This window comes from Dermochelys coriacea, chromosome 26 (genome assembly GCF_009764565.3).
Source record: "Dermochelys coriacea isolate rDerCor1 chromosome 26, rDerCor1.pri.v4, whole genome shotgun sequence".
Classification (NCBI taxonomy): domain Eukaryota; kingdom Metazoa; phylum Chordata; order Testudines; family Dermochelyidae; genus Dermochelys; species Dermochelys coriacea.
The window spans coordinates 2,291,214-2,361,107 of NC_050093.1; the positions used below are offsets into that span (position 1 = coordinate 2,291,214).

Here is a 69,894-nt window from a genome sequence, read left to right on the forward strand (position 1 = left end):
TGCAGTTTCTGAAAATCAAAATTTAGACGTTTTCCCCCCAAATTTTTTCAGCGTTGTGTCAAGAGAATCAAAATGACTCACAGGAGATGTAATCCAGCCAGTGAGCCCAGCACATGGAAGGAAATGAGGGCATGAAGCACCCAAAATACAACTCCCATTAGGCACTGTCGCTCAGGTAGATGCAGTTTAATGTTGAACTGAGCCAAAAAGAAACACTTAAATGTTTCCAATTCCAAATATTGCAGAACTTTAGGTTTGGTGAAAATTTTCAATATTTTGATTCCCCCTCCTTGCCCCCCCCCCCCACTGCATCCTGAATCAGGATGAAAATACATGTCAAGTCAGATTTTTCCCAGCTGAGGATCTGGCTGAAGATTACTACTGGAAATTCTAGTTAGATCATTTCATCTTTATGTTAGTGATTCCTGTTGACAACTGGGTTTGGACCAGCTCATTGGCTCCTGGCAGTACACCTCTTCCATTCGGAGCTAACAGAGACCCATGGAAGGAACTAATAGGCAGACCAAAGGATTCTACTGGAACTTCTAGGAGGACCAATGGTCTGTTTTGGTGGCAAATCTACGTCCCTATGACTGATGCAGCCAAGAGAATTAACAAAGAAATTTTCATTATTTACAAATAGGAGTTTCTTTCTCAAAGGTGGCTGCTAGCCTTATGACGAGAGGCTGCACTGAAATCCCTCTGCTTCTGTATCGATATTTACATATTCCCTGTATTTTGTTTCCTTGTTTTTTATTGCTAACTAAATTGCTTAAAAATGGGGGTGGGGGGCTTATTCCTTCCCATCATTTACACCTCAGCAGAGTGGGTGTAAAACACCCCCAAATCAAAATGAAGTGTTAGACTCGCTTTGCAAGGTCTAAGGCAGTGGAGAATCAAACCTAAGAGTCTGCAAAGAAGCCTCAAAAGCAAAGTGTTCACCATTCTGGTAACTGGGCTGCTGAGGGGATCTGGGGAATGTTTTCACCCAGCTATTACCTGAGCTGGCTTTTTCCTCCCCAAGGACCCATGTGTTTATTTTATTAGCTCTGTTTTGGTTTAAGGCACAGGTTGGGCTGAAATAGCTGAGGCCACGATTCAGGAAAACACTTAAGCACGTGCTTATCTTTCAGCATGTACTTAAGTCCCATTGACGTCCATGCGACGTGAGCAGGTGCTAAGTGCTTTCCTGGCTCAGAGCCTGTGCCATGACTTAGATGGAATACCTGGAAGGGAGGAAGGAAGACGTGGGTGGAAAGAGAAAAGAAGTGAATTGGGGAGTGAGAGATACAGAGCGTGCACGTGTCCATAAAAATATTTTATCCCACTGGAAAGTCCTCTATAGATGTGTGAATCTGCCCACTGAACAAGCTCAGTGTTTGTCCAGCAGCTTCATGATTGCATCATTCTCAAAAGCTAGCTTGTAAATGTGTCAAAAAGACTCGGTGAATGAACTGTTGGAACAAGATACAAATTCCCTGCTGGCTCCCTGGAGGAACCCTCCAGACAGACACATCAGCACACAGACAAAGCTCTTCCTTTATCCACATCTGACCCAAACTAACTTCTCTCACTTGCTGTCAAGACTGCACAGTACGTTCATTGGCTGGGTATGGGCCTGACACTGCAAACCCTTACTCAGTCCCAGGGCTGCAGAGAGGTTCTTGGACTGAGGAAGGACCGGCTATATTGTGCCCTATGGTTGTACCCTTCATCAGTAATCACAAAGGGACACATCCTCATGCCCCTCAGATCAAGGTAGTTTTTGCCAGTGACTCTACTGGCACCAGGATTGATCCATTTCTCTTTGTTCCCCTATGGGGGATGCAGAATTTTGCAGCTGTATCTGGATGTATGGTTGAAGTCGAGTGCCAATCAGATCATTTTAACCAAAATGAAATTTAATCAAAATATGCTCTTTCATCAAAGCCAAAATGTCTGGTGGAGATGTATCTGTTTGGATGAAGTTTTCATCAAAGTTTTTGGTCCAGGGCTCTCTGATCACTTCTGACCAGAGAGAGAAAATCCCAACTGAAAAGCTCAGGCTGTCAATCTGAAAACAGAGAGACAAGGTGGGGGAGGTAATATCTTGGATTGGACCAGCTTCAGCTGGTGAAAGAGACAAACCTTCAAGGGAACATAGAAATGGGAAAGCTTGTCTGTTTCTCCAATAGAGGTTGGTCCAATAAAAAATATTACCTCCCCCACCTTGTGTCTCTCTCTCTCATATTCTGGGACCAACATGGCTCCAGCAATACTGCAAACAAGATCTGAAAATGGACATTTTCAATACAATTCCATTATGCAAAAACATTCAAAGGCTTTGGTGATGGTCCAGTGCAAAACAACTTCAGATTTTGAAACCTCAAAAGTTGCTGTGAAACAGAATGATCATCCTCTGGCCAGCTCTGACGAAGTCAACACTTCCAGCATGGACAAGTGCGTATGTCGATGCTAATGGTTTGGAGGTTTCATGGTGCTGTTTAATACATCAACATAGAAATATAGGACTGGAAGGGACTTTGAGATCCAGTCCCTCCAGCCCCCTGCTCAGAGGCAGGGCCAAGTAAAGCTGGCCCATTCCAGAAAGGTGTTTGTCCAATCTGTTCTTAAACACCTTCAACGATGGCGATTCCACAATCTCCCTTGGAAGCCTAATACAGCTCTAGCTATTTTTAGAGTTTTTCCTACTATGTAACCTCAATCTCCCTGGCTGCAGATTAAGCCCATTACTTCTTGTCCTACCTTCAGGGGAGATGCTGAAGTCTTTTTTTCTGTAGTCTTTTAAATTTTGCTGTCACCCATATTTTGAATGAATTTGTATCAGCAGGCACAAAAGCCTAGAAAGCAAAATAACGTACCAAGTTCACCTCTGGGTTGAGAGGGTGTCACTACAGGGAAGTACACAGAGATGCAACCCTTATGGCAGTGATGGGTCTGGGCCATGGCTCATTGAGGTCAGTGATAGAGTACACAGCGTACACAGGCAAACCTTGTCAGATAGCAACCATCTCCCACCTGGGTATCGAACGAAGTACAGAAGGTAATGGCTTAAAGGAGGCAGTGCTCTCTTTTTAGGTCTAAAGAGAGAGGGCATGGAGGAATAGTAGCAGTTGCAATCGTAAAGGAGCCTTAGAAAGTTCAGTTCCCCTACGGGTGAGTTTGGTATTGATAACTTGGGGCTCATCCTGTATCTAATCTATATATCACAACAAATAATCTGTCAAATAATCTGTATTGATCTTAGTCATGGAGTTTAGAGCATTCTTTGCAAGGTTCCATGTATTAAGGAATGAGCCAATCTGGTTTTATAGTGGTAATTTTAAAGCCTGCACATATCTGTGACTGATTTGGGATGCTAACTTGTGTATACTGCATATAGTCCTTTGGCATGCTCTTTCTCTTCACCACACCACTGTCAGACTCTGGCACCACTGTGTGGAGCAGCACGAAATAAGTGTATTTAATCATTACCGACGGGCTCTGAAAGAACATGTACAATGCTGTCAACTACTTCAACTTCCTGTAACGTGCCGGGCTAGGCAGTCCAGCCAAATGGAACGTGAGTGTCTTGTACAGCATGTTATACACTGGGCTACATATAGGCGGTACTGCCTGTGTGGGGCCTGGTCGGTGGGTAACAGAGGACTCTCCAGCAGCTTTCACCAGCACGAGTGTTCACTTCTGAACAATGTAGGTGAAATTCTGGCCTCATTTTTTGCTTCAACGGGGCCAGGATTTCACCTTGTGTTTTCAAGGTTTCCATAGGTCCTTTGCAGACCAAAGGCTCTGTCCCTGCCTCCCTCTGATTCAGAGATGCTGTTGTCCAAGGAATCTCAGGCACACAGAACACACGAATAACTGAATGACGCTCCTAGCAACACTTGGTAACACTGTAAATGTTCTAACGTAAAGAGCCCATATGAGAATAGCCTTATGACATATTCTACTACAGAGACATGGCTCCAAGGATTTGAATTTTTATCTGTTTTGCATTTAGCAAGGGGGGAAAGGCCATCTGGGTCTCAATCCCACTATGAAACACTTGGGCTTTCTCAACTGGCAAATAGATTTGGTATTTTTCCCTTCTGTTTTTGCAGAGAAAACAGGACATACTTTGCTTTTCTATCCAATGCAACCTTATTAGATGTGATGTCAGAAATCTCACCAGCCAGTTCCTCTCTAGCATTTAGACAATAATCTTTCTGTTGTGTTTTCTATAATGGAAAACATATGTGTGGTGAGGCTACTTTCCCTGGATTTGCAGACATTTGTCTCACTGAGTCACCACCAGTGCCAATTAGACTAGCTTTCTGCTTATCATAATGTATTGACACGTTTCCTTGTTCGTGTAGAAAGAACATACCTTGCTTCTACAAACTTCTCCCATTGCGGAGCTCTGACAATGGTCAGATCTCCCTAGAGAGCTTTCTCCCATCATAACTCAATCCCACTTCGCTGCTCTAGAGGTCTTTCACAAGCAGAGATGGTCTGTTTAGAATTCAGTCGCAGAATCTAGACAGTATTTGTCTATAGGAAGGTCAGCTATTCAAGTGCTCAGAACCCACAGCTAGAACCAAATTTTCAACTGCTCAGCTCCTATTTAGGCACCTTATTTTGGGTCTGCCTTATTTTGGCGCCTAAATGATTGCTGGGGTCTTTTGAAAATGTGACTCAAATCTTGTGTAGTGCTGTCTGCTACTCTGGGTATTTACGCCACACTCATCACTTGTTTGTAACTAGCTGCTTCTCCCCTGGTATCTGTTTACATTATCCAATTACAAACCTACCACCTCAGGACAGACGCTGCAGTCTGTGTACTGCAATGTGGGATGCACATGGCCGCTGGCTCCTGGAAAGTAACCTCAGCACCTGCCCTGAGCTACGGACCTATTCTTGACTCTCACTGATATCCTAGGTAGGGATAAAGGCTACGATTCTTTGTTTGCATTAAACAAACATCTGTAGTGGGGTATAATACTTGTGCCAAAGGCTGCAAACAAAACATTTGCATCAGCGTCCCATTCAGTACATCCTGCTGTCCCTAGTTGCCTGGTAATGCTGATGAAAAACATTGTTTTTTAAAAATCAGATTGGCTGGTCCCCGGGGACGCTGCATACTTTATCACTCAACTCAGTGATAGTGCTAGCCCTGGGTTGCTTCCAGTTACTTCGACCTATGACCGTATCTCAGCCTCAGAGAAGAAGGGTCCATTGTCCCAAGTTCAGTGACATTGTCCCAAGTTCAACTCCTGCTGCTCCTACAAAGCTGCTCCCTGTCTCATCTCCCTCAGTCCTGTCCACACAGAGTCGGAAACTGACAGATGGGGTTCGGCCGGAGATACTTATCTCATCTACCTGTCCGGTGAGGCCGAGATAGGAGTGGAGTCTGGGAGTGCAGAGCTCTATTGGAGACATGAGGGTTGTCCTGGGACAAGTCGTAGGAATTGCTCTGCAGGATACTGGAACGGCACACAGGAGCCATTCTGCGTAGGCTCACCCAAACTGAGATTTGCCCAGGAACCTGTACCCCCTTGATGCTTGGGGGAAAAAGCCATTTATTTCCCAAAGACCAGAAGCTGCCTGTGCCCCCACTTTGATGTTTCACCCCCAAAAGACAGCACTACACTTACTCAAGGAGGAAGCCTCAGCTGCCGAAAACAGCACCGGTTGAGGTTCGCCCCTTTGGCTTCCATCCAACCATAGACCAGGCCCAACTCTGCTTAGTTTTTCAGAGCCTGCGATGAGGAATTAAGGTGCCATGATCTCATGCAGAACAAGCACGAAGAAGGAAAAACTCGATCAGGTTGGCGGACAGTTGTATGGTGCGTGCCGAACAGGAAAGAGTGCTATGGAGATCCAAGATTCCACAGCACTTGACAAGAGACACCGGCGTTTGCAGCAAACCAGCATCTGGTTACACTTACACTATCATTGCTTTCCAATGAGGAGCAAGAAACTAGTTTTCCTGGTTAATAATTTTCTCCACCAGAAGTAGGGAGCAGCAGAATCTGTATAGGAAGTGGAATGTGTTGTCTCTTACAGGGTGTGCTGCTAGCAGGCAGAGTGACTAGGTACCATGGAAACGAATGTGAAACCATTGTAAAATATATAGGAAAAATAGTTATTGTATGTGAACTAGAGCTCCTGGCACTGCTAGGCTCTGGGACTGGCAATGGGAAAGTCCTACGTCTGCATATCATGCTGAGTGTGTCTCAGGTCTACTTACTCCAGCCCTGTGCCCACTTCCTTACCTAGGGAGACAGCTGATTGTGAGCGATGTGGTGATGCTGCATGCTACAGGCTTGTGGGGATAGCTCAGCAGGATGCTTTTAAAATAAGGGACTGGACAATACTGGCTTTCCTATGGTGCTGCAGGTTTTATGAAAGGGAGTTTCTGAAGAGAAGGGACGATCGTCGTGAAGATATCCCAACAACAGGACTTTCAGTGACAGAACTAGTCCCCTGGCTCACTGGGGCTGGCTGAAAACTTCTCATCTAAAGTTTTGTTTTTTTATGGAAATCTTTTTTTGACAAAGTGGAGTTGTTTTTAGCTTTTGGGAAAATGCCCATTTTAATCAAAAATGATCTTTTTTTAACAAAAAACCAAAACACATTGTCAATTTTATGGGCTGTGAGAAGATATCTTTTCCCATCTAACGCTACAGACATCCCTAACTGCTCATATCATGGGACTGGTCTTCTGGCATGGGACCTAGCATACCGCCTGCCTGTGTAACATTTCTCTCTCTTGTTTACTCCCCTTACTAGAACTGCAAACACCATTAGCCAATGAAGACTGAAAGGCAGGAGCCCTACTAGCCAATCCCAGAGAAAGGCTTGGTGGGGAATGATTGACAATAGGTCAAGTGAATGTGTTCAGAAAACTCTGGGGAAACGTCTTTATGTCACAGATCATAGCATCTTCTCTGGCTGTGTGTGATGGGTTTGTGGCTTTGTGCTGACGAAGTGGTTCTCGAAGGGTGAATGGCACGGCTACAAAAAGTCAAAGGTCAGCTGAAGGAATGACCTGCTCTGGTGTGCACAGCAAAATGCGCAGAGAGGAAAATACCAGTAGAGGTGGGCTAGTCTTGTGAATGACACTGTGCTGGGACTCAGGAGATCTGGGTTCAATTCTCCATTCCCCCACAGCTGCTTGGCTGCCTGTGAGCAAGTCACTTATTCTGTCTGCACCTTGCTTCCTGGCGATAACCATCCTTTGTCTCTATCACTTACTTAGCTTGTCGGCTCTTCAAGCACTGTCTCCTACAATGTGTTTGTACAGCACCATGCACAACGGGGTCCTGATCTCAGTTGGGTCCTCTGGGCGCTACTGTCATACAGACAGATGATGATGACTGGCCAGAACTGGCCGTGTGGATTTGAGGCGAGACCAGAGAACGTACAGTGAGGAAAAGACAGTCCCGTCCTGCTGTGACGTGCCGGAGAAAACAAACTTTGGAAAGGCCGCTGCCAGGGCATTCTTGGGAGACTCAGACACAAGGGCTTGATCCGCTTTTGACCAATGCCTGGAAAAGAAAAAACTCCCCAGACAAGAGATGTTTTGGGAGACATGGGAGAACTGCAGCCTGAACTCTGAGGCTCTGTAATGGGGATGCTGGCAGCCCCTCAGCCAGCTGGCCCCACACCGTGGAATCTTTGGCTCCCATTTCAGCAAAATAGGAAACAAGTTTGGCTGAAATGCCTGTGGAGACGGTCGGTGTGATAAATGGGGCTATGAAGCGGAAGCACGTGGGAAGCTGCTCTCCGGGTACTTTTCAGCACAGTCCCAGTGTAAAGCTCCCGGCTGAGGAACAGGACTTCCCCATCCAACTATACAGGGGGCTGCAGCTTTCTATACAGGTTTTGCTTTCAAATTGTTTGTGAATTTTATGGAGCAGGGTGGATGCCCTGCAGATAGAAGATCCTTGTATGCATAAAACAATGTCAGCCAGGCAAGCTTGCCCCACTATGCCCTGCTAATGTGCCTCAGTCCTCACATAGGGCATGTCTCCAAACACGGCAGTCACAGGGTGTGACTCAGCACGCGCAGACGTAGCTAGCTTTGATCCACAGCGTGGGTGCTGACAGCCGGGGAGCCAGGGTAGCTTAGGCTACCTGCCTGAGTACTTACCCAGGGTCCTAGGTGGCTTGGACAGACTTCACTTGCAGCCCATGTGGCCTCAGCTTCTCAGCTGTTGGTGTACATGCTCCCTAGATCCAACAAGCTCAGGTACATCTACCCAGGCTGCAATCACCTGTCTGATGGCAGTGTAGACAGACCCTTAGAGATGCCACCTCTGGAGTGAGAAGGGACTTTAGACTTCATGGCCTGTTCAGTTCTCGGTCTCTTTGCTGTGACTGAAGAAAGGGCCCACTGTGGTGGAGTTGGACCCAGATCGCAAACACGTTTCACGTAAGCCACTGAGTAGCATCAGACAGCAGCACGGCTTGGGCACTGCCAACTGACCTAAACTGGTCACTGAGCTCCACGTCTCATGCTTGGTCCCCACGGCCATGCAGCATCCTCTGCAGCTCATATGCATTACTACTACTAGCAGGGCAGTGCCTTCTGTTCATTTCAGCTTGTGGATTTTAGCGTCAATCATTAGCTGCAGCCTTAAAAGCATAAAATCACTAGACACTAAATGGAACTTTCAGACCTCTCATTATTCATTATAAGCCGTATTTTTTCAGCAATTCAGGCACATGCTTCTCACTAGCTCCAAGGCAGGTCTGTGCTAGCTAGTAACATACTTTATTGTGAAATTTCCAAGTATGCAGCTAGATGACTTCATCAAAGTGCTTTTATTAAATACAGAAAAGAAATTCCAAGTGATTATCTAGTCTAATCAACCAAAACAACAATTCTCTGTCAGTCCACTTCCATCTCTAAAGTAATTTATGAAATGTGAGTACAAGGTAGAGCTTTAGTTGTAACACTGGTTGCTATTTTTCAGGTACTTCTAGCCAAGAGGAATTTTGCAACGCATTTGGATGCCATCTTAGCCCATGAGCATGCAATGTGAGCTACTTAACTATGTAGCGACTGGATAATGATATCTAACAGTATTATCTCTTACAGAGCCTGAGAGTGGGGAGTGGAGCTCAGACCACTAGTTAAGGGGAACCAGCTTCTACACTTTGGACATTATTTACTCCTCTAGGCTCACATTAGTTTATTTCCAAAGATGGCAGGAGAGGCTGGGTTTCATGTGTATCTTCAGTATTTGCCTGAGCCTCTCAGACCAAGCATCTGCCTCTGCTTTTATCTCATGATTTACACTAAGATGAGTGTCAAGCTCAGGATTGTTTTCCTGAGTCCCATTTCATTGCTGGGTGGACACTCTCTGCCCAGAAGCACTCATTAAACTGTAAAATGAGCTGTGAATCCATTGCAGCCTCTCTTCCCTCTGATCTCTGTGATTCCTCTGTTAGCCCTGCAGAGGCAGTGTGTGGGGAAAGGCCCTTCAGTCTCTAGTAACTGCACGGGACAGAGAATCCAAACCCAGGGCAGTGGTTTGTTTGGAAAAACATTTCCAAAAGCATGGCACAAGATGTACCCCCTCCACCATCCACACCCGCTTCCACAGGCAGAGGGGAGCAAAGATTGGAGGGAGTGGGCAGCCAGGGCTCAGACACATACTCTCTCATCCCTAGATGCATGGCATGTGAGGGCAGGAGGGAAAATAGCAGGGCCCTGTAAACCAGGGCAGATTTCTGGGTGGAAATACATGTGAGAGTTAATGGTGCTTCCCACTGCTGTGAGGCCCTCTCTGCACCTTCTGAGAGTCTGGAAGGTCCAGAGGCAGCAGGGCTCAGAAAGGCAGCAACAGGAAAGGGCTGGGATCACAACACAGCCAGGGTTCAGCTCTACCAGCGGATGGAAACCCCTCCGTAGAGGGGAGAATGAGAAGGGAGCTCTGCGGGTGACCCTGTGGTACTGCTTCATTAGGTGCTGGGGATCAAGCAACTTTTTTGCTTTCATAACTGACATGCCAAGCCCAGAGGCGCCAGAGCTCAGCCCTGGCAATCCCTGGCACAAATTAAGCATTGCCCTGTGGACCTTTTCCCTCTTGGGGGTGGGTTTCCCAAGGATTGGGGTGACCAGACCCTGGGCTCTGTATTGCCAGGGGCTACTTTGATTATTTTCTTTTCCCCTCCGCCTCTCAAACCAAAAAAATAAAGAGCCTTTTACACTGTTTTTCACTCCAGACAGGCCTACAAGGGTATTAAATGTTTATAAATCTGCCTGGATGGCAGCCAGTCCTGCACTGTGCCAAAGTCGCACATATGGGAGCATTCCTGACAATTGCAACAGAATTGAAATGTTGCATTGGTAAGTTACCAGGCTAAGCTATGAAACCAAGCATCCTCATTACAGGGTATAGGACGTGCCTGCCAGCCATCCGGCTACAGTCAGATATGGCACATCTGTTCTGATCAGCTTCATTTCTGATACATCCTCTCCTGGGGGCTGAGATAGAGTGGAGTTCCAGGGGTGGAGCAGGGGACAGGGAATCTGGGTTCTGCTTCTTGCTCTCCCATGCATTCTGTATGTGACCTTGGGCAAGTCATTCCCCTGTAGTGCATCAGGTTCTCCAGCTACAAGTCTGAGATAAAGATACCGACCCACCTGGGTAAAGTGGGTGAGACCCATTAGTGACAGGTGCTCTAGAAGCAGCAGTAGGATTCTGATCTCTCATGCAAATTATTTTATCTCTATGAAGGATAAGGACAAATACACATTTTAAGTGGTAAAGATGAGCCACAGACTGTGCAGTTTGCATCTTTCTCTGCAGCTTGGAAAAAATTATTTAACTGCTTCTCCCACACAGTATTTATACAGCCTGCCTGAGAAAAACAATTCCATTTCATGACAACTTTTGAGATTCCAAAACTTATTTTTGTTTTGCACTGGAATGAGATGAGATCTTTAAAATGCTTTGCAAAATGGAATTGTGTTGACAAGGCCAGGTACTGGATTCGGATCTATTTCTCTCTCTCTCTGGCAGTGACTTGAGACTTCAGAAATCTTCTTGATGAAGAACTTTATGGAAACTGATACATCCTTCTGAAACATTTCAGCTTCGACAAAACAATATTTTTTTCTATGAAGAAATGTTTAGCCAGAAATGGTCCAACCAGCTCTAGCATGTGCGTGCATGTGTGTTTAAAAGGCTAATTGCTGTTATATTACAATGCTGAGATTATTACGATTAGTTTATTTGTATTACTGTGGTACGCAGGAGCCCCAGTCATGGATCAGGACCCCACTGCACTGGGTGCTGTACCAATACAGAACAAAAAAAGGTCCCTGCCCCAAAGAGCTTCCAGTCTAAACATAAGACAAGGAACAACAACTGGATACAGACAGACAGGGGAGCGCAAGGAAACCATGAGACGATATCGATAGTTCCCCTGTGTTGCATAGCAGATGTAGAAAGATTACACTGCAAGACATTAGTATCCAAAGCTTTTGTTCAGACTGAAACATCTGGTATTGAATACATACATACAAGAATACAGCCCAGACACAGTCCATTTATCATGCTCTAATATTGCTAAAGAGGATCCACAATGAAGTCAGCATTCAGGCAGTTCCTGGGTTGATTTGTAGCTGGCTTTGGTCTCAAGTACCCCCAAGAGCTTTCGTGAGGATGCGTGTGCAACCCTCAAGGCAGCAATGTGCAAATGATGAGCTTATCTGGGTTCAGTGGGACTGGGGTTAGACCAGCCACAGATATTTGCTGACACCACAAGAAACAGTTTCCTTAATCCCGTTCAAGCGGGGTGATCTCAAAGGGGACTGAAGAGCTCTGTGCAAAAAGACGTGGCTCAGCTGCTAAAAGGAGCACAGGAGAAGGTGACAGTTTTAATGATATCAGGGGATGTTAACTCAAAGTGTGTGGGACCTGAGTCTGAAATCAGGACTAAGGATATCTTTTATTATAGAGCACTCGAAATGTACCAGCATCTATATTTTGCTGCTGTTGGACTAAACAGGGGAGGGTAAAATCACTGGCAGTAGGAAGTCGCAGGAGAAAGCAAGCAGCCAGCATTAGCGCTGTGAGAATATGTCTGGGAACGTTTGTACAGATACAAAACAAGGGTTCCATTTTGCAATTCTTTTTTATTATTTAAATTACAGCACTAGTGCCTAGTGGCCACCACATGAGAACAGGACCTGATTGTGCTAGGTGCTGCACAAATACATAGTGACAAACAGTCCCTGCCCTGACGAACTCACCACACTCCAAATAGACAAGATAGACACAGAATGAGAGGTGAAACAGAGGCACGGAGCCATAAAGTGAGTTGCCCCCAGTCACCCAGGTCAAATCCAGGAGTCAAATCCAAATCATAGAAGATTAGGGTTGGAAGAGACCTCAGGAGGTCATCTAGTCCAACCCCCTGCTCAAAGCCGGACCAACCTCAACTAAATCTCCTGACTCCTATTCCAGTGTCTCATCCACTAAACCAGATGCCTTCAGGTTTATTTCCTAAGGGCATTCCTACAAGTGCTTTTGGTTTGCAGAGAGTGAAAGTCTTCTGAACCTGCTCACCAGAATTGTTTGCACGTCTTCTTTGAAAATGCTTTGATTTCTCTCCTCCTATGTACATTTCATTTATCCAATCAGAAAGCAGAAGCAACTTGCTATGACTTAACTGGCCAAGCACACCATGAATAATAAATCCAAGATTCAACTGAAGCAAATAATTTGAGAAAAAAACCCAAGGACTGAAATGTCTGACTCAAATGTTCCTATGACTATTCTGAAAAACAAAAACAGTTGTAAAAATCAAAGTCTGTTTATGGATAATTCATGAATTGAGGAAAAAACTGTTAAATGAATAATTTATTATAAATAGTGAGAAGTTTTTGCTTGTCTGTTGTCACATTATTCCTACTGGCTGAATCTTCAGATTGCCATAGGGGGAGGGCTTGTGTCTTCTAAATTTTGGTTTCTGCATGAACAGCAGTGCAAAACCTACCCACTCAGGAAGCTAACCAGGAGTCAGAGTAGCAGCCGTGTTAGTCTGTATTCGCAAAAAGAAAAGGAGTACTTGTGGCACCTTAGAGACTAACAAATTTATTTGAGCATAAGCTTTCGTGAGCTACATCCGATGAACCAGGAGTGTTTCATAGGAGGAACAGAACCTTAGGCCTGGATCTGGCAAAGTTCTTAAACACGTACCTAGCTCTAAACATGAGTGACCCTTTTATTTCAATGGAACTACTCACATGCTTCGAGACTAGTTCTACATTTTTTCTGCACCCGGTGTAGTAATTTACACCAGTGAAAAGGGAGTGTCTCAAATGCTGCGAAATCAGAATCTGACCCAGTTGGAATTTTTCAAAATGTCAATGAAACTGAAAAATGTGAAATGAAAAAACATGTTGGGTAAAACATTTGCAATTTTTACTCTTGATTTTCACCAGCGACAGAGTGGGTAATTATTAAATAATTATTATTTTTTGAATTTCAAAATTGTGACCATTTGAAATGCTGAATGTTTTAATTCAAAAGAAAGGAAAAATGTGACAATTTTTTTTTTTTTTTGCAAAATGTCCCCCTTTTTGGACTTTCTGATCCGCATGTTCATGTTTCATGGCCACCCTGCCCTAGGAGCAAGGGCAGGGGGATTCGCCAAACACATGTGCTGACATGCTTTGCTGGATAAAGGCCGGAACGTCTGCACTGCAAAGAAAAAACCCCGGCACCAAGTCTCAGAGCCTGGCTGTCAAGAGACTCTGGCTTGAGGGACTTGGGCTATAGGGCTAAAAATAGCAGTGGAGATGGTTTGGCTCTGCCTGGAGCCTGGGCTCTGAGACCCTCCCCATGCGCCAGATTTCACAGCCCAGGCTCCAACCCAAGCCTGGATGTCTACACTGCTATTTTTAGCCCCATGCCAACGCAAGTCAGGTGATGCCAGCTCTGAGATTCCATGTCGCGGCCTCTGATTGCCAAGTAGACATACAGTAGAACTTCAGAGTTAGGAACACCAGAGTTACGAACTGACCAGTCAACCACACACCTCATTTGGAGCTGCAAGTATGCAATCCAGCAGCAGCAGAGACCAAAAAAAAAAAAAAAGCAAATACAATACAGTACAGTACGGTGTTAAACATAAACTACTAAAAAAACAAGGGGAAAGTAGCATTTTTCTTCTGCATAGTGAAGTTTCAAAGCTGTATGAAGTCAACGTTCAGTTGTAAACTTTTGAAAGAACAACCATAACATTTTGTGAACATTTCAGAGTTATGAACAACCTCCATTCCCAAGGGGTTTGTAACTCTGAGGTTCTACTGTACTTGTCCCAGCTGCCAAAGCATGAGCCCAGCAAGGAGCTTGCTTTGAGCAGCTCAGGCAGGCAGGCAGAGCAATGTTCCTAGCAAATTAATACCCAAGTAAGTCATCTGCACCTGATAATGGTGCTGAGATGCAGCACCCTTCAGCACAGGTCTTGTCAGAGAAGTCTGACATTTGGTGAGAGAAAACTGTCCAGATCCCCTGCTGGTGTAAGTCTCCAAGCCAGGGGTGCTCCATCAAAGTACAATGGCCATGGATATAGCCCAGAGTGCCCGCACAGGGACTACACCCTGGAGTGTCTGGTATCAGAAACAACTAAACTGAGAGAAATTCTGAGGCCAGGGACCAGATCCTCAGCTAATATAAATTATAGAACTACACCAATTTACCCCAGCTGGGGATCTGACAACATTTAATTCTCCAAACTACACCCCAAAACCAGCCTCCGAAGGCTGGGTAGAATGCACCTTGCTGGGAGAAGAACCCAGGGGCTAGTGGTCCTCAGATGTTTCTTGCTTCTTATTTTTGGGTCTTTCCTGTTTTTGTGCTTCTGTTTCATTGAGTAGCTGGAGGTGCCAAGTAGCCAGTTCTTGCCCTGGTTGCAATGGAGGTTTGGGGGTACAGCCTATGATATCCATATCCTGTCCCATCATAGTTACTGTGCACAGACTATGTGGGTAGCGGGATGATTCCCAGCACCACAAGGTGAGCTCTCTCATACATCTGGGCCAGTATGGCCCTGTGCTGAGATGGGAGATCCTGGGTTAGCAGGCCAGGGTAGGGTGGAGCCTGGAAAGGGACTGTGGAGAAGGGGGAGGGAAGCCCCAAAGCACCCACATAACTTTGGTACTGTCTCCAGCAGCAGGTGCTGTCCTTGGGTACACTATGGAGGGGAGGGATGCAGGATGCTCCTGATCCAAAGCACATTGGACTCAATGGAAAGCCCCTCCCACATTGACTTGGTTGGGTTTTACATGAGAGCCAGAGTGCACTGTGGGGAAGACAAGGGTCCAGTCCTGCCGTCCTTGACTCAGGACCCGTCCTGGCCTGCATCCCTGACTGCCAGAGGCACAGAGGTCCTGACCCTGCATGGGAGCAGGCCTGCCGCGGGAACACATGGACACATTCCCGGGGGCGGTGGCCTCCTCACCCAGGGCCAGTCCCTGTGCAGGGAAGAGCCCGGGACAGGACATTTCCCGGGGCTGAGCAGCGTAAGAGCCGCTGTTGCCCGTCATGGGAATGAAGGAGCGTTGTGTGTCCTGTAAGGATAAAATATAAATGCAGACGCGTCTCTACCAGCCAGGGTCCCCCCTTTATAATGTGGCCTGTGGGCTGGGAATACATCTCAGCGCAACTTGTGGAATAGTTTAATTTCTGCCGAGTGAAAAGCCCCCCGCCCCCAGCAGAGAAGCAAACGGCCCCCGCTCCCAGCCGGCCTCTGCCCCCTTCTCTTTACACACCCCGGAGGAACAACTCGCTCGCCCGCAGCGCCTCGGACGTGAGTAACAGGTGTAGTTTTGTCCTGAACTCTGCTATCATTCCCTGTCTCAGACCTTCCCCGCGAAGTTTTAGCGCTCGGCCAAGTCGGCAGAGAAAAGAGACTAATGGGTCCGTGTGCCCGTCAGTGGAGCTGGCAGTGAGTACAGGAGACCGTGTCCGTGTCCAAACGCCTTGTAAAGTGGGACGAGAGATGGGGCGCGATGCCATCTCTGTGCCCACAAGGCTATGTGTGAGAGTAGCTCCCTGCCTGCAGGGGAGACGGGAGAAAGAAAGACAAGCTCTCTTCCTATGCAATGAGAGAAGTGTCGCTCCCCGGGGAGCATTCTGGTATCCCTGACTCCCACCTTTTCGCCTTGGCACACAACCGGTTTGTGTTCGATGGAGCGCGGAAGGAAATTGATACTTTCCGCGGATTAGAGGGGAATAAAGGCCTCGAGCCAAATGCAGAAAAGTGTCGTTCTTGCTCGAGGCAAACGTGTCACCACCGTCCCAGTGTCTGTGCCTGGCATCCTTGGGTTGTTCCCTCTTCTCTACATGTGCTAATTGGGCGGACAAGGGGGAGCGTTAGTGGGGGGGGGGGGGCGTGTGTGCATCTGTGTGTTTGCCCGGCAGACGGCTATAGTTTATGTGATGGGCTTTAGCTTCAGGGGTAACCCCCCAGGAAGAGGGAGTTTGCTGTTTTGCAGCTGTCGCGCGGGTGAGCAGATCCGCCAGGCGCAAAGTGCCCGAGAGGGGAGCCTGCTCTTGCGCTGGGACGTGGGTTCTTCTCCTGCCTGAAAGTGCCCTCGCTGCAATGGGCAAACAGCACGGGGCTGTGGAGAGATGAAGGGACGCAGGAGAGTTAAATTCTCAGCCCCAGGAGAAGGTGCAGGGGAGGGGTAGGGGAAAATGTTGGATTCCAAGTATTTAAAATCGCCGCGGGGGCGGCCGAGAAAGGAGGGAAGGGAGCAGACCCGGAAAGAGAGATGCAAATGGGCGTGTTCCTGGCTGCTTTTCTTTCTTTCAGCGATCCTAGGAGTGGGGCAGCCCAGCTGCGTCCTGTGCCTTTAAGGACTCCTCCTCTGAGCAGTGCCACCGGGGTGTGTGTAGGGGGGAGCCCATCCCCTGCGGCAGCCTTTCCAGTGCTCCCGGGGAGATGGCACAGGCTCAAGGAGCCGCTCACACGCCCTGTATGGAGCCGAAACTCCGAGCGCTGTGGGGAGTTTGCCCATAAAGGCTGGCGCCCCGCGGAGCGCGCAAGGCGCGGAGACAGGGGCGCACGGAGAGGGGCGCACGGAGCTCCCGCGCCGAGATGGCTCCTTGGCCCCAGGGCAACGCCACCTCCTCGGGGGACGCCGCCACCAACTGCACGGGGGCCGCCAGCCTGAGCCCGCAGTGGGCCGTCGGGGCGGCCCTGAGCCTCACGGTGCTGGTGATCGCGGCCGGCAACCTGCTGGTGATCCTGGCCATCGCCAAGACGCCGCGCCTGCAGACCATGACCAACGTGTTCGTCACCTCGCTGGCCTGCGCCGATCTGATCATGGGCCTGCTGGTGGTGCCGCCGGGGGCCACCATTGTGCTGAGCGGCCACTGGCCCTACGGCACCACGGTGTGCGAGCTGTGGACCTCGCTGGACGTGCTGTGCGTCACGGCCAGCATCGAGACCCTGTGCGCCATCGCCGTGGACCGGTACCTGGCCATCACCTCGCCGCTGCAGTACGAGGCGCTGGTGACCAAGGGCCGGGCGCGGGCCGTGGTGTGCCTGGTCTGGGCCATCTCCGCCTTCGTCTCCTTCCTGCCCATCATGAACCACTGGTGGCGGGACGGGGCGGACGAGGACGCGCTGCGCTGCTACCAGAACCCGCGCTGCTGCGACTTCGTCACCAACATGCCCTACGCCATCCTCTCCTCCATCATCTCCTTCTACGTGCCGCTGCTCGTCATGCTCTTCGTCTACGCGCGGGTCTTCGCCGTGGCCAGCCGGCAGATCCGCCTCATCCAGCGGGACAAGGACCGCTTCCTCCCGGGGGCCCCCAGCCCCGGCGCCAAGGGCCCCCGCCGGAGGAGACCCTCCCGCCTCCTGGCCATGAGGGAGCACAAGGCGCTCAAGACCCTGGGCATCATCATGGGCACCTTCACCCTCTGCTGGCTGCCCTTCTTCGTGGCCAACATCGTCAAGGTCTTCTACAGGTCCCTCATCCCCGGCCAGGTCTTCCTCTTCCTCAACTGGCTGGGCTACGTCAACTCCGCCTTCAACCCCATCATCTACTGCCGCAGCCCCGACTTCAGGAGCGCCTTCAAGAGGCTGCTCTGCTGCCCCCGGAGCGCGGACCGCCGGCTGCACGCCGTCTCCAGGGACCTCCGCCGGTGCCCCTGCGCCTTCGCGACCCAGGGGGCCGCCCCGGCGGACAGCAAGCCGGTGGCGCAGGGGCAGCAGCCCGGGCAGCCGGAGGAGGAGGATGGGGGGACCAGCAGCAGCAGCAGCAGCAGCAGCCGCTCCAGTAGCAGGACTGAGGAGACCAACCTCTCGTACCGCCAAAGCAATGGGCATGGCCGTGCCCAGCGCCCCCTTAGGGAGGCCCAGCTGCAGGGCACCCAGACCACGCTCTGTCCGCAGCTGGAAGAGTAGGTATCAGAGCCTGCAAGGTGGGGAGGGGTTAGAGCTGGGCCAGGGCGAGCCCCTGGGTTCGCAGGAGGTCAGTGCAAAGTACTGGGAGCTGACACTTGGAGAAGGGCAGAAGGGTGGCGTTCATCCAGAACTGGCTCCACTCCTGGAAGAGTTTAAGCCAGGAGTAGTCAGTGATTTTTTGTTACCGTCCAAATTTCTTGGTCCAGGTATAGTCAAGGTCCAGACTCCAGAGAAAATAAAAATAAATCCCAATGTTGATAGGTAAATAAAAAGTTTTCGGCCTGTTCAACAGCATCTGGTGGGTCCAGATTTGGCCTGTCGTCCACCTGTTGCCTGCCCCTGGTGTAAGCAGTCACTCCAGCTGCAAAGCTGTGGTTACAGAGGCTCCCCCACCCTTCCAGACCAGTGCAGTGTTACTGGCTGATTTAAGGTTTCACAGTAGCAGCCCTGCTAGTCTGTATTCTCAAAAAGAAAAGGAGTATTTGTGGCACCTTAGAGACTAACAAATTTATCTGAGAATAAGCTTTCGTGAGCTACAGCTCACTTCATCGGATGCATTCAGTGGAAAATACAGTGGGGAGATTTATATACACAGAGAACATGAAACAATGGGTGTTACCATACACACCTGTAACAAGAGAGTGATCACTTAAGGTGAGCTATTGGGGGGAGAGGGGGGACCTTTTGTAATCAAGGTGGGCCATTTCCAGCAGTTGACAAGAACGTCTGAGGAACAGTGGAGGGTGGAGGGGGGGAATAAACATGGGGAAACATGGGGGAAACTTTGTGTAATGACCCATCCACTCCCAGTCTCTATTCAAGCCTAAATTAATTGTATTCAGTTTGCAAATTAATTCCAATTCAGCAGTCTCTCATTGGAGTCTGTTTTTGAAGTTTTTTTGTTGAAGAATTGCAACTTTTAGGTTTGTAATCGAGTGATCAAAGAGATTGAAGTGTTCTCCAACTGGTTTTTGAATGTTATAATTCTTGACGTCTGATTTGTGTCCATTTATTCTTTTGTGTAGAGACTGTCCAGTTTGACCAATGTACATGGCAGAGGGGCATTGCTGGCACATGATGGCATTTAAAGCAGGCTAAGATTTCCATTTCACAGTGGGGATGCCTTTCCCTAGCTAATCCAAGTGTCTGCTCAGAAAATGCAAACTGCAGGCTGTCCAGGAGATTATTTATCCATCGGTGGGAAAAGGGTGTTTTCTGCCAGCAACAGATGAGCTGGCAGAGATGCCTGGGCCAGCAATTGGTGCAGTTATAGTGACCTGGCTCTTTGGAAAGAGACACCTGGGGAAAACCACAGCTAAGTCCAGTTAGTCACTTCCAAATTTAATTTGGTATGGGAAATCCCTGACATTGGCTAGTATCTGAAAGGGAATAAAGGCCAGATTCGTAAAGGTTTTAAAGGCAAATGATACCTAGTGGGCTTTTCAAAAGTACCTCTCTTTAAAAACCCAGCATTTTATCTATATTTCCCTGCTTCCAGTTTGATTTGCTTAGTCATTCTTTTTCAATCTAATATAATCTAATGTAGCCTAATTGTTTTGAGATTTCAAATGCCCCCATCCTATCTTAAAATTAGAGCTTTTGGGAGATTTATCAGGTAAATAAAATGTCAGTGATAAGCAGAAAAATGTGATTTTTGGTGTGTTTTCCAGCAAGCTTTACTCAAAGTGAAGTTAGTTGTGTAAACACATAAAAATCAGAATTTTCCTTCATAAAGAACAGAAGAAATTGGAGTTTGGTTACTTTTATACATAAATAACATCCAGTCACATCTTGCAGAGAACAGGAACTTCGATTGTATCTTTGCTCAGTTCTGGAGCTGTTGCTGGAATAAGCTTTTAGTTTCACTCTGGTGTGATGGTTGTTTCTCACATGTTTTCCAAAGCACCATGTTTTCTGGGGGTGCACTGCCAACCTAAGCCTGAATCCTGAAGACCTCAGTCAGTCCATAAACATAGAGAGCTCCCATTACAGCCGACTGGAGTCAGTAAGGACTATATAGAGAAATCAAAATCTACCTATCTATTTCTATCTACTAACATAACCCCATCACCACAGTATTTAAACTCTATTCACAGGTTGGCTATCCATTACTGATCAGGTTTCTAAAAAACCACAGGCACTTTGAAAACATAAGCGCATAGAGATTGTTGACAATTAATAATTACTTTTATTATTTTTTATTATTAACACTACTATTTATTTCCAGGACAAACCACGAAGTCCTGACTGAGACCTAGAACTGGTTAAAAATGCTTCCATGGGATTTTCTGGGAAACTTTTACTGGGTTTGCAACATTTTGAAATTTCATCAAAAAGTTTCAATTGTCAAATGTTTTCAAGCAGCTCTATAGACAGTCAACCTGCTCCGCACACAACACTTGTCAATGAATTTTTTAATTGAAAAAAAAAATGGGGGGGGGAAGAGGGTTGTTGATCAGCAACAGAACTTTCAATGACGTGTTTTGCCTGACTTAAAATTCAGGAAATGTTGATTACGCTATTTAGTCCTTAGTGAAGGAGAACTGCAGTCGGAGATCTCCCTGTGTAGGGACTGATTGAGGGCTTCAGGATTCTGTCTTGTGTTGGCACTGCACCACCAGAGAACAGTGCTTTGGGAAACACCTGAGAAATACAAGGCACCTGCTGAAAGACTTTGCAGTGTGAATCAGACAACTGAAGTACAAGGGGCAGCATTTCAAAGGCACGAAGGCATAGAGACACTGTGAGTGAAAAAAAGAAAAGGAGTACTTGTGGCACTTTAGAGACTAACAAATTTATTTGAGCATAAGCTTTCGTGAGCTACAGCTCACTTCATGTAGCTCACGAAAGCTTATGCTCAAATAAATTTGTTAGTCTCTAAGGTGCTAAAAGTATTCCTTTTCTTTTTTGCGAATACAGACTAACACGACTGCTACTCTGAAAACTGTGAGTGAAGAGATGAGTGAAGCCATAACGTAGAGTCCTCCCAGAAGAAGTGGGTTTTAAGGAGGGATTAATCCATTACATACTCCCTGATTAATTTCTCATAGAAGCAGTCAGTTTCATGCGTGGTACATGTGAGTAGAGCAGAGAGACTGTAGCTGTGATAGATTTAATAGGTGAGAGGAATCTGAATGCTTGTTAGTTTGAAGATATGGTGTGTCTGTTTTGGAGCACAAATCGGCCCAAATGAAGCAGAGTTACTCTGAAGAACACATCATACCAGACACAATTTCTCAGGGTCTTCAAGACGGGGTGAAATCTTGGTCCCATTAAAATCAGTGGCTAAACTCCCACTAACTTCAGGATTCCACTCAGGTTCTTTTGCATCTTTAAGTAAGTGACACCATGCATCATACTTGTTTGTCTGACTATTCCCTTAATGTGGCCATTATAAACATGTGCAAGTAAATAATAGAAATTAGCTGTAAAAGATCCCAATTATTAATTCATTGTCTTTTTTTTTTTGTAAAGATTTACCTGCAATGAAGTAAAAGCAGGTCCTTGAGTGTGCTTGAAAGGGAAGGAAAAAGAGAAGAATGTAAGTATAGATTTTTAATCACCTGGAAAATTTTGTGATATTCCAGCTACTAACAGTGTCAAATTTTCCAAAGAGCTCAGAGCCAGATTTCCAGGTGCTCAGCACCCGCACTCAGCATCAGGTTTTCAGTAGAGCTCAGAATCTGACATACACCCAATGTGCTGAGCTCCTCTGAAAATCCAGTCACCAATTTAAGCTTTGTGAATGGAATTTTGCATCTTTAAACATGATTTAGACAAGGAAGCCACAGCCCTGAATTTCCTTTTGAAGTTGTTTATCCTAGTGAGGCATCATTCTAATCCACGGTCACTGCTTTACACTTTCATGTGGAATTATCACACCATTCTCTAATAATGCTTATACATAAAGATAAGGAGCGAGGGATAGCTTAGTGGTTTGAGCATTGGCCTGCTAAACCCAGGGTTCTGAGTTCAATCCTTGAGGGGGCCATTTGGGGCAAAAATTGGGGATTGGTCCTGCTTTGAGCAGGGGGTTAGACTAGATGATCTCCTGAGGTCCCTTCCAACCCTGATATTCTATGATAAGAGAGGAAAATAAGAAAGGAGGGGCAAAGGCCTAGATCCTCAAAGGTATTTGTCTTCTTAACTTCACTGAAATCTGTGGAAGTTAGGAGCCTTAATACCTTTGAGGTTCTGGGCCAAAATGCTTTGGCACCCATTGGGATGGGAGGCACTGTAGAAGTGTTTGTTTCTGTAAATCAGTTTGGATAAAACGAGCACCGGGGATGGGGGAATGTCTGGAGTTCACAGTTTGGGTTTGGATAATGTCAAAAAATTACGATGCTTCTTTCTCCAAACTGCTTGAGTGTGTAAAATGGGGCTTCAGAACAGAATTCCCCAGGAGAGTGCTGGGACCTCTGCTTGTATTCCTGGCTGGAAACTAGGAAAAAGCATCAGATCCAAACATTTCAGAACCTTTAAGATCATTCAGTCCAAAAGTTACACTAATAGTTAAAGGTACAGAGGGGTACTTATTTGATCATTATTGATTCCCTTAGCTCTCAGGAAAACCACCCCAAACCTTTGCCCCAAAAGTGACCAGGAGGAGAAACTTTTCTGAGACTTGAAGATATTTTCTTCCCTTTTTTGGTAGATTGGTTTGTGCTGCCCACTGTGTCTCCTGGCGTGTGTCTGGCCTGAGAGCAGAGATAGTGAAATGTCACCAGAATATGGAAAGGTATCTTGGCCCATCTGAGGTTGGGAAGTACCAGGAAGCTTTTGGGAAAAACCTGCTCCCATGACATTCCCAGAATAGAAGTGCAGAAACCAAGGTGCCAAGCCATTTGTGGTTTGCCCATCCCATCTTAGCAGCAGCTACAAGCCACCTGGGCTCACTGGAAGTGCAGGTTCCCATTGTGTCAGTACAGCTCTGCATGCTCCTGTCTATGGTATGGATCCTGATCCAACGAAGCACTTAAGCGCATGCTTAACTTTAAGCTTGTGAGCAGTCCCAGTGATTGCTATGTTACTCTACCTATTACGAACACGCTTGCGTTATTATATTGCACATGCTTTTGCTTCCCCATGATGCATTTATTTGAACTTCAATGGGACTTAAGCATGGGCTTAAAGTTAAGCATGTGTTTAAGAGCTTTGTTATGTCAGGGCCTAGGATGCTGACATCTTGAGAGCGGTTTTGATTATAGATCATTTTTGTTCAGAATTCATTCACTATTTTCCTTTCTTCCAGGAATGTGTCAAAGCCCTCAACTGGGTTGTTGCTCTTGGTTTGTGTGCCAGCTACTATCCACCTGTAAAAAAGGAATCAGACATGTAGAGCCATAGTCTTTGAACTTTTGATGTTGACTCAGGTATTTTGAACGCACATACCTTCATTTCCTGCCTGTTTCTCCAGACTTGGACATAGCATAGAGGAAACCGTACCTTAAAGAAAAGTGTTACATAGGGGAGGCAGCTCTTAAAACAATTTTTCCTGTATACAAGGCAAATGTGTAGGAATGAGGTGTCCTTTTTCTGTCATTAGTTTTTTTCAGTAAGAGCCCTTGACAAGTGCTGGAATTATATCAGGGTCCCAGAGGGCTAAGCCTAGATAGCTTACTATGATTTCAATATCTCTTGTGAGGGCTGGCTAGAGTCAGGTCTAGAAACAGCCCCAGTGCCTCTTGTGATGTGAAGTTGGACTCAGTATAAGAGACCTCCCTCTCCAGGGCTAGGCAGCTGAATTCCAGTACTGCTCAGGACACTGGTTAGATGAAGAACTGACCAACCTAAATGTGAACAGTGTGTGTAATCTCCAAAGATGCTACAAGGGAAGAAGGCATGAAGATGTTTCCTGTATAGACTGCAACAGAAACTACTACCTCAGAAGCAGTACTTCAGAATGCAGCTGGAGTTTGACTTTGGTAGCCAGACATGGATTCACATCGAACGTGGCACTGAAAGTGCTGGGGTTTTGATACACTGGGCCTGATTCTCCCCTGTGCTTTGTGCTGTCATTTACAACTATGTACAGTGGATGTAAAATGCTACCAAAGAAGAATACACAGGTGTAAATGACTACACAAGGTGTAAGGCAGGGCAGAATCAGGCCCAGGATGCTGAGGTAATGGACTGTGTGAACATTTATTTGCCTAGACCCATTAACTTTGTGCATCAAATGTGATTGAACCATGTGATTGATGAAACTTTTATTTTTCTTTTCTAATGCAAATGTTGCTGAAGATGCGTGCACAGAACATAGCTGAATCTACTGCAGGGCCCAAGCGGAAGGGAAGAAAGGCCTGTCACAAACAAGAGACCTTTCCATAATCTTCTCTCCAATTTCAATCTCCGAATCGCTGCCAATTTGGGCAGAATCAGAGCTGGGGCTGGGGAAACACATAGGGTCTGTCTACACTGCAATTACAAACCCACCGCTGACCCAGGCCAGCTGACCCGGCTCACGGGACTTGGGCTAAGGGCTGTTTAATTGCTGTGTAGAAGTTCAGGCTCAGACCAGAGCCCAGGTTCTAGGACCCTGCAAGGTGGGAGGTTCCTGAGCTAAGGCTGCAACCTGAGCCCGAATGTCTACACCACAATTAAAGAAAAGGAGTACTTGTGGCACCTTAGAGACTAACAAATTTATTTGAGCGTAAGCTTTCGTATGCATCCGATGAAGTGAGCTGTAGCTCACGAAAGCTTATGCTCAAATAAATTTGTTAGTCTCTAAGGTGCCACAAGTACTCCTTTTCTTTTTGTGAATACAGACTAACATGGCTGCTACTCTGAAACCACAATTAAACAGCCCCTTAACCCAAGTCAGCTGGCACAGGCCAGCCGGGAGTTTTTAATTGCAGTGTAGACAGACCTTTAAAGGCCTGAATGCTACAGAGTGAGCCTGCAGTAATACGTTTAGCAAATAGTAATGCAAACAAGAGAAACTAGAGGAGGGTATGCAGGAAGTCATTGAATATTTAACCCCAGCACCTCAAAGATATTTAGGAGCCTAACTCCCATTAATTTCAATGGGAGTTGGGCACCTAAATATAGCATCTATCCCTTAGCGTCAGGAGAAAATGAGTTCTGAATGCGTGGGGATGCTGTGAGCACAGGAAGGATGCGGACACAAATGTGAATTCAAATATTTTAAACAATATTCTTATGTCACAAAGGAAAGCAATTAGTAAATTGGATTGGCTGTAGATGATTAAAAAACACCAACACTTTGCTACAGCCAGTGCTGGAGGGGAAAGCAGCCTGGTGTTAGCGTCAGGTTCGAAATGCCCAAACTTCCCAGAATGTGTGAATCTTGCAAGGGAGGTCAAGCCCTTCGCCTGCCAAAGGGGATACATAGAATTCCATGGAGGTCTTTTTAGATGAACCCTTACAAGACAAGATTCTCTTTGCTCTGCCTGGGCATAAAACTTCCCTTGGCACTTTTTGTGAGAGTCAGAGGTTGGCCAGACTCCCCCACCTCCTCCACCTGTGCAGTGTGATATGTACCTGTTGGCTATAGCCCTCCACCCCAGAGGCAGCTGCACTTTAGCTGTGTTGTGTGTATATGGTTAGCAAAACATTTTAGGATTCTCCAGAATGAAAGGTATTATTCTTGCTAGTACACACTCAGCAATGGAGATAAACTTGGACAGGGAACAACAGTCCAGCTAATCTCTGGGCCTCTGAAACAACCCCACAATAAAGTGGTAACTACATTATGTTCTGTGCACCTGGGGCTGGACCCAGCAAGGCATGGAGCACCCAGGAGAGAGCACCTTGTAGGATTGGGCCAATAGGGCTCCTCATATTACTCTTGGTTTCTGAGATGGGTCCTGCAATCTCTAAGGCTCAGATCCCCAAAGGGATTTAGTCACCTAACTTCTACTGAAACCAATGGGAGTTAGGAGCCTAAATACCTTTGTGGAGCTGGGCCTAAGGGCCTTTCTTTAGAGGCTTTGAGCGCCCACAACTCCCAGCCAGTTGAGTGGGAACTGCAGATACTCAGCACCTTTGAAAATCAGGGCACCGGGGCCTATTCCAGCTCCCATGGAGGCCAATAGGTGCAGGCACTGAGGCAGAAAAGCTGCACCCTAGCTCTATCTTCAGGCCCAAGCCCCAAACTGTGATGGCAGGTCTCCGTGAATAGCTGTACAGATACCAGCTGTGCACCTGGATGTAAATCCAGTAGAATCTCAGAGTTAGGAACTGACTGGCCAACCACACACACCGTTTGGAATGGATAGGACACAAATCAGGGAGCAGCAGAGACAAAAAAAGCAAATACAGTACAGTACAGTGCTGTGTTAAACGTAAACTACTAAAGAAATAAAGGGAAAGCAGCATTTTTCTTCTGCATAGTAAAGTTTCAAAGCTGTATGAAATCAATGTTCAGTTATAAACTTTTGAAAGAACAACCATAACCTCCATTCCCGAGGTGTTCGTAACTCTGAGGTTCTACTGTACATGCCAAAATCACGGCGCTGAAAGGTCTGTAGTTCCTTGAAGCAGTAGCAGGGTATGCATTTGGGGTCTGAGTCTCACTCTGGCCATGCTACAACACTGTAATCATGGAAAGGAGCCTGAGAGTGGCTAATTTCTTCTCACTTGAAGGCTCCTTTACACTGCTGGAGTGGTGAAAAGTGGTCTTAGTGTAAATGAGAATCAAACCCTTGGAGTCCAGGCTGCATGAGAGCTACATAAACACTGTACACATTATCCAATGTAAATAGCATTATGTACAAATGTGCCCTTGTATTTATGGGGGTGTGCATATACCCTGCTAGCTTGTTATATCTTTCTCCGGGATGTTTTTTGTTGTAAATGTGATGGTGATTGTCATTTTTCCCCCATGTGAAATAAGCCTTCAAAAGTTCCCAACAGTCACTTGTAAATAAATATATATACATCTAAAACCCTGTGAGTATTGAGGTGTTTCTTTTGTACAGAAAGAACCGTCTGCGGTTCTTCTCAGAGCTGGCTTTGGAGCAGTCTACGCTTTGGGAACAATGTGGCTCCAATGGTTAGATTCCACTGAAGTAGCCCTATTTCTGTCTCCTAGGGTGGCTTCACCGTTACCAGATATGGGATTCAACAGGTAAGCAGAGAGATGGTGAGCACAGCGGTCCAGTGCAAGAGGACACAAGTGCCAGCCCTGGAAAAGGGAGATTTTTCAAGGCACAAAGGGCAGTTCAACACCCAATTCTCAGGGCTGGTTTCCAGTAGGTAGTGTCTACACTGATGCGTGACAGTGGTGCTGCTGTAGCATTTCTAGTGTAGACAAGCCCTCATTGGCTTTCAGTGGGAACTGGGCACCTAACTCATTTATACCTTTGAAACCAGCTCCCCATTTTGCAGTGAAGGAGGGGCTTTCTCCAGGAACTCAGTGTTATTCAATGGAATTCACCCTTCAGGGCAGGCAGCCCCTTTTGTCCCAGAGAAATTTCCATGAGCAGTGGTTGCAACCCCAGGAGGCTCCGTAGTAAAGCAGTCTAGAGAGTTCCATGCTTTGCACTAGAGTGCAGCATTCTTGGGGTCATGTGAAATCAACAGAGCTATGTGCATGGATGTACTTCCAGGCCAGAGACCACCGTTTCCCATCAGGCTTTAAGATTTTGACAAGTGCTTAAACTTGTGCTTGAGATCCCAGATTAATACCTACTTTGCCTTCGTTAGCCAGGGTTGGTAGCACAGACCCACAGAGCATGTGTGATCAGCACAACTTTAACAAACTGCCTGGCCAGGCCTGACATTCTGGGTTTGACATCAGAGTTTTCCTTCTCCTGGGACCTCAGATCAGCCCAGGAACAATAAACACTTCTGATAGCTAGGAGAGAACAGGCAGTTATAACGATTTCCACAGCAACTGGAAGCAATGCCACAAACAAAAGATTATTTGAGACGTTAGATGGGGGCGGGGGGAAGCCTGCAGAGCAGATGTTGAATAGGCAAAAGAAACTTTGACCAATGTGCATGGAAGTGGGGTGATAAGCTCTCTCCTACTGCTGGGGCCAAGATGAAAGGAGACTCTTAAAAACGAACCTTGCCAAAAATCCTACAGTCTCCAATAATCAAAGCATGGAGAATTTGGAGTTACTGTGGGATTTGCTGTGGGGTGAGCCTGCCCTGAAAAGCAATGAGCTTGTTAGCAATAAAAATCCTCTTGCCATACAAATGTTCATAGCAATGAATAAAAAAGGGGAGAGAAATCCAAAGCAGAGTTGAGTACGGGCCAGTTCAGCAGGGAGGTTTTTTAGCATGCTGCTTCTAGCAAGTGTTCTAAAGGTATTAGCTGGACAATGCTTGTCATTCATGACATTGTTGGTAGCTTCCATGGGGCTGTATTTCATCGGGTCTCCATGTTCACCAAGGGTAGGTCAAGTAGCAATTGGCATAATCTGCAGCAAAGGAGATTCAGGTTAGAGTTTAGGAAAAACTTGCTAACTCCAAAGATAATGAAGTGCTGGAATCAGTTACTGAGGGAGGTTGTGGAATCCCCATCATTGGAGGTTTTTAAGAACAGGTGAGGCAGACACCTGTCACAGATGGGCTAGGTATACTTGGTCCTGCCTCCATGCAGGAGGATGGACTAAGTAATCTCTTGAGGTCCCAGCCCTTCATTTTTATGATTCTGTAGTTAGTGCAGGCAGCTCAAAAAGCAATGTCTCCCCTTTTCAGAAAGCAATGCAGAGATTCCCAGCACCACCTACTGGCACAAGGGAAGAACACCATCACACCAAACATGGGAGATTTAATAGAGAACCAGCTGGACCGAGCTGTGAATTTTAATGTGGATAATGAGGGGTGTTTGTTTGTTTTTGTCTTTGTTTCTTTCTTGGCATATTTTATTTTTAATATTTTGCAAGTGTGAAATTGGCAAACAACAAATACAAAGAATTGGAACAACAGGTTCAATTTTATTTTTAGTTTTAAGTTCAAACATTCAAATTCACCTGCTTTTCCCCCTTAGTCAATTCAGTGGATCTGCAGAGTTCCTGGGATGTTATTCAGAATGACCTTTATTGACTCATTTAGAAACAGCTGCTAATAATTTATCCCAAAAACCTGATCATGAACTTCAGAATGTAAGAAACCTCACCACCTCTCTAAGGGCCTAATCCTCAACTGGTGTCACTCCACTGAAACCAGTGGAGTGATGCTGATTGACACCAGCTGGGGATCTGAACCTACCACAACTGCAATAATAAAACTTCTTAGCAAGCCCCTAAGGATCAAACCAATGCCTGTGAGTTTCTGACATCAGTATGGGGAGACTGAGAAAGCTCTTTAGAGACATGGGTGAAATCAATCACCCTGCAATGTGTGTCAGTTCTGTTTATTATTTATTATAATAGAGACGTTCTAGATGTTTTAGAAGCTACTACTATTGAGACCTGATCCCAAGCCCAAGGAAGTCAGTGGAAAGATTACCACTGACTTCAGTGGGTTTTGTGTCAGGCCCCTGTGTCATTGCAAACATTTATGCATATGCTTAACTTTATATACTCTGAGCAGTTCCATTGACTTCAGTGGGTTTACGGGGGCCGCAGGGGGCAGGCAAGATTCAGGCAAGCAACAATGCCAGACATGGTGAGAGGTGCAAGCCCTAAGACCCTCCCTGCTGCACTAGAGCAAGGAATGCTGGTGAGCGATATATGATTAATTTTACCCACAGACAGGTGTGCTCACAGGGAGTGTGTATTTCCTGTCGCTCTTCTACTTAGCTAGCTCCCCATCTCATCTACCCTTCATTTGTAATTGGCCTAGGACAACCCAGTTCTTCCCCCCCCCCCCCCTTAGCTTAGGAGGGAGCTAATTTTGATTGTGAGCATATTCATGGAGCAAGCTTTTTACAAACTCAGGGTTTAGAGAATGCTTTCCATCCTAATTCTGACTTAATATCAGAGGATGAAATGCATGTGGTTATCTGTGTCTGATATTCTCAAATTGTCCTAGATTGTCTCTTCCTTTAGTAGTTGAACTCCTAGCACCTGAACTGGGCTCCCCCCTGGTCAGTTAGAGTAACTTAGATTCAGTAGGTACGGCTAGCGCCATGCTGGGAGGGTGTAAAGTCCAGTGTAAGTGCTGAGCTGTATTCTAGAGGCTTCAGAAATACTGGTAGATTCTGGGCAATTCAAATGAGACCATGTTGAGAGAGTGAACCCAACCTGTTCTGTTAAATCTGTTGTCTTTAGTTCCCCTGAAGATCTCAATTACCAGTCTGGCCTGTGAAAGGGAGGAGCTGTTCTCTTCAGTGTCCTGACTTTTCAGATCTCCCTGCTTAATTCAGGTTTGTAAAATCATCATGAAAACTTTACTAGCCCAGGTAGAGCAAACTACTTGTTCATCCTGACCAAGGTGATTGGAGTGGGGAGAGGGAGGGATTTTATTATTAGAAAAATATAAAATGCCAAGAATAGTATCTCAAGCTGAATCTTTACTACAGACGCATAAGCAAACTACTCTTTAAAAACATTCTAATATGAAAAAAAAATCTCTGCTGCTCCTCACTGACTCGGTGACTTCAGTGCAATACAGGAAACTCGAAGAGCTTCAGTTGCTTATTTTTCTTCTTGCTCCCACTCTTGGTTTGGTAACAAAAATATGCATTTTTCCCCCTCTGCCATGTTCATTCCTGTAGGATCTGTTTGGTGCCCAGGTGGAGTCCATTCTAGAGCAGAATGAGTTCATCTCTCCTGCTCTTGAGTCCACGTTCTGAAGAAGAGAAACCCATTGCTGTCTTGTGGGGTAAGGGTCCAACTGCTGAGGGGTGAGCAAAATGACACATTCCCTGGGTTCACAGAGCTGTTTGTGTGGCTGGTATCTGCTAGCAAAATGGGGGAGGAGTTGATGGGCAGCCAGTGGGGCCCCTTGTGAAGGGATTGCAGAAATACTGCCACAGGATGATATAATAAAAGGGATGTGGGTGAATTTTCCCCACCCTAAGGGCAGTGGATAATTTTCATCTAATGGCGTAGACTGCATTTCTCCCTTACCTCTTCCAAGGGGGGCCTGGGCCCTACCATGCCGCATTGTGATCAGAGTGGGACGTGCCTTCCCTGCTAGCCTCTGAGCAAACTACCCATCTGTGCTGAAGGAGAACACCAGCCCCTGTGATTAGGTGTGAGCATTGTATGTGCAGTCAGGCTAAAAATATAAGTTTTCCCCACCCCCTGCATTTCTTTTCTTCAAGTCTCCAAGCAGTATGCAATATTGGCTTGGTGGCTCTTGTTGACTTACTGCCTAAGTATGTGCTTAGCTGCTCCTTGAACTCTACTGGCCTCCTGAGGTTTCAGTTTTAGCCCTGCCTTTAGCTGTACAGTGCTTCTGGCATTTGGAGCACTTAGCTTCCCAGGATCAGTGCTGCTAATTTCATTCCAGCTTCTTAAATCCTGCTTGTTTTCTTTGGCTTGGGCTGAATGAAATGAGGAAAACCAAAGCACTGGATACATGGTGTCCTCATTAAGCTCTTGACTGGCGTATCTATGTATGGAGATCTGTTGGGATTGCAACTGCTAGGGAGGGGACTACAAAGAGCTATAGAATATTTCCAATACTCCAGCTTGTATTTTGCAAGTTGGGGTATTGGGAGTACAGCCCCATAAAGAGTCAATAACCTTTCAGAGCAGAGTTAGAGGTGAACCTCACTCCACACAACAAACCGTATTATGATAGGCTCGAGTCCAGCCAAACCACTGGGGTGGATGCAGGGATTCCTGGGTGGATTTCTCTGGTCTGTGCTCTGTGAGAGGTCAGACTAGATGATCACAATTGTTCCTTCTGGCCTTAAAGTTTCTGCCCATGGGAAATGCCTGTCTGTCTCTGACCTGTGGCGTGTGTGTGTTCTGGGACTAGAAGGATTTCTTTGCGCTAGAATTTCCATTAGCAGCTGCAATTTTTCTTCTTGCATCTTGCAGGGTTTGTCTGGGGGCAGTGATGCCCCCACAAATCCGGCTGTGTTTTTCCCCATAGGTTGTGAACTGAACACCAGCACCAGGAGGTGTGTGGTGAAGGAAGATGATGACTTCTTGGAACACCTGGTCTTACTGAAAACTGTAAGCCACGTAACTTGTCGGGGATCCCCTCTGACATTGGTTGAAATTCTCACCTTGGGTTACACTAGTGCCACTCTCCCATGTAGACGAGGCTTGAGGGTCGGTCTGAGAGGAGCGGTGTTGGGTGGGGAGCTCTGCTCATCTCTTAAGCATTCATGGCCTTGACCCCAAGCCCAGCAAAGGTGCCATGCTCTGATCACAGACCATGTTTTCCTTTCCTGGGTCTCTTCAGGTCAGGGTGAAAGCACCCTGGGGAGGGAGCAATCCTGGGGGAGACTTGCTCCCCCTGCCCAGGCTGAAGAGAGGGTTTCAGCCCCAGGACTGTTGATCTAGCATCTTTAATCAGCACCAAAATCCCAAGCAAACATTTAAATGACAACTTTAAATGCTGCCTGGGTGTGCCCTGTGCTGTGGCATGTTGGAGGGGAACTGGCTCAGTGAATGTGGAGACTGGTGCAGACTTTTGGGGGGGATGGTGCTGACTCCGCTCAGGGCCCACTGAAGCAGGCAGGGAGGCAGGCTTGCTGCATGGGGACTAGTCCACAGAAACCCAGCTTCATGAGGATCCGTTTTGTTCTGCTGCTGCAGATCTGTCTCAGTGCAGAAGCCAAGGATGAACCGCATGTGGTGGCAGTAGCATCAAAAAACACCTACGGTGACAACAGACCAGTGCCCATCGCTTCACTGAGGCTCTCCGTCCTACCCATGGTAACTCCTGGGGGAAACCTGCTGCATGAAGCCAAGAGATTGACACGGCAAGCCCCAGAACAATCTCTGCCCAGCAAGCAACTAATCTGGGGGAATTACAGTGTATGCACATGCCCTCTCGGATGAACAAATGGATTGTTTCTCTCTCCTTTGCCTGGCATAGCATTCCACCGTACACATTATGGCCTGTTAACATTTCGTCTGAGGTTGAACACCCCAGCTATTGTGACTGAGAGCCAGTGGGGCATGGTGGTTAGCATTCAGGCTAGGAACCAGGTGCATCTCAGCTCTAATGGTGATTCTCTGTAGCCTGAGTCAAGTCACTTAGTCCACATTTGGGACTGAGTATCCTATGGAAGCTGCCACCTCTGAAAGTCAGGCTCTGAGCAAGCTTTCCCCATGTACAACACACAAGTTACTTCTCGTCCTTCCCCTCCCCCCCCCCCACTTTCCTGCTGGTAATAGCTCATCTTAAGTGATCACTCTCCTTACAGTGTGTATGATAAAACCCATTGTTTCTTGTTCTCTGTGTATATAAATCTCCCCACTGTATTTTCCACTGAATGCATCCGATGAAGTGAGCTGTAGCTCACGAAAGCTTATGCTCAAATAAATTTGTTAGTCTCTAAGATGCCACAAGTACTCCTTTTCTTTTTGCGAATACAGACTAACACGGCTGCTACTCTGAAACTTGTCCCACAAAGTTGCTGTGCAGGTTAATTTGTGAATGCTCCTCTCCCATTGTGGAGACCAACATGCATGGCAGAGACAATCTATGGTCTGTTATGCAGGAGATCAGACTAGAGGATCACAAATAGTTTCTTCTGGCCTTAGGATCTAAAACTGCCCAGAGAGTAGAAAGAGAGAAGTCCAGAGACAAATCAAAGTTTAAAATTAAAAAGTGCATTCCTGTAAATAGGACACAATCTGATCTTGACTAGAAATATCTGTTTTCGTTTTATTCAAGGACTCAATGATAGCGCTGCTCCTGATTTAACAAAGGACTGGGCTAACTTTCAAAAAAAAAAAAAAATGTAACTGTGCTCTTCTTTGGGGCTATCTCCCGTCCCCTGTCCTACTTCACTTTTCTGGTCAGCCACTGAAATTGGATGTATTGTAGTTGACTGGCTGGGTTGTATTTGTAAATTGCTAGAGATCTTCCCAGCTCATGATGGGAGTAAGGAGCTATATATATTTTGCTGTCTAACGAGACCCAAGTATAAAGCAGATGCTTGGAGCTAAGCACAGAGTTCAGTAAAAGGTAATAATGTCTTTGGAATTAAAACATCTCTGTGCAATAAGTTACTTGATTGTTTAGGAACCGCTCTGAATACACACCTGCTACAAGCTGCCACCCAAGGACTGGAGTCCCTATGCTAACGATTAGCTGAGAGATGCACTGGAATTCAGAGAACACCTTCTAGTGCAGCTCCCCCTGCCAGGAGAAAAAGCAGACCTGTAATCCCACGTCTTCCTGCTCTGCTCCCTGTATCCACCAGTGGCGAGTTAAATAAGTGTAACTTATCTGTCTTCTTATGAAGACAAAATTTAACACATCTACTAACTCAGCCAGGAAAACAAACTCTGAACCTGATCCAGTCACCTGGCAGTATCTGCAGGGTGCTGAAAGCATAGTCTCTGTGCTGTGCATTTTCAGTGACTTGGCTGTGACATCAGTGCATCAGCTGCATGCCATCCACACCTAGTGTGCTGTGTGTGTGTGGGGCGGGGGGGGGGTTGTCTGCCTCCAAACTTTGCCTTTGGTTACACCTGTGCAACCCCACTGATGTCAGTGCAGTTGTGGGTGTAACTGAGGGCAGAGCTTGGCTTGAGTATCAGCAGGTGCTTCTTAAAGAATGTGTAGTGAGCGGGGGGGTCCATGTAAAATCCATCTGCTCTGGAATGCCCCCACCAGCTGGCTTTGCTTCAAGTTCACTGAGTCGTTCCCTAGCCAGATTTTCTTCTCAATATTTGAGTGATTCTGGATTTTTTTTTTTTGTTTTGTTTCAGATCAGTCTTGATGGCTTTGAATTTATCCCTCCTGTTGCCTTTGAATTAAAGTCTGGAACTGGGCCAGTCTATCTCAATGGACAACATCTGATCTGTGAGTAAAACTAGTCCTTCTGGTGTCTGTAATGAACTGAAGTGCCAGCACTGCTTAAATGGAGGGAATGTGTGTTTGAGGGGTCAAATCATAGCACTGGGAGCCAGGCCGCGTGGAATCTATTCTCACGTCTGACACTGACTTGATCTGTCGTCTTGGGCAAGTCATTGTGTCTCCCTGAGCTTCGTAATCTGCGACGCAGAGAGAAGAATGGCCTAGCAGAGGTGTTGAGACTTGATCTGTTTATCTTTATGAAGTGCTCTGGAGGTATTATAAAAGAGAAACGATCCATAAAAGTCTGCAGCTCTCCCCACTCCTCCGCTGCTATCCTCTTTCGGTGGCTGTAGCTTTTCTTTTTCCTCTTCCTCCATCGTCCATCTTCCTGGCACAGAATTCTTGGTGCGGTTCCCTACGGATGTATGTGTGTGTGTGTGTGTGTGTGTGTGTGTGTGTTTACACAATGTATTCCTTGAGCTGCAAATTTACAACCAAACCTAAGGTCTCCTTGTGTGCAAAATAGGGGATCCTCTACAATCACCTGCTTTTTGTGAATGACCTGAAGTAATTTGGCTGCTATCATGCACAGCACCCTAAGGAAACAATGGACATTGGTGGTGGAGGTTTTTGTTGCCTGTAACCTTGCAATTCTCCCTTCTTTCCAGTGGAAGATGATGCTGAATACGAAGCCAGAGGAGGATGGCTAGCAGAGGAGTTGTCATCTTTGGCTGTAGTGGAAGAAGATACAGTAACTAAATTTAATTCTAGCAGACATCAGTATGGTTTGTTTTGTATTTGGTGTAAATAAGAGGAAAAAATTAACAATCTCCCAGCTTTTCAAAGTAGTTTTAACCTCTTTCCAAGAACTTGCTTTTTGTTCTCATTCCAATTTGAGACACTCTGATCAACACTTTTTTTTTCTTTTTTCATGCAACACTAAGGAGAAGCTGTAAATATCTTTGATTCCATGGACAGGTAATGAAAATGACACCTCTGCTCCAGCAACAGCTTCTAATGTTGGGCAACGACATTGCTTTTAGATGCTAACCTCTTTGGTCTCTTTCCTGTTAGGTCTCTCAAATGTTTGCTCCAGGTGTAATGGTCCAGTCAAGCCCCTCTCCAGTGTTTTTAATGCCTTTCTACTATGGCAGCAATAGATCCATGGGTCAGGATGTGCCAGTGATTTGTGGAAATCTAGGACTGGGGAAGGGCCAACTAGGTTCCATCTAATACAGGATTATTCCTACAACACAGCTTCTCATGCTGCGTCCAGTCCACTTCTTAACTATCCCAAATGACTGGGCTTCCAGCACTGGGTTTAGGAGGCATCTCGTGGTGGGGGGAACACTCTGCATTTCCCTTTAGTTTCATTTCCTTGTCTCCTAGTTGTGCCCCTTCCTATGCCCTCGTACACTGTAAACAATGGGCCGCTGCTAGTCGCTCCACTGGAACGGCTCACCGTTTTGGAACGCTCCAGCTACTTTGTCCTACCAGCTGCAGGCTTCCTTTGGGTGCTGGTTGGAATGTTAGAAGAGTCATACCTGACTTTTTTCCAAAGCTCCCATTTATTCCTCAAAATAAGTGGCTGCCTTTCCAAGAGGACTCAGCAAAGCTGGTGTGCATTGGGTGCTGTGCTCCTTCTGAAAATCTGGCTCTTCAATCAGGGCAGATTTCAGGAGGAGGTGTTAAAGGTTTAGGGAGGGTTAAAAAGCGTGGCATGACAGGAGGAACTCCTGCATTGGTCTGGGCAGGCACCTAATCCAATGGTCCTCTTCTAGCTCTCCCATTTTGGAGGGCGTGCAGCTGGAGGCATCATTGTCCTTCACCTGCCTTGCTTCTGAGCTGGCTTGTGTGCCATGGCCCTGCTGCAGAGTGAGTTCTGCCTTAATGCTCTGCTTTCCTCCCAGGACAGGTCTGATGAAGCTGTCCAGCCCCCTCCTGCAGTGTGTGTGGATTGTACCAGCAGGACTCTGCCCCTGGAAAACTTCAGACTCTAAGCCAGGCTGTATCGCCCTGGGATGGTTTATCTCTGCTGCAGTAAAACTGCTGCATCTCCTCACCTCCAGTGGCCTCTTCTTTCACTTATTAAACTTCCTTTGTTCCCTAAACGGCTCTGTTCTGGAATGTGTCCAGCTGTGCTACCGCTCAGCAACCTTTGCCTAGACCTTCCTTAATCAGCAGCGAGGAGACTGCCCCCTTCCATGACTCAGTGAGGAGGATGTAGGGACTGCGAGGAGGATGCAGGCACTAGATGCGGTGGGGGTGGGGTAGAATCCTCCCTAAACTGCAAGAACTTCATATTGCATCTCTGCTGGGGTAGCAGGGGAAGCTGGGTCTAGCAGGGAAGAACATTGCTCGCTTCCCCCGGTCATATGTTAAAAGGAGATCCTGATACTCTGTTATCATCCTTCTCCCTTCTGTTCCATGGACACTCAGCAGCATTCCTGCTTTACATGCCTTTCTTCATGGCCAGGCCCAATTTCCCGTCATACAAAGCCACTGTGACTTAAATGCAATGTCAATACTTCAGCTGCCTAATGCCTCTCCTCTGAACTTGTGCTTTCTTTAATGTCTGCTTCCCCATTCAGAATAGTCCCGAGGCCAGTGGGTGGATGCTCACTTGAAAGGTGACAGAGCCCATTCAAATCCCTTCTCCCCCACAGGAGAAGGGGGGACTTGAACTGGGGGGTCTCCCATTGCATGGGTGAGTCCCCTATTCACCAGGCTAACAGTTATAGGGAGCTGTGCCTCTTCCCTCCCCTGGCTGTTTTGTCTGAGGGTCCCAATGCGGTAGGTGGTCTCTTTGCCTGCTGGATGGGGCCCCTGCATGCCACATAGGCAGACGAACTCCCATCTTTCCTCGCTTGTGACTTGAGCTGGGGCTGGGGTGGGAGGCAGGAGTCTGGCACCTAGCAGGCTGCAGCAGCGTGCATGCCCCAAGGAAGAAAGGTAGGTGCTGAGTGAGCTGAGGCAGCAGCCGAGCAGATCAGTGGATCACAGAGGTACCTAATGATGGGACTTGGGCACCAAGGCACCTTCCTGCATCGCTCAGAACAACCGTTTCCTGGGCAACGCCTGTCCCAACATTCCATGGCCGGGCAGAGCCTGGGGTTCTCCTGGGGGCAGCTGAGTGACCCTTTGGGTGCAAGCGAAGGACCAGCGTGAAACCGCAGGGTCCTCCTGCCGATGCTGGGCCATGGCCACGCTCTCTCTCTTCCTCGATGTCCCGCTTGTGAGGGAAGCGGACCGGCTCCTGGATGCCTACTGGGAGGATCCATCCCCTGACAAGGTGTACCTTGACCACTGGGGTAGGTCCTGCTGGTTGGCTGCCACACACTCTGGGCTGCAATCTTTTCCCCACCAGGGACAGAATGTCATCTGACTGCAGGGGAGCCTAAAATGTGGGTCTGTGGTCAGCATTCACAACTCCACGCCTCTTCCAAGGGCATTGTAAATTCTGGCTTAAGGAGGCATAACCATGCTAGCTCTGAGCAAGCTGCCGTGCACAGCACTGTGACTGGCAGCAGGAATGAGCTGCCCCTCATCTCAGCTGGGGACATGCTTGGGGCAGCTAGTCCCTCATGCTGCTGTAGCTGCATTCTCTTTTTAACACGTTAGCTTGAGAGCTAGGAATTGCAGCCCCAGCTTGCAGTGTAGACAGACCCTGAGTAAGATTTCCGGCTCTAACAGGCTGGAGCTAAGTCTTGCCATGGGAGTCTGGGTTTGTTTTCTCTCTGCTGGGGCTGGATCACATTTGCTTGCTTTACCAATCAAAAGGGGTGAAAACCTGGCCTTGTTGAAATCAATGGGAGTTTTGCTGTTGACTTTAATGGAGTTCACGATTTCATGCACAGTATATTAACTACCAAGCTGACAAAACCTCCCCGGGGTGTTGCCCTTCTGCCTGTGACACCATCACCAGCTATAATGACAATCAGGAGGAGGCATGAATTAAAATAGGCCTGAATTAAAATGTAGCTGTGCATACAGGGTGAATTCAGCAGTGATGAAGCCAAGGTACAGATGGGGCAGAGAGGCAGTGTAGGAAGGTGACTTCTTGTACACCCCCTTGTCTGATTCCAGCCATGCTACAAGGATTGCAAATGTCTCTGGCAGGTAGGGCAGTCACAGATGGTTTTCTCTTGTGAAAGAAAAAGCCCCCTTAAAAATGCAATGAAATAAAAGTTATTGCTTGTAGAGTTGCGGAGTCCTGCAAGTGAGCACCTGCTGCTGGTCATGTCTTCGGCTGTGGGTACCTTGTCCTGCTATCTCTGCAGTCACTGCCAGTTGGCCACTAGTGCGATCAGGCATTAATCATTGTCAGAGGAGCCATGGATGCCTGTGCTCACAAACCCTGGTACCTGCGGGGTGGGGGTTGAGATTCTCTAGTGCATATGAGGGAAAAGGAGAAGCTGGAACTGCTGCTGTCTGGGTACCTTCTCGGGGGCTAAGCAAAGGCCACAAGTCTGCAGTGCTGCAGACACGCACCTCCCAGCAGCAGTCGGGTCATGTAGAATTTTACTTAAAGAAAAGGATTTTTTTTAAAAAAACTAGCAAATTGTGTGCGTCTGGGACGGTGATGCACCTGTCGCCCATGGACAGCTTGGCCCGCTCTTTCTTCTTGCAGACTGCCAGACTGAAACTGGCAAAGCGTGGGTCTGCCCAACCGTGAGACAGATCCTGCTGCAGATCTCCAACGACCCAACCCTGGACCACGAGTACCTCCCGGTGCTTGGGTTCCCTGAGTTCACCAGGGCAGCTACCAAGCTGGCACTTGGCATGGAGAGCCGGGCTGTGATTGAGAACAGGGTATGGACTCTGCAAGCAGCTGCTGGACGCTGAAATCTTTGAGTTTGGAAGACCCCACCCCCACCCCACCCGCAAGAGAAACCACCCAGCTCTCCCCCACCCTCTACAGGCAGGCAAACCCCATGGGCCCCATGCCCTACACCTTCTGAACCCCTGCTCAGTGCTTCTCATGGTAACTTATGTCGACTTCATCAAGCTTCTTGGAACCAGCCTGCCCCATCTAGCCCCATCCCCCCTCTGCTAGGGCCAGTCCATGCACAGCTTTTGTATCACTCTAAGTGTCAGTGAGTAACCAATATGGTTACAACCATACAGCTCCCTAGAGTGGGTGTGGTTATACTGGGCAATGGCAGATCTGGCTGGAGCTACCATAGACCAGGGCAACAAATCCACCAGTGAGCATAATCAGTTCCCACCATTAGCTGTGTGCCCGTCTCTCAGACACCAGTCCCGGTAACCTAGATGCAACCCTTTAATACAACTGTTGGTTTCCTGATCCCTAAGCCCTTAGTCTAGCCAATAGCCAAGTTGCCTCCAGGAAAGTATCCACTGTGCTGTCATCTCCAGGCAACTTTCCATGGACTTTAAAGACCCCAGGACTCTTTTTGAAAGACCTGGGAGAGAGGAGTCCCACTTCCTAACTGTGGTCTAGTTAGTTATTGTCCTTGAAGGCTGGCCTTCTGGTGGTGGTGCTGGCCTGGCCCTCTGGAGACCTGGGTTTGATTCCCAGCTCTGTTACAGACTACCTGTGAGAAGTTATTGCATCATTCTGTGCCTTAGTTCCCCATCTGTAAAATAGGCCAATAATCCTTTTATATCTGTGTGGACTGTAAGGTCTGCAGAGGCGGGTTTCTCTCTCACGGTTTCTTTGTGTGTCACCTAGCACAATGGGGCTTTCAGGCACTACCAGACCAACATTGCTAAGGAAAAGGTCTCTGTGTTTCAATGGTGGGTAAAATGATTATTCTGAGTTATCTACAGTTTTAAAAACACCTCTCCTAGACTCTAGCCCATTGACACAACTGGAAAACCACACCGTTTCCTAAAAAGCCAGTTCTGGTTGGAAAATCTCCTTCCAATTGAGATGAAAAATAACATTGAAAATCATGGCAATTTTTGTGAAACTATTCCCCCCCCCCTTCTGCTGTCTGCATCCTTTGTGAGGGGTCCTCGGTGCAAGAGATGCTCTAAGGACAGAAGTTGCCAGCCGGGGTAGGGCTTTTCTGTCTAGTTTGGCTTCCTGGCGGAGGACGTACATTGTCCCTGTCAAATTGCAGAAGCATGGTTCTATGTCCCGCAGGAGGTGGTGGTAGGGTCCAGAGTAGGCTAGTTTGAATGCGTGAGACAGGCCCATGTACAAAGGGATATTCTTCAAAGCCCTGCGCAGCACTGCATGCTCTCAGGTGGTATCATTATAGCTTGTCTCTCGCAGGTATTTCCAGTAATGCCTTGTTCTGGGGGGATCGTGTTCTAGTGTACTAGAGATGCAGCAGCCCTGAGACATTTGGTCTAACAGGCAGGTGATGTAAAAGCTGATGCTCTCTTGTCTCCATGTAAGCCAGGCAGGTGGCGTTCACACAGTAGGAGGGACGGGAGCTGTTCGAATTGGAGCCGAATTCCTCCGGCGCTGGTACAATAGAAGTAACCCGAGTCCCATAACAGTTTATATTGCCTTGCCGCAGTGGGGTAAGTGATGTCTGCTTGAGCCCTGGTTCCAGTATTGCTCTATATGTGATACATGGGAAAGGCCAGTTCGGTAACAGAGTGAGCACAGGGGTAGTTGTGTTACAAAGGAAAACCAAACGGCATTTAACTGTGCAACAGCAGCTCTGAAACTCAACAGAACTCTCAGCGTGTCTAACAATCTAACGACCAGGTGCAGCGAGGACAGACCCATGCCTCGTTTAACGCTCGGCCTCTCTGCTGAGCCTGCTGCTGGTTGTAACCCCTGAGACGCGGTGTGTAGCTCGGACGATCCCCAAGGGGCTCTCCTCTCCCATCTGTTTTAAGCCTGGGAGCAGGTGATATTTTGGTGTGTACAGGAATCCTGCTCAGCATTAAGAATTTGGCTGGGTTCCCTGCACTTTTCTCACAGCTATTGCTTTTCTCTGCCTTGCTCACAAGCAGTTTGAATGAAGCCCCTGGGGGTGTTAGCTCTTCACATGAGAATGACACTATGAAGAAATCACAGGGGCACCGATGGGTCCAGGATAACAGCTTCTAACTCTTGGACTACAGTGAGCACCACAAGAGAGCTCATAAACTATTTCCAGGGCTAGTACCCAATCCTATCCTCTACACCCCTGCTCACCTGCCCGGTTTATGTCCCCACAGACAGCCTCCGGTGTATATTCCAAGATGCCGGCTTTACAGAGATCCGGCCATACCATTACTGGGACACTGTGAGGCTGGCTGTAGCCATAGAAGACTTCCTGGAGGTGCTGGAGGTATGAAGCTGGCTGGAGCTTTGCAAGTACCTCTCGCCCAAGTCTATTCACATCTCGCAGCTGCTCAGTGGCTGCCCAACCTGACTGCCAATGGCAGGCAGCCCATGCTAGCAGCTCAGGCTCTCTCTTGCTTTTAGAGTGCCCCGGACTGCTCCATAGTTTTGCTGCATGCTCCCGAGGAAACCGGCCTGACTCCCAAGCAGTGGGAAGAAGTTGCCAGGGTCATGGGGGTAAGTCTGAGAGCAGGGGCTTTCCTCCAGCTCCTGTTGCCACTGGCCCTGCCTACCATGCTGACAGAGTCTCACTGTGTGCTCCGTTCCTCACTGTGTCCCCAGAGGAAGCGCCTCTTCCCCTTCTTTGACGTCCCAGCTCAGGGGCTGGCCTCCGGAGACCTGGACAGAGACGCCTGGGCTTTGCGACACTTTGTGGCCCAAGGGTTTGAGCTCTTCTGTGCCCAATCCTTCTCGAAAACCTTCGGCTTATACAGTGAGTCCCTGGGCTCACAGCCACACATGCAGAGGGTCTGGGGGAGAGCTGGAATGGGAGGCGGAGGGGAAGCCTTGACTTTCTGAAGCAGGGTGTTTAATTTGGGCAGCTTCTCCCCGCCACTCTCCCCATGTGGCCTCAGGTGCCTGCTAAGGGCTCTTTGAGGCTGGGGCTCAGGAACACAGGATGGTCCCGGCTGGCTCGCGTCTCCTGCCCCTCAGGGTGATGCCAGCGGGGGCTCCTGTGAGACAAGGGCCAGCCTCATTCGGTTCTAAGGACGCGGCTACAATGCAGCCGGGAGGGTGAATGGCAGCGGATGGCGACGTACCCCGGCTGGCTGAAGCCCGGGTAGTTGGGTACCTGCCCTTAGACAATGCTGGACCCCCGAACAGGCACTAGGTGTCGCTGCAGGCAGCGGAAAGGACACCTGGAGTCTCGGAGAGCAAAACTGAATGAACTGGCTCCCTTCCCACAGCAGGGGTGGTGTGTGTGGACTCGGGGGGAGGTCCATGGGCTGGAAGGGGCTGGGGCTGGAAAGGGCAGAGCCTGGGGTAAGGCTGGCTCTGGGGACAGGGAGGGACCCTTTGCATGTGTGTGTGTGGGGGTGTACGTCCCACCTGCCACGCTGCTCTTGTCACCTGGGCAGATGAGCGGGTGGGGAACCTGATTGTGGTGGCGAGGGACAACGAGACGCTGCTGGGAATCCGCTCCCAGCTGCAGAAGCAAGTGATGGGGATGTGGTACACTCCTGCTAATTTAGGAGCCCGGGTCATCGCCACGGTGCTGAACAATCCAGCCCTGCTGAGCAAGTGGTAAGGGGGAGAGGGGCGACTGCTGCACCAGGCCGGATAAACCACACGTAGTTCATGCTTTCCAGCAGGACACTAGGGTTACAGCCTTAGGCGGGCTCAGGGCCCCTTTCATTCTGGAGCAGCCTAAGGTGCTTTGCAAATTGCAGCCAGCTCTGGGGTGCAGGGGGAGGAGACACTGGGGGGAACCCCTCTAAGGGAATGCCTGACCTATATCACCCCCTCTGGCCAAGTATGGTGCTGATTAAATCTGCCTCAGTTTCCCCTTCACTCAGGCTCCCTTAAAAAGCCCACACAGTTCAGATATTCTGGGGTCCAACTTATTACATCCTGCACAAAGTCTTTCAAAATAGAATTCAGACTTTCATCCCAGTGCCCAGCTGGGCAGCCCCTCCGCCCGGAGCGTCTGCCTTTCTTCCACCATCTCGTGCCTTAGGCCTGGCCTTCCCTGCTGGCATCTACTCCCTGCTGCCACAAGGCCCTCCAGGGGCCTTCTTACTTCCTGCAGGCTCTGCAGGCAGACGCCCCCTCCTCTGCAGCTGTCTCTCCCTTTATAAGACCCAGGTGCCTTCCTTAAGCCCCGTTGGGCTGCAGGTAATCAGTCTGGGTGCACTGAACCCTGCTTCCTTTCTTGCAGGGGCCAGTCACCCTGTGACAAACCCCTTCTGCAACTGAAAGGGCCATGTGATCATTGCCATCTACCCAGAGCAGCCAGGACCTGCCTCACCAGACCCGGACAGGTCTTGTGAGCCGGGGTTGGGGAGCTCAGGAAGCCCCCCCACCAAGCCCAGCGAAGCCATTAGTCCCTTAGAAGGGGAAGTGAGATCCCTGTAACCCTCCTGCTGCACCCTGCAGGAAGCAGAGTCTCCGGACGCTGGCGGAGAGGATCATGCTGATCCGGGAGAAGCTGAAGGAGAAGCTGCGGATTCTCGGTACGCCTGGCTGCTGGGAGCACCTCACGGCCCAGTCAGGGACACGCAGCTTCACCGGGCTGCTCCGTAAGTACCCGCCTGCCCCTCCTCCGCGCCGCCAGAGTCCTGGGCAGCTGTGTGAACCTTGCGCTCCTCCATTCCCTGCTGTGGCAGTAAGCCAGGGTGCTGGGAAAGGCCTTTCATCCTCAGAGGCTGGGCAGCAGCCTGTCCTTGCTGCGGGTGGGGCATGAGTCAGTCCATCCTTTGCACTTCTGTCACCTTTTCATGGGGGTGTATGGGAGAGGAAGCACCTTTGAGTGATTTGAACTGCCGCACTCCCTGAGTGGTTCTTTTCCTCTCTGGTCCTCACTGGACACCCAGCTCTCACCTATGGCTCCGAGGAGTTGTAAGCATGTGACAGCGGCCACACCCCGGTAAACTGCCTTGGCGGGTGGGCTAAACCAGGGGAGGGTAACCGGCAGTGTGGAAGCTGACGGCGATTTAGGGATTGTCCTCCCAAGCATACAGAGACTGTTCTGGTAGCCAAGGTGAAGGAGACTATATATTGGTCCAACGGCTTGAAAAGCAACATTCTGTGGAGGGCGAGATGGGGCACTGCAGAAGTCCTGGCTGTCCCCTGCAGCTAAAGCAGCCTCCAGCTGTAACAGTTTTTGTCCACTGGGCCACGCTTCATCAGCCGAGAGAATGGGATGGTCCCAGTGCAACGACTCTCCCATTTTAATTCACTTCCCGTACACGTCATTCCTGCACATCTCTCTCCAAGAACAGCAATACAACTGGATGATCTTGAGAAGCCTGCATTAAGTAGATCAGCCTGGCCACACACAGCACTCAGAGCTTTCCAAGCCTTTGAAGAGGACACAAGTCATCGATTGTTAGCTGCAAGGGGAAAGTGTCTCACTACGGCTACAGCTACCAAGAGGCTCACCAATGACTTTGACTGCCCAATCTGCTCACGAGCACGCGTGTCACGCTTTGGACTCCAGAATCCACAAAAAGAGAGAGCATGAAAACGTTGTCGTCGAACCGACGGACTGCACAGATCCCTTTTGAGCTGAGCCCTCGGCTCTGCAGGGCTGGTATGAGCTGGGCGTGGGGATCCATGTTCTCCATAGCCAGGCTTCAAACATTGGAAGCTTCGGCATCCTGCTGGGGTCACTTGTCAGAGCCTCATCAGGCTGGGGCCAGGAGTCCTGTGCTGGGCAGGGCAGGAGTCCAGGCACAAGAGCCTTTTTCATGCTGGTACAATATTCCAAAGCCAGCTGGAAGCACGCAGCAGAGTTTAAAAGCCCCCCTCTCTCCAGGCACTTATACGGCCCCATCACCACAGTATCTGAGTGCCTCCCAACCTGTCATATGTTTGTCCTCCCAGCCCCTCTGGGAGGCAGGGCAGTGCTGCCATCCCTATTACAGAAGGGAGCTGAGGCCCAGAGAGACTAAGTGACTTGCCTAGGGTCAAACATGAAGTCTGTGGCAGACAGAGAATTGGATCTGGGTCTTCTAAGTCCTACGCTAGTGCCCTAATCACTGGACAATCCTTCCCCACCTTTTCCCTCCAGGGAAGGACTAATGCATACCGGCAGGTGAGGGTCTGTGTGTGGGGGGGATTGTGCCCATGCTATGGTGCTCTTTGGGTAAAAGACTTCAACGTCCAGGGCTGTCTCCTCTTTTTGCTGCTGCTTATACTTAGTACTTCCCAAATACCTCCCAAAGGGAAACCTGCCTCCCTTAGTGTCCCCATCCATAAGCATGGGATAATATCACTGAACACCCACCTTTGTAAAGCAGCCATCACCTCTCATCCAGTGGGGACGGGAGACTTCAGCATTCATTAATATTTGCAAAGCACTCCAAGGAAATGCGCTGCTGTTAGAGTGTGAGATTTGCCTGGCAGGAACTGTGTTTCTCTGTGTGTTTGGGCCCCCCAACCCTGGTGCTGGGCGGGCCTGATCCTGACTGGGGCAGGTGGGCACTGCTGCGGGACAAATGAATAACAAGCAAACGTATGTGCTCACCATTGTCATTGCTGTGTCGAAAAATCTTTGCTGTAGCCAGGAGGGCTTGCAGGGAGGGCCCTGCAGCCGGGGGGGAAGCTGGGGAGAGGAGGGCTTTGGCCAAACCTCTACTCAGCCTTGGCTCTGAGTTTCAGCTGGCGGGAGTTCTTCAGAACAATGCCTGGTCTCGGTGGCTTCTCCCTACTCATGGCAGTGAGACCACAGTCGCTGCAGGGGGGCCAGGTGGAGGCCAGCCAAAGCCCTCCTTCCAGACTAGTGCACATGGGAGACGTTTGGGGGCGGTGGCAGGGTAAAGCAGTGGTGCTACGCCATCCCTGTAGATACACAGCCAGGGCGTTTCATCTGGCCTTTTTCCCCAGTAGAACGGCCGGCTCAGCTGTTAGAGTGATGTTCTTCACTTGCTTATTGGCCGGGGATGCTCGCCAAAGGCTTCCAGCCCCCAAGGGGAGCGAAATCCCTAGGCTGGGATGGCTAGTGGCTAGGAAACACCTGTGGAATGATTGGAGGGACGTGGCAGCATTGTTCCCTAATAGGTGTATTGATTTCTCTATGTTTATTTCTCGCAGCTGATACATATCACTGCTCAGCACTGATAGTGCAGCTAGTGCCTCGCATCTGCAATGACTCTGCCCAGACCCTCTCTCCATGACCTCGGAGGGAGGGCAGTATTTCTATTCCCATTTAACAGAAAGGGAAACTGAGGCACTGAGACTTGCCTAGAACCCCTTGACTCCTGTCTCCCAGCCTGTTCTTAGATCACTCGGCCACATCCCAGCTCTGGGCTCAGGATAGTAAGTGACTAATGAGGCTTGTGTCTTCTGCTAGCATCCCAGGTGGCTTTCCTAGAAAAGCATAAACACATCTATCTTCTCGGGAGCAGCCAGGTCAGTGTCTGCAGCATCAACTCGCACAACCTGGATTACGTGGCCCAGAGCATCAACGAGGCCGTAAGCGGCAGGGCAGGCAGGACGCAAGGCCTGAGCTGGGCAGAGATGGAGTGAGAGCGTTGTGCCTCACACAACCACGGTGGTTTTTGGTGCTGTGGGTACTGAAGGCGCTTGATGCACAGACAGCCCTGGGAGCACAGCGCATGCCTTGGCCATGCTGACTGAATAAAGACAATAGGGAGAATATCGGCTCTTTGCCTTGTTCCAGCCCTTCTGCCCCCGCCTCTCAGAGCACTTCCCAGGCATGAATACAGTGAGCGGCACGGGGGGACCAGAGGCACTGAGACGGGAAGTGACTTACCCAGCAGCTCAGTGCCAGGCCTGAGAAGAGAGCCCGGGTCCTGCGCACTGGGTCGGTGCACGGGTGTAATGAGGGGCTGGTTTGCTACGACATCCCTCCTCTTCTGCTCGGGCTCCTTGGGCAGCTCTGCCCACCCGCACCTGAATTATTTTCTCCCTTTGTTCACTGCAACCCCCCATGCTAATCCCCAAACCAAAAGGAATCTCTGCTTCCCTTGCCCTGTCAGCTGGTGCTCTCGAGCCAGCCTTGTCATGAAAAGGCAGGTGCACAGGAGAGGTAATTCAGGCACTTCCAGCCACGCTTTGAAAGGTAGCAATTACTGCTGGATAGGGTTATTAGCGGTGATTAATGTCTTGCTGGGAAGTGCCGATGCCTTGTGATCAGCACAGAGACTGGCTCCTCAGGAAGCCGCCTGGCCTCCCAACCAGTCCCCAGCTGTTCAGAGAGTTCGGCTGGACGGGTCCTCTTCCCTCACTGAGGACTTGCGGGTGAGACCACATGAGCCCTGAGATCTGGCCTTTTCTGCAGAATCCTCAGCCGTACCAATACCCTGCAGCAGGCATTTTCATTAGCCCCCTCATCCAGCCTATAGAGCGTCCCAGTGAGGGGGACGAACTCTTGCTGTAGGTGGGGTTTCTGATGACCCACTTGGCCAGGAGGTTGCTCCATGAACAAGTGCTCTCTGTCCCTTGCTAGCTAAAGGTTGTGTCTCCCACCCATCGTCATAGAGCACGGCTCCAAGGAGGCTGAATGCCCATCGGAGCCCGCCCTGAGCCGTGGGTCCTCCAGCTCAGCACTCATTAACCTCTCACCTTTGCGGGGCAAAGGCCCACGCTCCCCTAGCATGGATTATACCTGCTCTTCCTCTGCCTATGTTCTGTGGCTTCAGCCTCCAGGAGCTGCTAGCCCAGCTCCCTCCACCAGCACAGAGTGTCTATCACAAGCCCTGGGCGGAATATGCCACGAGAGAGACCCGTAGATTCAGATCGACCCCCTGAGCAGCAATCCAGCATTACCAGGTGCTGCTAATCAGGAAGCACCACTAGGAGAACGAAAAGCAAAGAATGCTCTGCTCCTCCCTGCTGTGTTTGCAATTAGACAAAACTGTCGCTCAGCTTTTCAGTTTTCCAAAGCACCAGGCATCCCGTCTGGAGCTGGTGTGGGTATTCCCAGCCTGGTTTGGGGGGCCCGGTGCACTGCCAGCTGTGTTGTTACTGTGGGTCTGTAACCATTCCCTGCACAGCTCCCCTCCCTCCATCCCAGAGCCTGGGGGTGAGGAATCTCATCTGAGTCTGATTACATAGCCCTGCCTTTGGTTGTATTGGCTTCCGCTGAAGGTAATTTCAAGGCAACAAATTGCTTTGGCCTGAAGCCAGAGGATAAGTGGGGGAGAGACAGGACAAGAGTGAGTGGCCCTGCCACCACACTGCACCAAGGCAAAGCAGGAGCCTCAAGTTGCTGCAATCTGCCTCCTGCTGATGCGCAGGTCACTGGAGACTCCATCAGAGGAAAGGGAGGGCAGGAGTCACTCTAACTCCACAAAAAAATTCAGGGAACTCCTGGGAGCTGACAGTCAAACCCCCAGGGCTGGAGGCTCGCAGTCTTCCACACCTGAAGCTCAGGTTACTGTACCCTCTGCTTGTTACGCATCTCTTCCCCGCAATGAATCCTGGTTGCACTAGTTTCAGAGTAGCAGCCGTGTTAGTCTGTATTCGTAAAAAGAAAAGGAGTACTTGTGGCACCTTAGAGTCCTTTTCTTTTTGCGAATACAGACTAACACGGCTGCTACTCTGAAACCTGTCATTATGCAAGGCACTGAATTTAGCCGTATGGAGTGGAAATCTATCAACTTCATGAAAAAACTCATACAGATACAGACAGACAGCATCTTCCTCTCCAAATGCAAACAGATATTATTTGTTAGTCTCTAAGGTGCCACAAGTCCTCCTTTTCTTTCTGGTTGCACTAGGTGTGTGTCATCTTATGCTGTGTGAGACTCTCTTCAGAGTGCTCAGCAAGCCTGCTCTTGGGCATGGTCTCATGCTACAGGCAGTGCAGCTATTCATTATGTTCTATTTATTGGGACAAAATATTTCAATAATGTAAATTTGAAGTTTCCAAATTGGGGTGGGATTTTTTTGGACTTTCCATTCTGCAACAATTTTCAAAATTTCAAAATGTCACAATTTCTCCCAGGATGGAAATTCCATTTTCTCACTAACTCTAGTCTTCTCTCACACATCTGCCTTTACACATGTGATTTTGTGTGTGTCTGCTTTCCCACGGCTGACCTCCCGTGTGTCCACTCTCACGTGCATTGTCTAGCCCATCCATAAAGTCAGGTGGGCTGGCTGTCAGATGTGTCGGACAATGGCGCCCTCAGATGCTGAACCACAAAAGAGGAAGATACCAAAAGACTTTTTTTGGAGAGAGAAAAAGAAAAGAAACGAAAGTGAGAGAGGCAGACGAGCATTTGTGGGGACAGGGAGATTTAAGGAAAGTCCATTAAGCCAATAAACCCTGAGTATTAGGGGGCACTTGTGGGGATATTCTACAGCTGCCAGGGGGAGGTCATGGCATGGAGCCCATTTGGAAACTTTTATGTCTCCTAATTGTCCACTCACCTCTAGAGGGTCTTCTGCCAAGGCAGGAGGGGCAGAGTGAAGGTGAGGCTGGGGAGAGAAGCCTGCATTGCCACTGTCTACAATGTCATCCTTTTGGAGTTAAAGAGAGGCCTGCTCCCCAGGGCTCTCAAGCCAGAATTAAATTCACTTGATAAGAAGGAGGCAGCTCGAGTGGGCTGTAGCCTAGCTAGAACAGAGGTAAGGGCCTGTCAACATGGGACATAGAACCATGTTTCCAGCGTGCTCTGTAGCCCTCGGTGTGGCTGTATTTGTCAGGCAAGGGGACCACACGCTTCAAGTGCTGATGACCCAGAGAAGGTTAGGAGATGTCACGTCCTGCATCCCAGATCCGTTCTGTACTGAGGGCCATGGCTGTTCCTGTGTTCAGGACCCTATTGATCAAACACCAGCGGCTCCCTTTCCCCAGCTCCCATAAGAATAGCGGTTCCTTATGGGAAACATTTACATAATACAGGCTGAAATGCTCACTCAGCTGATGGAAATGCCTCCCGTCCATGCCTACGCACTTTGCATACTCAGAGCAGGTGTGATTTAGGGTTTGTTGCCATCTTCCATGTCAGGAGTGTAAGTCACACTAGCTAACTGGCGCCTCCTCTGACATTGTCAATCTGTGATGCAGCATGAGGCGGGAACACCTGCTGACAGCCAGACATCGATGGGCAGATACAAGAGGAGGAGAGCCTGGGAGGGAGGAAATTCCAAACCCGTGGGGCAATCAGAGCAGATAGCTGCACACTCTGGCCTGGAGGCATGAATGCTCCTTGTCAGGCACTGGCAGCTGGAGAGATGGCAAGAGTGTGCCAGTCAAAGGACAACTTCCAGGTGCCTGGATTGCTCAGGAGGTTTGGGGAGGGGATACATAATTGCCCACCTCTAAGGGCCGGTCTACACTGCACTCAGAGGTGTCACTGCACTCAGATGTCACTGCACTCATAGGTCACTGCACTACACTGCACTCAGAGGCGCATAATACCCACGCTAGCGTCGGTCTAGCTCGCTTGCATAAGAGCAGCAGTGAAGCTGCAGCAACATGGGCTAGCTTGCCTATGTGTACGCCTGCTGCAGTCGTACCTCTCTGGTTGCTGTGTAGATGTAGCCTTTGTCACTAGGCTAAATTCTGCTCTTGGCTGCACTGGTGAGAATGCAGAGTAACTCTGGAGAAGGCAGTGGTTACCTTAGATTTGCCCTGGTGTACCTGTCAGCACCCTCTGGGAGAGCCGTAGAGAGCTTATTAGATACTCACCACTCCGCTCTGCGTGTTGGGAACCACCCTGTGGAACTGACTAGAGAACGCCGTCCGGGCTATAGCACGACACAGGATGGGTCAAACACCTGTACCAAGGAGCTTATTCTCTCTTAAAGCCTACGGGCCTGATTTTCCCCCGCAGTCACATGCGCCAGTGCAAAGTAGGGGCAGCATGGGTGTAACATGCTCCCAGATCAGAAGAGAAGCTCAGATCATGCTTCCTTTGCACAGGTATAAACAGCCACACAAGGCACAGGCTGCAGAAATTCAGGCCCTGTGGGGTTTTACCGTGACAGCTATGACAGGTTTCAGCTATGAAGCCCTGTTGATTTCATCCCCATTAATCTCTACAGGTCTTTTCATAAAGACGTAGTTAGACCCTGTCCCTAAACCCACAGGTGGAGGGGATGCTCTACATGCATCCGGCCCTGGCCACGGAGCAGGGAAGACAGCACCGTTCCATTCCACTCCGGATGCTGCAGAAGGAGCTCTGAAGGCCAGCGATCTGCAGCCAGCCAAGGGGAAGGATGGCAGGGGCCGCAGCAAGACAACAGGATCCCAAACAATGAAAAATCCACGAGGAGAGGGGAGAGATGAGGAATTAAAATGCATGACTCCTGTGGCTGCCCAGAGCTGGACACGAAGAGGAGGATGAATGCCCCCTTGTGCCTCTGTTCTGGTTATGTCTATGCACAAGGACCATTACACCCCATTTCCCCCTAGCTTGTTATATTATTGGTCCATCAGCCTTTACTGTGTGATGCACAGAGGAACGATACTTTCATCTTGGTTTCAGAAGCCTCCCTCCCAGATCTCTGCTCTGTCAGAGTCTTCCCGTCTGTGCAGTCCTCAGCCTGCTCCCTTTGATCCATTAGGAGAAATATATGTGCGATGAGTCACTTCATTTGGATACGTGCGGGTGCATTAATGATCTGCCATGATTAAGGCGAAGGTTTCATTATGGATAGTTTTAGGAACAGTCACGAACAGGACATGGGCAATAATGAAAAATTCATGGAAGCCCGTGACCTGTCTGTGACTTTTACTAAAAATATCCATGACAAAATGGGTAGCCTGGGGGGGGGAGCTCCAGGGTCCCCCTCTGCTGGTGGCTCCAAGTTTTGGGGGTCCCCCCGCTTCCTGCAGTGGCCAGGAGCTCTGGGGATCCCCCTCCTGCCTTTGGTGGCCGGAAGCTGCAGGCGGCAGGGGACCTTGTAGCTCCCAGCCTGCGCTGGCTGAAGTCATGGATTCCATGACTTCCGTGACCTCTGGGACTAAATCGCAGCCTTAGCTATGATTACCCCTTGGGAGATGCTTTAGCTGAGCTAGTTTCTCTTCCCTGCACTTGATGACTTCATAGGGGGAGGGACAGGCAGGACATAATGGCCTTTAGATACTGCACTCTGTGCCAGCAGGAGTCGTGTTGATGCTTTAATTGCTGCCTGACATATGTGCTGGGAAAAACTGCATCTCCAGTGCTGGCCCCTGTACCCAGCACACTACACGGGCCATGCTCATGCCCCAGTGGAATGGCCCATGTTAGCTATTTATGCTATGCTGATTGCTGGACTACCTAGCAGCCTGGTTGGTAGAGATGCAGTGGGAGCTCAGCCCCTCTGCAAGTCAGCTGCAATGTGCCAGAGGATGCTGGTGCTGCCAAATCAAAGGGGACAGCAGAAGGAGGAAGCAAGATCGTGGGGTTGCAGTACCAGCATGCTACTCAGAGATCTGCGTCCAGTCCCCAGCACTGCTGCAGACTCCCCATGTGATCTCATGTCACCTTTCTGAGTCACTTTCTCCTTCTGTACAATGGGGCTAATATTCCTAGTCTCCTGGGGGTGTTTGTGAGGACAAAGCCATATGTAATTGAGAGTTGCCCAGATACTATGGTGATGGGGCTTCATCAGTCCTTAGAAGCCACAGCAGCTGCAGGGTTAATCAGAATGGGGCCACTTTAAAATGTTGTACCTACTATAAACTCATTTCAGCAATTAGGCTACAAACAATCTTGTTGACAATAATTTTGTTCTGAGACTAATTGCACTGACAATTTCCTGTTTATCTGAGCAAAATTAAGTTATGTTTCAGCACCGTATGACAGATGAGGGAAAAATATAGCAAAGGGGTCTTCCGAATGAGCAGTGACAAAAATAATATAATTAAAGCTCCTACTTTAGAATAATTGCCTGAATCCATTAGACACATGATATTAGCAGCAACTCTTTAAAGAGGCACACTGAGTCCCCAGACAGAGTGGGGATGGGATGGGGGCAGGGAGGCACTGAATATATTTTCTTGTAATCTCAGACTAAAATAAACTAAAACAAGCTAAATTCTCCTTTCATTTTCCAGTAATCCCTAAAGAGAGGCAGGAGATGGAATCAGATCAACCCCATAATGGGTCCCTAATGGGCCAGAGTTGTGTACCAAGCACACGCAGGCCATAAATAGCCAGTGGTTGTGTTTGCTTTTCACAACTGCACGAAAGCAAGATCTGGGCATGCACTTTGCTCCAAGGGAAGACCCTCAGCTACGCTACTCTGAGATTGAGCCCCTGGCTTCAGCACCTCTTCTGCTCACCAGGGCTCCTTCGGCCGGATCCAAAGGAGCTGGGACCCCTGTTGGAGAATTCTCCTCTTGGCAGCTCTGCAACTAGCAGATGTTTGCAGAGATGCAGGGCAGCCTCTTAAAAACAAGGCAGCATTTATTAGGGATGCAGGATTTCGGGCCGTTTTTTGGTTGGAATGGGAAAGCAAAGGCTATATATACATTTCTCACCTAACTCATCAGCATCGCACCCAGTGGGTAACAATAGAAAAGTGAATGGGGAAACTGAGTCACGTGTATACATTTCATAAAAATAATACAGACATTTCCCATGTTCCCCACACACCCATGTGGTCTTATCACCCAGAATGCACCACAGCAATTTTGTAACACTGCTTATGAGGGAGAGAGGGAATTCCTGCCTGATACCTGCAGTGATGAGTGGATGCTGTGAAGTATGAGATTTGACTGAATTTGAATGTTACTCATGGTCATTACAATATATATCTTGGTCTTGAGAGAGTATTAATACTTTGTCCTTCGAGTGTGTCTTTCATCCTAGCATCAAAAATCACTTTACTAATGTTAATTACAAGTCTCACAATCCACCCTGCACTCCCTCTTCTCCTACTAAAGGTTTCTATCTATCTATCCCTATCCACCCCCTCTATCTATCTATCTATCTATCTATCTATCTATCTATCTATCTATCTATCTATCTGTCCTCACTCACACCCCTCGATCTATGGATCTATCTGTACAGATATCACCCACCACTGAAATGTCACTGGAAAGCAACAGCCTTTTTGTACTGTTGTGTCCAGATAGACCCACAGGGTGTATTTTGGGAGGTCGAATGTCATTGCCAAAGATGGAATTTTGGAAGACCCAGTTCTTACAAACAGTGCTACCACCAGCTCTTTAAAGTGCTCCCAGGGCTTCCATTTTACATTTCATCTGAGAGATGATTCCTCTATTCAGTCACAAAGCTTGTCTCAGTGGTTTCCCTTGGCACTATTGTACACAGGATGTGTAGGTGCTGCCAAATATGGGTCCATTAGTTACTAATAGCAGCCTTTAACATCCTTGACTGGGCTTTAACAAAGCTTTGGAACCGTCAGTACTGGAGCTCATTAGAAGGCAAATAACACTGTGCACAAACTGGCACATGGATGAAGTTACAGGAATAGAAATAAAAATGAAAGGAGGAGGAAACTGGTAGCAACATTGCAACAAATAATTCATGTTGTGTTTGCCTCTGAGGCTGCTTTGCTGATAACTAACCAGAGATGTGACTGGTTTTCCTCCACTGAGTGTACTGCCTTTCACCGAGGGTCAAACAATGCCCCCGTCCCATGGGCACCTTCCCTGCTGCCCACATCATATGGAGATTCTGCTTTGGAGATGTGTCTGGGGGGAGAAATGGGAGCTTTCTCATCGTTATGCAAATGAACCCATCTGAAATGCCTCCCCGGAGTGTTATGAATGAATACTAATGTTTCAGCTGAAAGTTTCGGGAAACCAGAGCAAGCAACTTTTCATGTGAACTCGCTCCCGCTGTCCTCACTTCATTCCTGACACTGCCAGCTGCATGTGGCTAAGGCAGGAGTGGGCAGAGGGCCCCTAGAGTCCTCCCCTGAGGCCTATGGATAGCCTTCACTTCAGAGATACAGCCCATGAGCCTACCCTCCTGCATGCGGGACCCCATCCGGACCCACTCGGCCGACTGCACAGCACACTGGGACCTGCATGGCGCAGAGGCTGCTCCGAGCTCTAAGCTGCTCCCTGTTATGGCAATCAGGCACTGACCGCCCCCACCTCACCCCCCAGCAAGCTCGCAGCACAGCCTGCAGTAGGGGGGAGGTCAGGTGACCCTGGGCTGTTTCTGGTCCTCCCCTCCCCCTGCCGCATTGTGGTGAGCTCTGAACATCCTCACTGTCTGTCTAGTGCCATCAGTGTGCACAAAGACACAGAGAAGGGGTCTGTGTCCCTGCCCCAGAGCTGGTTGGTAAAATGCACCACCGTTTCAATGCATCAGGCCCAGGACAGAAAACCAGAGGCACACGCTTTCCCAGCTGGATCTGGATGCAGATAGAGGAGAACAGCCCACTGGGTGCATGCAAGCTGGGCTAAGGAGAGAAGCAGGGATGGGTGCCGAGGGGGCCGGGGGTGAGGGCAGAGGGCAGTGTGTACGGTGAGTGTAGGAACTAAGCGGGTAGGGGCTTGAGGAGAAGTGAAGGGATCAGAGCAGGAGGGAGGATCACTGAGAAAGGCAGCAGCAAGGGGAGGGCCTGAACTGTGCTCATGCTGCTGCTTCTCATCCTGCCTCCTTTGGCTCTTAGCAATCGAAAGCTGTCGGTGGCATTCTGAAAACAGAGCCCCCAACCCACTCCTGTTAGGCTCTTTCCTGCTGGCGGGGCATCCTTCCCCCCAACCCCGTTTTGTTTTAACAGCTGGGAGAAAGCTGAAACACCCGAAGAAGGAAGTCCCATAAGAACGGCCATATTGGGTCAGACCAAAGGTCCATCTAGCCCAGTATCCTGTCTTCCAACAGGTTTCAGAGTAGCAGCCGTGTTAGTCTGTATTCGCAAAAAAGAAAAGGAGGACTTGTGGCACCTTAGAGACTAACACATTTATTTGAGCACAAGCTTTCGTGAGCTACAGTTCACTTCATCGGATGCACTCAGTGGAAAATACAGTGGGGAGATTTATATACACACACAGAGAACATGAAACAATGGGTTTATCATACACTCTGTAAGGAGAGTGATCACTTAAGATAAGCCATCACCAGCAGCGGGGGGGGGGCGGGAGGGGGGAAGGAGGAAAACCTTTTATGGTGATAATCAAGGTGGGCCATTTCCAGCAGTTAACAAGAACGTCTGAGGAACAGAGGGGGGGGTGGAGTGGGGGGGAGAAATAACATGGGGAAATGGTTTTACTTTGTGTAATGAACCATCCACTCCCAGTCTCTATTCAAGCCTAAGTTAATTGTATCCAGTTTGCAAATTAATTCCAATTCAGCAGTCTCTCGTTGGAGTCTGTTTTTGAAGATTTTTTGTTGAGGGATAGCCACTCTCTCAGGTCTGTAATGGAGTGACCAGAGAGATTGAAGTATTCTCCGACTGCTTTTTGAATGTTATAATTCTTGACGTCTGTTAGTCTCTAAGGTGCCACAAGTACTCCTTTTCTTTTTGTCTTCCAACAGTGGCCAATGCCAGGTGCCCCAGAGGGAGTGAACAGAACAGGGAATCATCAAGTGATCCATCCCCTGTCGCCCATTCCCAGCTTCTGGCAAACAGGTTAGGGACACCATCCCTGTCCATCCCGGCTAATAGCCACTGATGGACCTATCCTCCATGAACTTAACTAGTTCTTTTCTGAACCCTGTTATAGTCTTGGCCTTCACAACCTCCTCTGGCAAGGAGTTCTACAGGTTGATTGTGCATTGTGTGAAAAAATACTTCCTTTTGTTTGTTTTAAACCTGCTGCCTATTCATTTCATTTGGTGACCCCTAGTTCTTGTGTTATGAGAAGGAGTAAATAACACTTCCTTATTTACTTTCTCCACACCAGTCATGATTTTATAGATTCAATCATATCCCTCCTTAGTCATCTCTTTTCCAACTGAAAAGCCCCAGTCTTACTAAACTCTCCTCATACGGAAGCCGTTCCATACCCCTAATCATTTTTGTTGTCCTTTTCTGAACCTTTTCCAATTCCAATATATCCTTTTGGGATGAGGAGACCACATCTGCACGCAGTATTCCAGATGTGGTGTGCCATGGATTTATATAGAGGCCATGTGATATTTTCTGTCTTATTCTTTATCCTTTGCGTAATGATTCCCAACATTCTGTTCGCTTTTTTGACGGCCGCTGCACACTGAGTGGATGTTTTCACAGACCTATCCACAGCGATTCCAAGTTCTCTTTCTTGAGTGGCAACAGCTAATTTAGACCCCATCATTTTATATCTATAGTTGGGATTTTGTTTTCCAATGTGTGTTACTTTGCATTTATCAACACTGAATTTCATCTGCCATTTTGTTGCCCAGTCACCCAGTTCTGAGGGATCCTTTTGTAGCTCCTCGCAGTCTGCCAGGGACTTGAGTAGTTTTGTATCATCTGCGAATTTTTCCATCTCACTGTTCACCCCTTTTCCCAGATCATTTATGGATATGTTGACTAGGTCTGGTCCCAGTACAGACCCCTGGGGGACACCACTATTTACCTCTCTCCATTCTGAAAATGGACCATTTATTTCTACCCTTTGCTTCCTATCTTTTAACCAGTTACCAATCCATGAGAGAACTTCCCCTCTTATCCCTTGGTAGCTTATTTTGCTTAAGAGCCTTTGGTGAGGGACCTTGTCAAAGGCTTTCTGAAAATCTAAATACACTATATCCACTGGATCTCCTTTGTCCGCATGCTTGTTGACCCCCTCAAAGAATTCTAGTAGATTGGTGAGGCATGATTTCCTTTTACAAATACCATGTTGACTGTTCCCCAACAAATTATGTTAATCTATGCGTCTGACAATTGTGTTCTTTACTATAGGTTCAGCCAGTTTGCTTGGTACTGAAGTCAGGCTTACCAGCCTGTAATTGCCGGGGTCACCTCTGTAGCCCTTTTAAAAAATTGTTGTTACATTAGCTATCCTCCACTCATTGGGTACAGAAGTTGATTTAAATGGTAGTTACAGACAACAGTTAGTAGTCCTACAATTCCACATTTGAGTTCCTTCAGAACTCTTGGGTGATACCATCTGGTCCTGGTGACTTATTCCTGTTGAGTTTATCAATTTGTTCCAAAACCTCCTTTAATGACCTCCTCACAATATTAGGACAACTGATGCCTGGAGGGGTTCATCCAATTCAGCCCTTTGTTCTGGAAGATGAAATCACCCCCAATCTCAGGAAGCACAGAGTGGGGAAATCCTGGAGATAAAACTGCACAGACATGCATGCAAATAATATCTGTGAGATTTCAGTTACCTTGCCTGTGGCATTATCTATTTTCATTCCCTTAGCTAGTCTGTCTGGCTCTGGCTAACCTCTCCTCTCAATTGCCCTGGTAACCCAGAGAAGAGACTAGTCTATCAAGTCCAATTCTGTTTTCACAGCTGAGTAAATCAGGAGTAGCTCCATTAGAAACAGGGCATGAAACAGGGCATCAAACATGAGACGTCCCACTGGCTGGAGGGACTCCACATAGATACTGGTGTCAATGAGATTGGGATCTGACCCAGGTCCCTGGGAGCTTGCCCATGATTGCTGGGCAAGGCAATACATTGGAGTTCCCCCTGCAATATTCTCAATACCTCCTAGGGCCTGGCAGGGGGCCCTACACATGCTCACTGCACTTGTCCAGACTGGGGCTGCCAACACGGAGACTGTGACCAGATGCAAAGACTCTGTCCAAAGGCTGGCTGGTGCCTCTGTAGCTGGAGAAAGACCACAGCTAAGGGCATTCAGGGCTGGGCCAGTTGTAGGGAATTAATCACACCTCCCCATACAGTACATAGGGTTGGTGTGGCAAGGGGGCTGGTTTGCTTGTAGGTAATAACCTAGGGCTGTAGGTGCTGTTATTGCTGCATGCAGGAGTCACAGTGGCATTTTAACTGCTGCCTGCCCCTCTAGTACTGTCCTGTGCACCAGGTGGGCTCTGTTGGACGTGCTAGTGACCCAGTGGAATGGCCTATTTAGGTATTGAAGGTGTGTCCATTGCTGTGATGCTCTTAAGCCACTCTGGAGTTTGGCAGAAGTGAGCCTGTTTTAGTTTCAGAGTGGTAGCCGTATTAGTCTGTATCAGCAAAAAGAATCTCTAAGGTGCCACAAGTACTCCTCATTCTTTTTCCCGTTTGAGTTGTTTGCTTTGACTGAAATGCCCCGGTGCATTTGCTTGTCCGTAAAAGGCTAGCATGAAACCTCTGTTTTAAACCACAACCCAGCAGTGGAGGGGAGAGACTTGTTCCAAGCTAGTGGAATCCTCTCCTGGTCATACAAGCTAAATCAGAAATGAAACAATTCTTTCGGTAGCTTGGAGCTGTCATTCTGTGCTCATTGCTGAGCTGTGTAACTGTATAATTGTATTACTGCTCCCCTCCTCCCTGACCCCGCCCCTCTTACAATCTGTTACTCTCTCATGCTGTGTCTTGTCTTCCATCAGTTTGTAAATTCTCTGTGACTGAGGGATGTTCCTGCTTGTGTGTTGGGGCAGCACCTAGTGCAAGGGGGCCATGGTCCTGTCCAGTATCTCTGGGTGCTGCTGCACTCTAAACGCAGACTGGCGGGGGGCTGATCTGAGACCTCCATGCAGGTTACTGAAATCTCATCAGAACTGGCTACCCTGACCAGCAATAAAACCAGGGGATAAAGAGCACTGAGTGATTTTGGCCTCTACAGAGTGAACAAAGACCATAAATAAATCTGCTTCCATGATGGGAGTTGGGACAGGTCAGACCTAAGTCAGTTTAATGATGGTTTTATCTCCCTGCTCTAAAGCTTCTGAGTGCATGGCAAAGGTTCTCTAATGGACTGTGCGGGGCTGAAATGTACAGAGCTCCTAGTCCCCTTTTACTGTCTCTTCTGTAAACCTGGCCTGTCTCATCATGAGCTAATGACCCATAATTGTGTAGGACTGGCTCAGCCTGATTGCATAGATACTGAGGGATAATGCACACTGGGTAGCTTCCGTCTCTGGTGCAACTCTACTGCAATCAGTCTGGGATTAGGTCAGTGATGGCTTTACCCCACTGCTGCCCAATAACAATGTGGCCACTGCATCATAGCCATGTATAAACTCTTGGGCAACTAACCTGTGTCCACCTGTAGTTACAAGAGTTCCTTCATTACCTGACGAGTGAGCAATCGGCGTAGGTAGTAGCAGCAGCAGTGCAGTCTGTTCACAGAGCAGTGATGGGCAGCAGCATTATTCCCGTACAATCATACTCCACTCCCAATTCCTTTCACCGTGGCAGCTCTAAGAGTGCACATGGTTGTCCGGCAGGCTTGTTTCTACCTGACTCTACAGCCGATGAACACTGCTGGAGATAGGCAGTCCTGTCCTGTCTCCCCAGCATCAGCACTGAATGGGCAGAAGCAGGGTAAATTCCTCCTGGGGTCTCTATGTCAAACCATGCCCCTCCTTTGCTCTGTTGGAAGATCCCCCAAGCAATGCAGTCTTCAAGGCCCCTGGGTTTTGTTGCTGACTCAGCCGATCCCATGTTAGCCGTTGGTTAGGAAGGACTTGTAGCTGTGTGCACACTGTGGGCCTGCTTTATCTAGCAGTGATGTTGGGGGAATCTGTCCATTGCCTTTAATGGGAGTTGGAACAGGCCGCCTGTGTTTGTTTTTGTCTACTAAGGCTCAATTTTGCTAGCCTTACTCACAACGAGTAATGCTTTTCTTCTTGAGAAGCCCCAGGGAAAGCCATGTAACTACTCACAAAGTAAAGCGCTACTTAGAGTGAGTGAGGCAGAGCTTGGTGCTCAACAAAAATAATAACGAAGGGAGGAGAGAGAACACAGCAGCAGGCTTGAGTTCTGCAGGTCTCTCTTCATAAGAGCGCCACTCGCAGCTGAGAAACCCCTCTTGAGAACTTCAGGCTAGATGAACAACGCCCGGATCCCAGGGCAATGGCTGCATTGTCGAGACACACAGTGTTGTTCGTGCTGTTATTGAACAGCTTTTGCCTTATTTTTCTGCAAGGACGAACAGAGACCCAAACACTTTATTTCCCTACAGGACGTTAGTGGCTCCACTGGCTTCTTTTCTGATGTCTTCTGATCCTCGACACTCGCTCCGCTATAGCTGTCGGTTAATCCCCTGTAGTGAAGTGGATTCTGTGTAAACACATGGGGGTGGGAGGGATCACCTGCTGTCAGGGCCATTCCCATTAAATAGTCCATCTAATGCTGTGTTCAAAGTCTTGGGGGGAAACAGCGCGTAGCTTCCATGTGGACACATCCCAGGGGGAAGGCGAGGAGCCCAGCAGAATACAAGGCCTGGGAAACAGAGCAAATCTCCTGCATGGGTGGCATGCTGGGCTCCCATTATCGGCCTCTCCCTGGACCCAAATTCTCAGCCATGCAGGAAGGCTTAATCTAATCACTCCATAGTCTAGGCAGTCTTTTCGTGCCAAAGGCAAGCATGGCTTTGTCTGGCATGAATGAGGACTGGTTGCTTGGAATGGAAGGCTTCAGGGTGAGCCATCACTGACCGAAGGGCTGGCACCAGAAGGCCAAGATATAGCAGAGCCAGACTGAGAGGTGTGGCTGTCTCTCAGAAACACAGGAGATCACCACCCTGGAGGAAGATGTTTCGTCATATGAAATGGCAAGAGAAAGGGAAGAGTGGGGAAATCCTGGTAAAAATGGGCTTCTCTTTTAAAAACACAGGGAAGTGAATGACTATCAGGGTTTTCTTCCTTGGTGGGGCTAGGAGTTCCCACCCAGGAGTGGTGGCATCTTGCTGTGACCTCATCAAAAATGACCTCATCTGTTTATTCTGCATGCCTAGCTTTGCTTCATCGTCTTCATCTGAGGTCCCCTTTACAATCCTGTCTCTTCCAAGAAAATCTGAGTTTCCTGATGCAATTTACTCTTCTCCATTCCTCACCGCTGAGCTTCCTCAATCTAATAGAGAGGGAGAATGAGTTTGAGCCTGAGACTTGGGTTCTATTCCCTGCTCTGCCACAAAGTTCCCAGGCAAGTCACTAAGTCTCTGTGCCCCAGTTCCTCTCTTCAAATGGGGATAATAGCACTGTTCTGCCTCCCAGGGGTGTTGTGAGGATAAATACATTATAGATTGGGAGGTGCTCCAATACTGCTGTGATGGGGAGCCAGGTAAATACGATAGTTAAATGGATGGATAACTTATACCGTGCATAGACCCTTTCCAACAGTCCCGGTTAATGAAAGAGCCAGCTGTTGGGGCTTAGGGGCCAGTGGAGGCTATAGGGCCAGTAGTAATTGGGAGAATGTGCAGAACATCCCTGTTCCGGTGCGGTGTTGCATGGCCTTGTAGAGCAAACTGGACAGTCTTGTGCTCTCAGGCTATTTTGGTCCCCAGCATGTGGCTGTTGTTTAGAAGTTGCCCTTCGACAGATCTCCACAGGCTGCTGCTTCCAGGCACAGCCGTTCCCTTCTGAGTAGCCTGTGAAAAAAGACTTGGGGCCAGATTTTTAAAGGGCCTGTGAATTCTGGGAGAGTTGCATGAAGCAGCACAGAGCTGCTGCTCCACTCCAGCCAGCCCCTTTCTTCTTCAAGTGCTTGATAATTTACTATTTCAGCTAAACTGGTTCCCCAGATGCAGGGACAGGCATCCAGGAAGATGCTTTTCATGTTCTTTTTTTGTTCTCCAAAATTAGCATCTCTTTTGCTTTCCTGGACTTCTCACTCTAGTATTTACCAGCTTGTTTAAGATTCTGCAGTCTTATAAATGGGAATGAAAGTCAAACATTTGCAGTAATGAGTGGGGAAAAGACATAAAGCTGCTGAATCACTTCAAGAGGGAGTTTTTAATATTTATGGATGTGCTGGAAAGGAAATAATCTTTCCTTTGGGCTAGCAAGTGGCTGCCACCTCTGCCCCTTGCAGGAAACCCTGTCTTCCAATATACATATCCCCATCCTAATGTGTATCATTTCACTCGCTCTTGAAATTCAGCTGCCTCTAGACTGGAACCTGGTTAACAGAACACAGCAGTAAAGGATGGTAAGCAAAGGCGAAGAATGTATCCCATTGGCAACTGCAGGGGAAATTTAGGGAAACAGAATTTGGCAAAGAGACCAGTTAACATCCCTACCCGTCCTGAATCATAGAATCATAGAATATCAGAGTTGGAAGGGACCTCAGGAGATCATCTAGTCCAACCACCTGCTCAAAGCAGGGCCAAGCCCCAATTTTTGCCCCAGATCCCTAAATGGCCCCCTCAAGGATTGAACTCACAACCCTGGGTTTAGCAGGCCAATGCTCAAACCACTGAGCGTACCAGGTGATCTGGAATAACCACTTGTGACCAGGGCTTTGGCTTTGTGTCTCCTCTAAAAGGCACCACCTCCAGTAGCATGGGTTCCCATCAGCACTGCGCCAGGGCATTGATTCAAAGCAATTCTCTAAATTTCCCAAGACTATTTCCCACAAAGCCTGGGCTTGCCTTGGCAGGCTCTGGGTTCTCTTCTAACCAGCCCTGCCTTCACTTGGTGTATGAGATCCCTTGGAGTCACCGCTCAATATGGTAAGGATGCATCAGCATAGACCTGGATGTTCTGGGGACAAGTGGTTAAAAACCAAGATTAAGGGCCCACTTGTGCTTTGGGTTATCCAGGTGTAAATTTAGAATCACTCCATTGTTTTGCCTTGCATTTACATAGGCATAACTGAGGAGAACTTGGCCCTGTTTCAATGATCTTTCTCAAAGATTATCCAGATGTCTCAAGTTACTCAGCTCTGGCAACCAGCTCTATTATAATCTACCCTAGCACCTGCTATTGTTCACCCATTATCTGGGAATCCCAAGAATCCCCTTCTGGCTTCTGAAGCACATTCCATGTAATGACTGGTGTAGTGTAACAGGAATCCCTGAGAGAGCAAGTGCTGGGGGTGTGGGACAGGTTGGAGAAGACTCCCAATAATAATTCCTCTGATAATGGTAGGTTTCAGAGTAGCAGCTGTGTTAGTCTGTATTCGCAAAAAGAAAAGGAGTACTTGTGGCACCTTAGAGACTAACAAATTTATTTGAGCATAAGCTTTCGTGAGCTACAGCTCACGAAATGCATCCGATGAAGTGAGCTGTAGCTCACGAAAGCTTATGCTCAAATAAATTTGTTAGTCTCTAAGGTGCCACAAGTACTCCTTTTCTTTTTTCTGATAATGGTAGCATCTATCATTTGCCTTCTATGGTTCTAGCTGAACCATTGATGCAGCGCTGAGTTCGGGGTAGATCAGCATTTGCCATTCTTAAAAACCTGGTGCGCTAAGAAAAGTAGCCCAAGGTGCCCCTGATATGGGCTGCCTTTGAGTTAGGCCACGAATCTGATTCAAATCAAATGCTCGGGGAGGTTCTATTTGTACAGCCCCAGACTCAGTCGTGCTTCTGTTAACATCAGTGGAAAAATCCCATTGAATTCAGTGGGATGGGAGCAGACTAGGGTGACCAGACAGCAAGTGTGAAAAATCGGGATGGAGTGGGTAATAGGTGCCTATATAAGACAAATGTTGGGACTGTCCCTATAAAATTGGGACATCTGGTCACCCTAGAAAAAACCTTAATGGGTCTTTATTTCCTGAGTCCGCAACACAATGTTGCATGGGCCATGGCTCTGAAAACAAGCCATCATGTCCATTCTCTCCCCTGCACCTTCCCTCATGTGCCTGTCTGGGTACCAGGGTGTATGTTGTTTACCTGTGTGGGTGTGGTTGTGGTTGGATTTTAAATTGCCATTTCACCTCTTTCAAGTGGGAGAGGGAATGAGCCACCCACACCTAGGGTGCTGCAGGCTGCTTCTCACTGGCTGCTCGCAGCAGCAGAGCAAACACACAAACTGTGAATCTCTCTTTGCCTCTCAGCTCCAGCTGTTGCCTGATTTATTGTGGTCCATCAGTCAGTTTGCAAGCAACACACACCTCTGCCTTGCACCCTACCAACCATTCATACTCTTTTAATATTATTTCCGCGTAGCTACCACTTAAATGGGTTATAATTGCAGCAATTAACCTAAGTGTTTAGTTACTCGTGAGAGGGACGTCATCTCATGTCATTAACCATTTGTTGCATCACAGGAGCTGGTACAATTCCCAGGAATTTCCATGCCAGAGGGTCTGACTGTGATGCTGCCTCCTTCAGTTTGCCAAGATATCCCCCTGCCGCGTTCCCATGTAGCCCTGCCTGAGAGCAGAACTGATCCGAGTTAAGCAGATAGGGTTGGAGTAGAACCGGGGGGGGAGATTTTCATGTATTTTTCCACCCCCACCAAAAATGCAGATTCAGGTCAAGTTTGGCTAATAGTTTTGGCTGGGGGAAAAAAAATTGGGAAACATTTGACTCCCGTTTTAATGTAGATCCCAGGGCAGGAGCCACAGAGATCAGAACAACTTCACACACCTCCAGCTCAGGGGGTTCATTGGATGTGTGGTAAGATCCATTCGGGTCCCATGCAGGGCCTTTGGGTTATTGGATGCTGAAGAGAAACTGGTGGTAGAGACATAGACTGTTGGGGAAACTGACTACTTCTCACACAGCCCCCTCCTCAGCGAGATGGGGAGAGTGAATTTCCAGCTAACTGCCCTATCCTGGGGGAAGGTGTTACCACACAGAACAGGCCGGGACATCAGACTCCAGGGCTGTCTGCTCACACTGGGGCCCCACAGTCCTGCTCATCAGGAGTCAAGATGATCCATTGGCTTCCCCAGCAGAGACCAGCCTTGGAGACCTGCCTTGGTGGGCATGGGGCTTTCCAGAGAAGTAACACTGGGTGTCATGGAAGATGCCTGAATCTCCAGACATGGGTGGTCTGGTGAAGGGGGATGCTATCACAAAGACAGCTCCCCCATTTTCCATGTAAAAGGGGTACAGTCTGAACACAGAGGGCCCCTCTTTGCATTTGAGTCAAGGGAAGATGATCAGGCCCTTAATTTGTCGATCCGTTCATTCTTTCTTCTCAGGCAAAACTCCTATTGGCTTCGCTAGGAGCAAGCCTACATCCGGGCTGAATGCTAAGAAGCATTCCCATTTCCAACCCAGGTGTCTGGAGGCTTGGAAGTTCTGGAGAATTTGGAGAAGACCAAGAGGACTTTCTCTGCTCTGCCCAGCCTGAGGCATGTGTCCCCATGAACAAGTCCAGGGGCTAACAAAACAAAATGTATCTGAATATTCGCATCTGGTTTATTTCTGCACAGAGAGTTCCTGGAACAGGATTTGAAATAATCTCAGCACAATTATCTTTCTTGAAGCTGCAGCAGTCAGGTTTCTTGGAATAGAAAGAAGTCCACTAACCATGTCCTTTACCTCTTTGAAATTCTCCACTCTCTGCCCCCAGGAATACCCACTTTACAAGGGAACTTGCTTTTTTGGGCCTCTCTTGTCAATTACCTTCCTCAGTTTTCTCTTGCACTTCTCCTCTTCCTCAATTTTCATGTGTTCCTTTCGTTCAGGGTCTCTGCCTTCTCTCACCACTAGGCATGATCCCCTTCTCCATCCCTGTGGTATTGCTGCCACAGAGGTTACCAAGAAACAGTTGATCACGCACTGTGTAGAGTCTTAGCATATAGTTCGGCAGACAGGAGGAAGTCCCAAACAAAAGCACTTTGGCAAAAAGTAAAACCAATAGAACACTTTAGGCAACTGTCCTGGTACCAGTCAGGAAAATAGTCAACAAGAAATCATTGTGATTGAGAAACACTGAAGACGTCAAAATGCAACAGAGAAGCAGACATGGAATCAGGTCCTGATCTCAGCTCCTCCAGTGTACATAAGCTCTGCAGGCTCAGAAGTTTCTAGGCACAATGCTTAGAGCCAGTGTTACCTGCAAACTTCTGTCTTTTGCACAGTGTGTTATTTCAGTGCAGACTGAAGAAGCATGTGAATGGACATAACAAGATCAAAGCAGGAGAGCATTAAAGCTGCAACAGTGCCAGGCTCTGGTTACACACAGCCTGTGCTCACATTTAGACAAGGAAACTTGAATAAGCAATGTCCCATGGGGACCTCACTGTGGGAAAATTCCAGTTAAAATTCCAGTTCCTTGACTATGAAGGGATGCAGTGTGTTAGTCATGTCTGACTTGACTTGGAAATTAGCTCTCAATTATTCCTCTTAACTACCTCAGTTATCACTGTGTTCTGCTCTCAGAGGAGACGTCTCAGAGTGGCTGTGTAAAGGGATGTGTGTAGCTTAATATGGAGACAGGGTCCCTGGCTGGCTCCGCTCGCTTTGAACCCTTTGAGGGGAGACTGGCTGAGATTCCATGGCTGGGGATTCCCTGTGTGTGCCGAAGTCCCCAGTGAGAAGAGAATTAGTGCAGCTGCCTTCTATGCAGCCACCCACAGCAGGCTCTGGTGTGGGGTGAGGGGATGCCCAGAGCTAGCTGGTGCATGTCAGAGTCAGAAGGAAGTGCACAATATTCTGGTATCATCGCTGACCCCCAGCTCTAGGCCATGCCCACATTCCTGTCGTAATCCAAACCCTAGATTGAGTTAATCTGAAACCCCCAATTTGAGCAGCTGCGGCAGGGCACTTTAGTGTGTGTGGTAAGTGTTCAGCCCGGGGAGGTCGTATGAAATAACTATGCGCTTTTCATTCACAGCACTAAATTTACAGTGCACCAACTTCCACTTGTAGACAGCCTGGTGAGGTCTCGCTGCTAGGCATGGGGGTAAGATTGCAGAGTGTGACACAGAAGTGGGGCAGCAGGGAAATTAGAAGGAATGGAGCTGAGTGGGCATGTTCCCCATTCCCCTCGATCTCTCTCCCAAAGTGACCATACGTGTTCAAATGCTGAGGTGTCTACCTGCTATTTCAGAATAAAGAACTCACATTATAAAATGATCGTAAAGATCAGTTAAGTCTTAACATTTCTCCTTCTCACAGAGCAATTGCTATGTCAGATAAACCACTAATGGGGCTTTGTGTCTATATTTTGATGTGCTAGGCAGGTAGCGAGCCAGGAATAGAACCCAGGAGACCTGATGCTCCTGCTCCAACCAGTAACCCACAGCGCTGCGGATGGGGAAGAATTCTGTCGGGTTTGTTCCCCTGCTGCAGTTACAGTTTCGCAGATACCATGTGAGTGCTGGAGGGAGAACGCTCTGGGAAAGGAGATGCTTCTTCCCAAAGGCTGGGGTGGGAGCTGCAGCCGCTATTTTTGGAAGCAGTGTATTGAGAGAAACAAAGGGCATTTGCACAGAGTTGTGATGAACAGTGTCTGTATTGTGTGTCCCTGCGTCCATCACGCCGCATTACCAGCACAGTTAATTGGGGAAATAAGAGAGACACTCCCAAGGCCAGCTAAAACGCTGTTGTAAATGTCACACAAGTGGGCTGCACAATGGCTCCACGTACGGAGTAGTGCTCACCATAGGATGAGCCATGAGCTGAGCAGACATCGAGCAGGAGAGGTACAGGGCTGTGATGTTTGCAGACAACCATAACTCACTTCACTGGGAGGCGTTCTGGAACTGCTCCTCGGCTGGGTAGGGGCCGGCTGTGGAGCAGGGCATCCCCTCTCCTACGCTGGCAGCACCTACGGGTTCAGAACTGTAATACACACGGGTAAAAGCAGCACAGCAAAGGCAGGTAAGCTGCCTTGCAATGCGATGCTTTGAAACAACTCCTGATTGATGGGACCCTCCAGACTACGACGAGGGGTTTGTTTAGATCCCCTTTATTTGTTAGACCAGCACAGGTCGGGTGTCTTATTCAAAGTATTGT

At 48.4% G+C, this 69,894-nt stretch overlaps 3 protein-coding genes across 6 annotated transcripts; all 3 read left to right on the top strand.

Annotated features, from left to right (window-relative positions):
• Positions 1-16,766: 16,766 nt before the first annotated feature.
• Positions 16,767-27,642, top strand: ADRB3 (adrenoceptor beta 3). 2 transcript variants are annotated; one of them, XR_006277122.1, is made up of 4 exons: positions 16,767-18,419; positions 21,898-21,964; positions 23,675-23,795; positions 27,479-27,642. XR_006277122.1 is itself a non-coding variant. In XM_038384816.2 (3 exons), exons 1-2 carry the CDS (start codon positions 17,107-17,109, stop codon positions 21,929-21,931), a joined length of 1,347 nt encoding a protein of 448 aa, XP_038240744.1. In that variant the 5' UTR covers positions 16,767-17,106; the 3' UTR covers positions 21,932-21,964; positions 23,675-24,501. The 2 variants fall into 2 exon arrangements, 1 of the variants encoding a protein (XP_038240744.1); XM_038384816.2 differs by lacking the exon at positions 27,479-27,642 and having other exon boundaries at positions 23,675-24,501.
• Positions 27,643-29,613: 1,971 nt separating this feature from the next.
• On the top strand, positions 29,614-37,388 carry LOC119848727 (nucleoplasmin-like). 3 transcript variants are annotated; one of them, XM_043503050.1, is made up of 8 exons: positions 29,614-29,741; positions 30,612-30,706; positions 31,058-31,164; positions 32,389-32,471; positions 33,060-33,179; positions 35,190-35,283; positions 35,946-36,028; positions 37,188-37,388. In XM_043503050.1, exons 3-8 carry the CDS (start codon positions 31,098-31,100, stop codon positions 37,275-37,277), a joined length of 537 nt encoding a protein of 178 aa, XP_043358985.1. In that variant the 5' UTR covers positions 29,614-29,741; positions 30,612-30,706; positions 31,058-31,097; the 3' UTR covers positions 37,278-37,388. The 3 variants fall into 3 exon arrangements, with proteins under 3 accessions (XP_043358985.1, XP_038240818.1, XP_038240819.1); XM_038384890.2 differs by lacking the exon at positions 29,614-29,741 and adding an exon at positions 30,082-30,494; XM_038384891.2 differs by lacking the exon at positions 29,614-29,741 and adding an exon at positions 30,082-30,240.
• A 395-nt stretch (positions 37,389-37,783) lies between these two features.
• GOT1L1 (glutamic-oxaloacetic transaminase 1 like 1) lies at positions 37,784-47,779 on the top strand. The gene is made up of 9 exons (XM_038384529.2): positions 37,784-38,588; positions 39,908-40,089; positions 41,652-41,775; positions 42,424-42,536; positions 42,674-42,766; positions 42,872-43,022; positions 43,669-43,834; positions 44,687-44,829; positions 47,604-47,779. Exons 1-9 carry the CDS (start codon positions 38,477-38,479, stop codon positions 47,777-47,779), a joined length of 1,260 nt encoding a protein of 419 aa, XP_038240457.2. The 5' UTR covers positions 37,784-38,476.
• The last annotated feature ends 22,115 nt before the right edge of the window (positions 47,780-69,894 follow it).

Excerpts from the sequence above, each read along its gene's own strand:
- LOC119848727 (XM_043503050.1), top strand. The coding sequence starts at position 31,098 with ATGAGTTCATCTCTCCTGCTCTTGAGTCCACGTTCTGAAGAAGAGAAA. Across the intron at positions 35,284-35,945 it reads CAATGGACAACATCTGATCT|TGGAAGATGATGCTGAATAC; the intron begins GTGAGTAAAACT and ends CCTTCTTTCCAG. Across the intron at positions 36,029-37,187 it reads CTGTAGTGGAAGAAGATACA|GACAGGTCTGATGAAGCTGT; the intron begins GTAACTAAATTT and ends CTTTCCTCCCAG.
- ADRB3 (XM_038384816.2), top strand. The coding sequence starts at position 17,107 with ATGGCTCCTTGGCCCCAGGGCAACGCCACCTCCTCGGGGGACGCCGCC. Across the intron at positions 18,420-21,897 it reads CTCTGTCCGCAGCTGGAAGA|ATTTACCTGCAATGAAGTAA; the intron begins GTAGGTATCAGA and ends TTTTTTGTAAAG.
- GOT1L1 (XM_038384529.2), top strand. The coding sequence starts at position 38,477 with ATGGCCACGCTCTCTCTCTTCCTCGATGTCCCGCTTGTGAGGGAAGCG. Across the intron at positions 41,776-42,423 it reads TATTGCCTTGCCGCAGTGGG|ACAGCCTCCGGTGTATATTC; the intron begins GTAAGTGATGTC and ends ATGTCCCCACAG. Across the intron at positions 43,835-44,686 it reads CCAGCCCTGCTGAGCAAGTG|GAAGCAGAGTCTCCGGACGC; the intron begins GTAAGGGGGAGA and ends TGCACCCTGCAG.